Source organism: Gymnogyps californianus, chromosome 2 (assembly GCF_018139145.2).
Source record: "Gymnogyps californianus isolate 813 chromosome 2, ASM1813914v2, whole genome shotgun sequence".
Lineage (NCBI taxonomy): Eukaryota > Metazoa > Chordata > Aves > Accipitriformes > Cathartidae > Gymnogyps > Gymnogyps californianus.
The window spans coordinates 133,030,820-133,102,908 of NC_059472.1; the positions used below are offsets into that span (position 1 = coordinate 133,030,820).

Consider the following 72,089-nt stretch of genomic DNA (forward strand, 5'->3'; position numbering starts at 1 on the left):
CATCATAAAAGTCAAAATCTCAGCATGTTTTGTTGGGACTGAGTGGAGAAAGCATGATATGTAAATAAGCAAGTTGCAAATCCAAAGAATGTTTTCCAGAACACCTATACTACATGAACACACATATATGCCTTGGTCTTCCTCCTAAACCTGCTTTTCCAGCTTCCCTACGGATGTGCATTGACCTTTTCCAAGCCTCTGGACTTGGAAATATGACCATGCAAATCATCTTTTGAAAACCATCCCTGGATACTCCACATCACCTTTCATGGGTGCCATATTTCAATATACATAATTGCATTTAGTCATCTATACTCTGCTTTGCCAAAAAGCCATATATTCTCATCTTCCAGAAAGCCTGCTTTGTAGCTAACAGAGAATCAGGGTCACACTTCCAGATACTAGCGAGGTTGCATTTTAGGACATGAGATGAGACTGCCACAGACCTAACTCTGTTCAACTCTATACACGTGACTCCTTCCTAAGTTAGTGTGAACCAAAAGAATATTTCCAACAGCATAATCTCACCGTAAATTATGTATTCATGTCCAAAAATAAACTAACTCTTCAAAATCTTGTTGGCCAGAGCTCTGTATTTCATGACTTGGCAGCTGTGCAAGTTATTGTGAATTTCACTACTTGCTCAGAAATACAGAATCTGAATTTTCATTGAAGCAAAATACTTTTAACCTACCTGAAAAAGTTAAAAGCCACAACTGAGTACAGGCTGAACTGGGTGCAGCCTGGGACCATGCCGACAAGAGATCAGTTCACTCCGTCATGCCAACAAGCACATATAGCACTAAGCGACCCTTACGGTTAGGTTGTAGCCCACTGAATGGTATCAGGCAGAGGGCTAAGAGGGACTGAGGCAGCTCCTCAGCAGAGGAATAATCACCTTAGAGAAGGTCAGCATGCTCCTGGCATAGATCAGCAACTAGAGGTAAGAAACAGCAAGAGTCCTGGCCATAGAACAAGCATAACTCCATCAGTAGAAGGAGAGGGGGGAGAAGGGGAGCTCTGCTATGCACAGCTAAAGTTTTCACAGATTTTCCAGTTGGACACTACATTCATGAAAACAACTCATTTGCCACAAAGCATTTTAACCAAGACCAAGCTTTACACGGTTCTCATATTTCTAGTTCTCAACACAGATGCCACAGACCCAGTACAGCAGAGGAAAAATCAATGACCTTTGTCAAAGTAAATGGCACAGAAGAACTTCAAAACCACATACATTGAAGGGAGGAGAAGGAAGGAGACGACGGGCAGAGGATTGCTGCTGTAAAGCATCAGCATTTCTATCCCTTGGTTTCTATCACAAAGTTAAACTAGTCTTAAAATGTATGCAGCTTATTTGAGAAGAGATACAAGTGCAGCCTCACAGTGATGCAAAGAAGAGTTACATGAACAGTTAATTTTTGAGCCTGCTGGTCCAAACAAGAATTTGGAATCAGCTTGAGGTTTTGTCCATCCCCCATCCCCTCCAAAAAAAAAAAAAAAAAGAACAACAACTTTTTTGTCTCGGCTTGAAACTAAATTTCATTGAGAGACGACATTCTCACTGTCTTCGCTGCTGGTCGCTACGCTCTTCAGACTTTCAAAGTAACACAACCCTCGGAACTGAAAGAAAGAAACACAAACCCGCTGCTTCCTCCCACTATTCACCCCGGGGGACGACGACGACACAACAAAAACCTTCTAAATTCCCTGGAAAAAGCCCGCCACGATCCCGCCGCGATCCCCTGCGGGCCGGCAGGAGGCACCCGCGGCGGCTGCCAGCGCTGCCCGGGCGCTGCCTCCCGCGGGACGGCGGCGCCGGGCGGGCTCCGCCGCGGCGGGGAGGGCTCCGCCGCCCGCGCCCGGCCCCGCTCACCTGCCGCGCACCGGGACCGCCTCGTAGAGCCGCGGTGACGGCACCGGCCGCTGCTCCGCTACCTCCGCCGCGGCGATTTATTCCCCCCTGCCGGCGCACACACCCCTCGCCGCCCCGTACTTACCGCTCAGCGCCTCCCGTCTCCCTGGGGACGGCGGTCCCCGCCCGGCCGCCGGCTGCCGCCACCTGCGCCGCCGAGGGCGGGCGCGGAGCTGGGGGGGACCGCGCCGCTCCCTCCGCCGGCTGAGCGGGGGCGGCCCGGCCCGGCCCGGCCGCCGGCTGCGGCAGCCCCGGCGGCGGGCGGCGGCGGCGGCGGCCCCGCGGGAGGGTGCGGGGGAGGAGGGCACGGGCGGCGCGGCCGGATTTGAAGGAATTCGTGATCGTTTACAGCATCGGGTCCTTATGGAGCAACAACTATACGTCATCCCCGCCCCCCGCCGCCGCCGCCGCCGCCGCCGGGAAGGTATGAAATACGGGTCCCTATCTCAGCATCCCCCTTCGCAAATGTTTACAAAACTGCCACAAATTAACTGTGTGCTGTCTGCCCATACTTGCTCCCCAACATGCCCTGGGGATGCCAGGACAGCCCGTCAGATGGAAGCTGTTAGAAATAAAACAGACCACAAATATCCGGTTCCCACTCGGGGCCCAGCGCCACCGCGTCCCCTGGGACATGTCCCCTTGGACGCGTCCCGCCGAGCCCTGCTCCCGCCGGTGCAGGGACACACAGGGACAGGGGCTCGGAAGGAAGCGTTGCGGCTATCGTGATTTTATTTGGGCAGCCCTTAGTTAAACTTCAGGTCATGAGAAAAGTAACTGCCTCTTACGCAGCGGTGTGAGGACAGCTGCTTTCTGAAGTTACACTCACTGCATAATAAATATTTCCTACTGCGATTTAGATCGGCTCCTTGGTTTGTTTTTTGCAGAAGAAAGAAGAAACAGGTCACTGGTGTTTGCCTTCCCAACTTCACAGCTGCTAGAGCTGCCTAATTGTATCTGATTAAGCACAAACGAAATACGGATATTCGCAGAATATATGTTTTCAACCCAGTGAAAGCAAAAAATCTGTAGATGTTTGAGAAAAACATCCATTATGTCAGCTGCAAAGAAAGCCAGTTTCACTTGGTGTGTGACAGGTTTCTCTCTGAGGTTTCTTCAGGTTGGTACTTTCAGGCTTCTCATTCCTCTATCAGCCCACGGTGGTCAGCCAACTTGCTGGTCAGCCAAACTGTAGAGCACCTCTGTAGATGGCCACTCATCTCAGAAAAAGTTGTTTTCCCCCATGTGACTATTGCAACAACACCCTTATAAAATATGTGCATGCTCCTGGCATGGGCATCTAGAAGACCTCTGTGATCATCGCGTTTTTTTCAAGAAAAACAGGTTGCATCTAGGAAAAACAAAATGGTGACTATGAGTTGAGCTCTACTACCCACATACCCTAGAAACCAGTACCTATAGGTGGGCAAAGCTCTGACTGTGCAGAGCCCTGCTCTGCTGCATGTAAAGCTCTCTTGAAAGCTGAGCTCAAATAGTGAGGTAATGCCTAGCGACAACAATCCACAGCGTGCCAGGCTGCTGCCCGACAGACCTTTGGAGCTGGCTTGCCTTCTCACTTTGTGCAAGAAACTGTAGTGCTCCTTGATGAATTTTTCTCTCATTGTTCTGCAGCACAGGGGACGTCACATTTCTTCCCTTGGTTTCTTTTCTGTGAGCACCTTTGTCCTTATACTCTTAGAAAAGGGGATTACTTCCCCCTCTGCAGGGGCCAGCCGGAGTTCAGCACTGTTGCTAGGGCTTGGCGTTTGACTCTCTCACCAGTGCCATCCGTTTGCTTTTCATGCTTCATTTGGTTGACATGTAGCACGTAACCAACTTTTAGAGCCCTTTCTACCTCTCTCAAGGAAACAGCAAGAGAACTCTCTTCTTTCAACTTCCCTTGCTCTTTGGAGCCATCGATCTGTGCAACATAGCTCCTCACTGCCAGGCTTGATCTACTTCTCTTTTCTGGGATCACAGAGCAGCAGAGAAAATAGCTGTCCTGGTATAAGTGCAGGGGTTTTTCAAGGCTTCCCCGCAGACAAACCAACCTGCCTGTTGGGTCACATCCAGAGCAGTCTACAAACTTAAATGAGCACTGGTGGCAAAGTCTCATCTATCTATCTATCTATCTATCTATCTATCTATTGAAGGCAAGTAATTTCCCCGTGTCCTTGGGGGGAAACCAAGTGCAATATTCTTTAAAGAAAAGAAAATAAAAGCCCTCTCATTAAATGAGGGCTAACAATCCTAAAGATTGACTCTAAGTATCTTACTGACTTCTTCTGTAACCTCAGTGACTGACACAAATTGTCCTCAAGTTTTATTTGCCTTATTCTTTTCTGATAATCCTTTTGTCTCTTTAAATCTTGTCTCAAATATTCAGCAAAGCAGAAGGTCTTCTAGCAGTGCAATTCAGCAAGAGTTTGGCTGAAAGCTTCAACGTAAATTTTGTAGTTAGCTGTCGCAGCTGTAGCACAATGAATAGACACATTCAACAAGATATGTAGAGTGGATATTTGAATCTCTTAGTTGGCCAGTCAGAAGGACAATTAACAGCTGATTAACAGACAAATTCAACAGTAATTTGAAATCATAATCTTAAATCTTGAGGGACATAAAGTGAGAGTTGACTAGATGTACATGAAATAGATATCGACCCCTAAGATCTCAGTGAAGTAGCTGAATAGAAGCTTTTGTTGTCTGAAATGAAAAGGGTTGGCACCTTCAAAAAGTCATTTTCTGATCCTTATTATAAACTCCTGTTTGTAGAATCTTTGTGGAAACCTTTGGCTAGCTAGTTCAGCTGAGGGATTACACGGGACATTCTGTGAAGTCATCTAAGTGAAGGGATTCATACAGATTATTGTGCTACATGAATTTTCATTTCTTCAATATGACAAAAAGGTAATCCCCGAAAATTCCTTCTCTGAACCTATGACACATTTGAAATCTGTTATCATTTTTCCCAATAAATTTCACTTTTGATTTTCCTCAACATATCATTGCTGTCCAGCTGGCAGGGGTTGGTTGCAATAAATACTTGTCTCAGCCAATTTTTTTCACTGCATGTGTTCCTGTGTATTTGCTAGACATCTTCTCAAGACCAAGGATAATGAATTTTTTTTCTGCAGGCCATGTGCAGAACTTGAAAGAATGGAAGAGGTCAAATAGAGACAGGATTAAATATTGCATTTTTGCAGCTAACGCCTCTTTATGTATTGTCTTGTTACATACTCCATTGCTCTCCAGCTCTCTACTCTTCCCGTGCATGCTACTGGGCAATCAGTCGGCTACCACCGATTAGTTAGATAACAATCTAATACAGACTAGAGTTCTTAAAAGACTAAGAAATTTTATTCTAACAGTGTGGTAACAGACTACTGTGCTAAAACAAACAGAAGATAGAGGCTATTGAACAGCCATAACTAAAGGAAGAACAAAGGTGCAATCACTCATTATTACTGGCTAAACAGCAATAATAAGTAGCAATCAGAGTGGTTTCTAGGTGATCCACAATGGCAAACTAGTTTTGAAAGCTTAAAGTGCAAAAAGAGAAGGCTACCCAAAGGTTTCAATATTAGTTTCAGAAGAGGCTTCAGGCATTGAGTTCAACAGAAGTGAAATTTATAAATGTTAACGTCGAAGTGTGGATTGTGTTTAATGCGAAAGCCACATTGACCATAATACATCTGAATTACATCATTCGAACTTTTTCAGTAAGTTGATGTTGGAAGACACTGAAATCTGTTCTGCCCATATTTAAGCTTAAATGTATTGCTATTTCATGTCTTAAGCTTTTACCATTTAAACCAGGGTATTTTTATTCCATCAAGGTTACTGCCTTGATTTCTGCGTAGTTTCACGCTGCTATAAAAGAGGAGGGGAAAAAAGCTGAGGGAAATTGAATTTTTTTCTATGTAAGTAGAAAAATCTTTCTGTTTTATGACAGCCTGTAAAACTTGTCCCAGTGTAAACAGATGGTAACAGATCCAGGATGATTGATATTTACTATGTCCATGCTCCCAGGAGACTTTACTTTCAACGTATTCCACTGTGCCTGCAAATCCAGCAGTTTAGAAAAATAAACACTAACAAGGACTTCCACTTTTAAAGAACTTTTAGTAGTGAGTCTACTGAGTACTCAGTGACTTCTGCTGCTCATCAAGATAGAACGAAGCTGCCTGCATCATGTGCATGACCAGTGTTGTTTCAAAAGCCAAAAGCATAAAAAAATGTGTATTTGCAAAGGGACAATCCTACATATTCTCCACCTCCTTCTAGCTCAAAATGGGAACTACTACTTTTCCTACTCCTCTATTATCATTTTAGATCCCATTCAGGTTTGTTCCTGTTCTTTAGTCCCCTGTTTTGTAATGTACTCTTTTATATCACCCTTTTTTCTGCTAATTAGATATTTTATCATCCCTCTCATCCCACTCTCAAGCAATTCTGGCCTCCTTCAATTATTTTGACTTCTTTTCCCTTTACCAGCAGCAGTAAGCTTTAATGACAGCTGTCAATAAAAAACTAAGACTTTAGGGGGAAAAGGTACACCAATCAGAATCCTGTTTATGCTCTAGCTCCCTTTTTTCCTTTAAATAAAAACTTCTTCCACATCTAGTTATGGAAGTTTCCTGTTAGGAACTGACAAAAGAAGGTGATGAAAATCTGGCATGCCTAAGTAAAAACTCTAAGAGGATAAAAGTAAAGTATGTGCCTAGAAAGCGTTAATTCACTTGGTTTGGCTTTCACTTTCTTGGCTTTGTTGCACCTACCTATGTAATTTTTTGTATTAGTTCCTTAGATTTTTAAAACTGTAAGCAGAGGATGTGTATTTGTAAGAGTGAAGTAGAACTGACTAGAAGTATTTAGAAAAAGGATAGTGTTTTATATACTTGTGGATGGACAAACTCAAAAATCTTTCAAGTAGCTCCTGAGAGATGCCTATGCATCACTTAGCAGACACACACCTTACCTATCAGCAGTAGTTTAAGTTAGTAAATTGAGCTGTGAAAGTAAATCAATACCTCATTAATTCAATTGCATTTTTAAAAAATCTGAACATGTCTAGGTCTACGGAAAGCATGCTTCTCTTAATGCTTGTTTTTAGTTGTTTTAAAAATCTTCCAAAACTTTGACAAACGTGTCAACACCAAAAGGTCAGCCAGCTTTGAGATTAGGTTCTTCCTGGAATTTGTCCCAAGACTTTCCTTTAAAATATATACAAGCGACACAAAGCTATGCATTGAACTTAAAACAACTTAAAAATGAACACTTAACAGAATTTCAGATCAGCAGTACAAACATTTTTTGAGAAACATCCCCTGCCCTGCAAATTTATACTACATTTTAAACTCTACCCTGGACTATGCTTCCATAATATGTGGGGATGGAACAAAGACCTCATTCAACTCAAATACTTTTGAAAAGAGTTTTCCAATATAAATATTTGAGACAGAGTACTTCTTTTGTCCAGTCTATGTGTTTCTGCAATGGTTTTAGCAAGAAGCAGGAGATTATTAAGATAAAAAGCGATAGCATTTGAGAATGCAGTAAGAGAGAGCTTAATGGAAACCTAGGCTAGGATATAACATAGGGGACAGATGAGAGAGAGAAAGTGAAAAATTCTAGAAATGCTGTAAAATGTATTGCTGGTAAAGAAACCTCTCAATATTTATGGTCTCCAATACACTTCGTTTTAGAACAGAAAGGGTTTCTTCCTTGGGGAAACTCTAAAGGTTGACATAATTTTTGTTGTTTTTTTTTTTTAAATGAAAAAGTTGTGCTAAAAGACATTATTATAAGAAATTATTAAATGGTTCAAGGCTAGGCATTTTCCATGCATAAAAGTGTAAATGATAGGCAAAGCTTGGAATCAACATATTATGAATCTTACATTGCACACTGCTGCTCATCTAAGTCAAAGAAATGCCTATGTTCCTCGATCTGGCAATTTAGAAGTAGGTAATTTTTGATCCTTGCTAAAAAAACACCCAAGAAACTAAAATAAAACCAGACAGAAAAATACCTCAGCAATGCTAGCAGAATTATTTGAAGAAACATTTCACTTGAACAAATATCAGAGCCTGTTAAAAATCCTTTGCAAGCTACAAATCTTCTATCCGAAATGCTTCTGGAGAAGAGACAGGCAATTCCATGGCAAAATGAGGGACCGTCCAACATTTCTCTTAAGGGTAAATCACTTTATGAATTCCATTTATATGGAATGGGCACATGGAGCCAAATCCCCCACTCACGACGGTTTAACGTCTGGCTAAGTTGAACAAAGTGCCTTTAGCCACATTCACATCAACTGATCACATCGCCAATCTACCTGCTGGTAATAACTTCTAGCCATTTTTAGAATGAAGCAGTTCTGCTAGAAAAGGTATCTTGCTGTCCTCTCCCTACGGAAGTTATTCTAGCAAGCAAAGGTAGCGTATGCTAGCTGTTGGTCCCCACAGTATTTCCATGTGCATTGACAAGTCTCAGGATATCGGGAAATGATGCAAGTAGCTTTAGGGAAAGGAAAAGGAACAGGAAGCAGGGACATGGAAAGCATAAGGAAGTGAAGGTGACAGCAAGAAGTTCGAGATGAATTAATTATGAATTTTACATATAGAAAACAACACCCTACTATTTGCTACCTAGCTGGACCTAAAATTAAGCTAATGGAATAAATATAAAATGTAATTAAATTAATAGCAATGGTACTGAATGTAAAGTTGTAGAAGAAAGGACTCAATTTGGTATTATACTTTGTTTCACAGAGTAGAATGATCACATTTAAAGGACTAAAAGGGTAAAATGGAATATGCATATTCATCCTTAATGTCCTTATGTTAAACTTAGTTACCTTTTCTGATATTGTACCACAATGGTGGCTGTGTAAGTGGAGGACTACTGTCTTATCAATAATCTAGAAACCGCTTGAAAACTCCACATATCTTGTAATTCACCATAAAAATGCCAGTGCCACAATACTAAAGAATTGAGCAATAAAAACCTATTAGTTGGTCAGATGCATTTACTTTCAATTATGGCATAGCTTGACTTCAGTTAATAAGTGTGACATTAGAATCATTGCATTCAAATAGAGGTTAATGAGACTTAAAATTAAACAAGTATTTCATCAAACATACAATAAAGATAATTGATTTTAGGTCTCAATTAGGAAAAAGGAAAGATGATTCTGTCTTGCAGTACAAGGCTAGAAGCCACAAATTTTAAATTCCATCTTCTTTTGGAAGATGGAACAAGCAAGTGGTCTTGTTACGTGTAGATGTGGCACTTAGGGACATGGTTTAGTGGTGGACTTGGCAGTGTTAGGTTTACAGTTGGACTCACTGATCTTAAGGGTCTTTTCCAACCTAAATGATTCTGTGATTCTATATTTATTTCTTCCTTTGTGAAATACTACTACTTGTTCACTGCAAAAGTATGGTAAGGCTTACCATAAAAATTCTTTTAGTATTAAAAAAAAAATTAGTATACCATTATAATTAGCAATTTAGTATACTACCAAAGTTATTTTAGTATAACACAATGCAGGAGCACGTTTACATCTCCGTAAGAAAAGCTCAATGTATTTTCTATGAGTTGAAGTCAGTACCTTCACGTTTCCATTTATTTGTTCTATTCATTCCCTGTCTGCAATAGAATCATGACGCTTCTATTACTTAACTCTCTCTCAAACGGAATTATCATTTTTAAAAAAAAATAATTATTTATTTTTGTGTGTGTGTACATACTCCTTACCTTAAAAAAGTTTTTCCTTTGGTTATGCCTTTGGTATGTTCAGGAATAACCGTAACGTCCATTCGCAAGAGCTGAACAAACCCCACAGAATTCATGCTGAGCTAGAATCTGCTGGTTTAATTCCCTGCTGGGAGTCTGCCAGTTGGGAAACGCTGACCAGCAAGTACAGGTCTTAATTACACAAATCCAGAAGCTGCTGCCAACCTTTCCCCATTGAGAAGCATTTGCTTTCTAGTGTTCTTCTTGATGAACAGATTATTACTCAAACATAATTTATTGCTGCTTTATATTGTAAGTAATTAAATGAAGAAACCTTTTAAACTCAAGGGAATTTTAATAGGTTACTTGCAAAATGTTATTGCAGGCAACAACTTGTACATGATTTTAGTTCCAAACCCACCAAAAAATTATACAAATCAGCATTGTAAAAGTGTCAAATTAACGCCTTACAGGCTTTGCTGGCAGAATTAATTTCTAAATTCTAGATGTGGGGAAATGTTACTCTCATTTTTTTCCTTTTCCATTTTTTTAGAAAAATTTACAAGTGAAATATTACTACAAAACTTTTTTATAAGGAATTTTTGCAAAACATTTACATTTTTACCATCAACTATTTTTCTGTTTCAAAATCATTATGTAGATTTAATACCCTATGCTGCACATCAATTCTTGCGGGATGACAATTCAGTGACATGCATAAAAAAACACCACAAGGCATTAAAATGAAGACTTAAATACAAATATTGTTGCAATAAAACAGTTATAAAATTGAAAAATAGGACCTAAACATCATGCTTACTTAACTTTGACAAATTAACTTTTTCTCCTAGATTACACACTTTTATTACTGCTCTCGTGAAAGAATGTGATAAATAATGACTTAACACCAATTTCTAATGTAATCGGTAACACATACACAAACCTAACCAAAGAAAGTATATTGTAAGAAAAAAACTATTCTAACACTGGAGTTCTACCATGGTAAATACACTTTGCACTGATAATTACAATAAAGCAAAATTTTTAACGGTGGCAAAGGGAATGAACAGTGAAATGCCATTAAACGAGATACTACTGCACATCTGTGCCCTATTACTTACAACAGCTATATCCCACTGAGTCAAATAAAGGACATTGAAATTTACGATCCTTTTAAGACAGAAAAGTGGATTCAGAATGGTATGCAGAACAGACTGTCAAAATGTTTCTAATTCCAGCGGTAAAATGTGCACCTGCTAACACAAGTTAATGTACTTGAGATGCTATGAAGCCAACCAGATTTAGATTTTGATACATCTATAATAGGGATTCATTGCAGATTAAAAATGACTTCAGTTTCCTATCTGCATACATAAGTATGCATGAAAGAATTATATATGAAATGGTTGTGCAGAATGCTCATAACTTCAGTTTACAAAAATTGTTAACTTCTAGGAAACATGGTATTAACATTAGGAAAGTTCTTCTTTGCATAAAGAAATTTATAGCACTGATTGTGAAGCATAATGATAAAATATATATTTGACGTTTCATTTCCTATATAATAAAATTAACAGTTAATACTACCTAATGTTCATCTGTATTAAATGTAACATCTAATTGATTCTGATGTTTTAAATCCAGATACATCAGTTAAGAGTACTTTAAATAAAATATACAAAATAATGTACAAAACCCAACAAAAATTTAAAGACTCTGTTACAAGTCTACAAAAGCTTTAAGAAACTTGAAATTTATAACCACAGTGTAAAATTGTTCTTCTTTAATCTCAAAGCTTTTTATGTAAACTGAAAGTATAAAATACCTTCAGCTTAGTATTTTGCTACAAAGGGCTGGCCTAAAGTGTACACAGTGTAAACAACGATTGGTATTTCTCTTGCTTCAAAAATACAGAAAACACCACAAGATTGATAAAGTATTCAGATGAGAAGTATATGTTCTGTGGGGGAATGCACAAGGTATCTGTTATGTCTCTCAAACCAACAGCTACCAAACACATTCTTCCTTTTGTAATTTGCAGGGAAAAAAATCTTATCCTTCTTGCACTGTACTTCCTTTAGTTTCATCAAAAATATTTTGGTGTATAAATTTTTTAAAAAACTGGTCATGAGAATTAGTACCAAATGACCATATGTGTAAAAGGTTACATTTATGCCTATGGGAAGTAATTAAAAATGCTGAATATGAAATATTTGGCCATCTTTCCTCCTTGTATGTACTGGAGTTTTCAGATAGAAAATGCAGTTTGTTTTTGTTGTTGTTTTTCATTTCCTCTATATTCCTATGAAACTGGCACATCTGAAAATGTAACCAAACCTTTGAAATCAAAAGTCATGTAGTAAAAAGATAACTATATTCCTCTTTCCCCAGTTTGTTTTGTGGTTGGAAGCTCAATGTAAGATTTGATAGGTAACAGATATTTATTACCAGCCCACGTATTATCCTTGAAGAGAAAATAAAGACAGTAATATTTAGGGGAAAAGAGAGAAAATGTTTACTTTCAATACCTTTTTTTGGTTAAAATGTGATAATTAATTCTTTTCTTTGGCTATTAAGTCAAAGCATAAAGAACTCAGCACATTAACCACAATATAATAAACTAGTATTTACAGAGAGAAGATACTAGAGAATGAGCTACAACACTCAACTGTCTGATTAATTTCCATGAATTCTAACAAAATCAAAACATTTAAATACTTAAAATTGAGTTGTTATGATTCATGTTACCTACGAGTTAGAAATGGACCACAGATGTTTTAAAATATAATGAAATGAAATACCAAAAATTGACACAAAACTTGCCATATTTGTTTTTCATCCTACATAAAGATATCATTACTTTTGTAAAATCTTATGTTAATATCTTTCTATGGTTTTATCTTTCCTACTGTATACACTAATTCTACATAACCTTAGCTCTCCAAACAAAGAGAGGAATTAGAACTCACTGATTGTCATTTATACACACTACCATAATGTAGTGGTCAAAATTAATCTGAGGTCCACCTCAGAACCACTTCGCAGCATGTATCATCCAGCTGCTATTTGAGTAATTCCAAAACTTGAGAAAAGACGGCCAAAATCAACTGACATGTTCTATGGACTGAGCAAAAACCTAAAATATTTCCACTATCATTCAATCTGTATTCAGTTTTGCTGTGCCTTATGGGAAAAGGATGTTCTCATGAAAATATTACAAATTTATTTTAAAAACAAAGTACCTTCGTCAAATGATATTAATCCTAGTCAAGATCCACCCTGTTTTACATTGATATCTGATTTTATAAACACATTAACATACAATGCTAAAATAGGGGGGGAAGTTCATTTAAAACCGTTACATGATATACAGACAAATAACTAAAAAAGTACAGTATGGAAATAATATTCCCCCATCTGTTTATCCAGTACATCAATTTGCGCTGTTTGTATTTTTGAAATTTTTGTCTTGTTGCACCGGTGTACACTTCCCATGCTGACCCTCCAACCTGGAACACTTACAGAAGTCATGACTGAAAACACGATTTCCTGCTCTGTAATCCGCTTTACCAGCCCACTTCCATATCCTGAAAGGTATGTAAACTTAAGTGCAGCACTAGGCGTCCATATAAATGATCCTTTCAGAATTCTTCCATGTTTGTTGAAACATTAGGGGTTGCTGGGTTTGAATCTTGAGAAATGGCAGCAACAGTGACAATTCTTGGAGAACCAAGAACCTCAGTAACTGAAGAGTCCAGTTCTCCTGAGGTAACAATAGCAAGGGCTGTTCCACCACCCTTCTTGTTCTGATGAGTTTTGACATGTTTCGAGAGATGGTCACTTCGCATAAACCTTTTAGAACATTCTGGACACTCAAATCTCTTTTCACCTTTTTTAAAAGAAGAACAAAACCAAAATGTTACTGAAAGAGAGCATTGAACACTGCTTGATCATTTGAATCTGACCCTTTTCTATTCAACATTTTAAGTGTCTTTAAAAGGATACAACGTTTTCTTCTCTACCTGTCTGATTCCCAGATGCGTTCTGTTCAGTCACAGGCTTTTGGCAATCTACTCTTCACTACTAAAATGTTCTTAACAAATATTTGCTATGCTGTGATTATCTGGTGAGAAGTTTGAATTTCAGGTCACCAGAGAATTTTCATAAACTTCCATAAACCTGACAGCAGGAGAGGTAAAAGCCCTGAAAGAATGACTTGATAGCATTTTTTAAGAATACTTTTGTTATTTAGATTACAGTGATGAGAAGGGAATTTGGAAACATGAATCCCAAAGCTCCATGAGGATGTATGAAATCTATGTCAAGACAGACAAATTCAACATACTAAAAAGTCCTGTCACTGTTCAAATGTAATTAGCGCTTAGACTTCAAGTGCTATCTTCTAATGCTATAAGTTGGGAGGGGAGGGATGGGGGGGACACACCTCTTGGGGCTAGAAATATGAAGGCTGACAAAATTTTCATTTTCTAAAAGGTCCACCTTTCCAGTCTGAACTGTTAAGAGAACTTGCTTTATCGGTTCTCACTTGAAACTTCAAGAAACTTCCCAAGAATACCAAATCTGATGTATGGACTAGGTTAATAATTTTCTTAAGGACTGAGCTAGTCCAAGTGAGGAAATGACTACCCTGGTCCATGGCCAATCCTACATGCCTGATCTAAATTTGTTAAATTTAGATCAGGCACTGGCTGATGTACATCAGCTATCTGTGATGAAACGGTCATCTTTTTCTAGCATAGATACAGAAGAACAGTTTGAACAGATCTCATTTTATTTATTCAATTTCACAGTCAGCTTGAATTGATGAAAACTAAAATCTACCACTTCCTCTGTTTTAAAGTTACTTTATTTACATTTAAAAGTAGTTTTCAGAGATCCTAATAAGTGAGAACTTTGATATCTATGTTTAACCATGGCCACCATGATTCACACTTGCTGTACTATGCATACAGAGAGGGCTGACCAACCTGTGTGGGTTCTTCTATGTCTTTGTAACTCATCACTCCTTGTAAATCGCTTGCCACAAAAAATCCAGTTGCATACAAATGGTCTTTCACCGGTATGCCAGCGCAGATGTGCTCGAAGATGAGATGTCTTGCCATAAACTTTTCCACATCCTTCAATATGGCAGATATGTTGTTTCTTTTTTCCTGGCTCATTGCTGCCTCTAAAAAGATAAAATTTAAATAGGCAAGTAATTATTTTCTAAAATATTATTAGCTATTAGGAAAAATATTTCATGCTAATAGAGACAATTACAATCCCCTGACTAAAAAGAAATATATAAACATAATTCCTAATAGAAAACATTAAAAATGTAGGCAATATAAGAAAAATCTCATGCCCAAATGAGGCCAGCTGTGATAAGATGCCTAAATATGTACTGATAAAATTTATATTTACCTTCCTTCTCCCTCTCTGCAATTAGGACATGAGCAGGCAACTCTTCTCAGTCTCTTGCCAGGTTGCACTTCCTGGTCAGAAGCTTGTTGAGCTTGTTGCAGCTGCACTTGTGTTATCTGATCAGGACTAACAGCACCAATTGCTGCATTAGCAATGCCACCTACTGCTACAGTAACAGGAGCTATTGTGGCTTGCTGTACTTTTACTCCATCTTGTCCTTGCTGTTGACCTGTAAAATAAGAAAGTGTTTGTATGTTTTATCAGTCATTTCAATAAGTGAAATGCACAAACAAGCTTTATACATTTTATAGAACAAAAAACCACCTAAAGTTAAGGGAAGCCACAAAACAAATATTAAATCCAGCCATTTTCCTGAAGCACTACCAGAGTACTTACCTGCTAGCTTAGATAGCCCTGTTTAATGTAATTTGTTATTAGAACAGTACAAGACTGCAAATTACTGACTGATACTAGGAAATGTGAACTAGTTTAACAAGTGTTTTCTTTTTCTCAAAAGCTGAGATAAATGAGACTCCATGAAACAAAATCTTACACAGAAATATTGTTAAATCTATTGCTAATTAATGTCTCTCTGATAACCTTTGAAAACATATCTACATTCAGAAAACTACAATTAGCTAATTTTAAAAGTTGCTTTATGGCACATACAGAATTGTCACTTCTCCTACAATCTGTCCTGAATCAACATTGAGCCACAAAGGAACTTTCACAAACAAGAAGAAATGTTGTAGGACTAGACTTGAACAAGCTAGCATACCAGAGCTTTGCAGCTTGGTTTTTTTTTTTTGCAGGATTCTCCACCTGGGATGGGGTAATCCTGGTTATACGTACAAATTGGGGGATAAGAGGCTGGAGAGCAGCCCCGTGGAAAGAGATCTGAGGGTTTGGGTTGATGGCAAGTTGAATATGAGTCAACAGTGTGCCCTGGCAGCCAAAAGGGCCAACCATGTCCTGGGGTGCACGAAGCACAGCATAGCTAGCCAGTCAAGGGAGGTGATTGTCCCACTCTATACTGCACTGGTGCGGCCCCACCTCGAGTACTGTGTGCAGTTTTAGGCGCCTCAATATGAGAAGGACATCAAACTATTAGACTATGTCCAGAGGAGGGCGACCAAGATGGTGAAAGGCCTCAAGGGCAAGACTTACAAGGAGCAGCTGAGGTTACTTGGTTTGTTCAGCTTGAAGAAGAGAAAGCTGAGAGGTGGCCTCATCGCAGTCTACAACTTCCTCAAGGGGGGCAGCGGAGGAGGAGGTGCTGATCTCCTCTCTCTGGTGACCGGTGATAGGACACAAGGAAATGGAATGAAGCTCCATCAGAGGAAGTTCAGATTGGAGATTAGGAAAAGTTTCTTCACTGAGAGGGTGGTCGGTCACTGGAACAGGCTCCCCAGGGAACTGGTCACGGCACCAAGCCTGTCAGAGTTCAAGGAGCATCTGGATGACACTCTTAGTCATATGACTTAGTTTTAGGTAGTCCTGTGAGGAGCAGGGAGTTGGACTTGATGATCCTTATGGGTCTCTTCCAACTTGAGATATTCTATGGTTCTATTCTTTTTTTTCCAAACAGAGTATGTTTTTCAAGAAAACTGGAAAAGCAGCTCGACTGAATCAAATGGAATTCTAACATTGACTTGATGAATTAAGAATTCAGTTTCATTGCATAAGTTCATTGTTCTCATTGGCTTTCTTGATCAAAGGAAATCAGGATTACTGTCTTGATATTAAAGCAAAATAAAGACTATTCCAATACAGGTAAGAAGAGTAGTTTCTTCAGCAGCAGGGTAATACTATGTTTGCTTAAAAAGTTAGTACTATACGGTCTAAGAAAATAACGTGACAAACTAAATCTGACAGAGAGATACGACTTCCAGCCGCAATCTGACAACACTGAATGCCAGTAACAGGAATGGGACAAAATATTATTAGATGCTGCCATTTTCAAAAATTCAGTGCCTTCATACAAATGGGAACTAAAAGGAAATACTACGTACTTATTGAGAGAGTGTAATGACCAACCAGAATTCCTTAGAATAGACTATAATATTTTAAGACTTGGAAGTCCTCAGTATTGAAGCATTAATTTAAAACTTAGAAATCCCTTGGAGGTAACATGATTCAGAGAGATTGAAAGGGGTACTCCAACTTACTTCTCAAGCATCCATAACAGACACCATCAATGGGGATGAGACTGAGAACACCACTCTCTCTGAAGTCTAAACTGCCTCGCTACCAAGTGAGTTCATATACAACTCAGCACGGGATGATTGCTGAAGAGCAATATATCCTTGGACAGGCTATCTTGTATAACACCATAACAGCCATAGATGAAATCTAACACACAGCACCTAACACCACCACATACATGCAGATAGGTTAGGACTAAAGAATGTGATATACAGAGAACCTCCCAAAGTGACTTGACTGTCCTCTAACAGGTCACTGTTGGCTACAGGAAATAGAATAAATCTGTCTTGTGCCTAGGTCAGTACCAGGTTATTTTCACCAGAAGCACTGACCAAATTTTCCCAGTTATCTCTCTTGGTTTCCATCTGGAACTTGCACCTGATCTGCCTAGATATGAATAAACATGAATTCCTTTTCTTCTTAAGCAGGCCACAAATATTGACAGATGCTGAGTACTTTTGGTTCTCTGAAAAGAACAAGGACAAACCCAGAAAAGATAACGTTTGAATCCCACTTGCTGTTGGACAGATAGATAGTAAAACAAAAAAAATCTAAAAAAAGTCTAGTATTTGCAGCAGAGGAACCATAGGAAAAGAATTACTGGTTTAATCTTGAGTGCAGAGTCTCCATATGTCTAGGATAGAACAAAGTCTTTCTTTTCAGAATAGCAATGTACTGGAAATAAGTTTATTTCCCATATTCTAATGGGAAAGAAAAGCACTCATGAGAATCCCTGAGGGAGAATATGATAGGGTAAGGAGAACATTGTGGTATAAATGCAGATAGTAATATCTAGTACTTGGGTCCAACAGCGGCAGAAGAGGACACAAGAGCTTCCAAAGAAAGTGCTAGTCCAGGGGCAATTCCTTGTCAGGCTGTTAGGCTGCTGAAGTGCTGACCGAGTGCTATGAATAGCCAGAGTCAAAAAAGGCTGATCATTTTTGTTATATCTAATGCTCATCTTAACATGATAATGTGATTGCTTGTGTTGAAAACCAGCTGTAGTTTTTGGTTAGCCAAAGGTAAATAAATTAACAGGAAGAACTTGCTCAGCTTGTAGTCTTTTGCAGAGCACAAACCGCTCTGTCTGTTAAACGTACCCAGGATGCAAACTCCTTTAATTCACAGAGCAGCACTATAAATAATGAATCTACGAATGGTCCCTGCAAAAGTTAAAGATGTAACAGATATTATGGCCACACCTACCACAGCCTCTTATGCTATTTTCACTATCAGTCACGTTTTCAAGTACATTAATAAGAATTATCCTTTGTCGTTACAGTTTGTTAGAGGGATGACTCCATCCATGTCACAAAGTCCTATTTGAGCAAAAAAGTCCTAGGATCTAACCAGTCTGTGGTCAGAACACAGCTGAATAGCATAACTTTCTCTCAATTTTCCCTTTCTCTCGGATTTTCTTGAATTGATATTAAAGTTTCAATGCAACTTCCCCCCCAGACTGCCAGACCAAGGCTTTCCAAGTAAGATGTGAATTGAGGCACTTGAACCCTGAGGAGGACGACTCCTTTTTTCACTCCATGACTAGTATTACAGTGACGCATGTCCAGCACGTAACTCTTGCTGGATCTGGCCAATCCACATTTATGGGGAAGCTTGTTCAGCATTTCTAAAAATCCAATATATTGTGCTGATTTGATACGAACCAACTTTCAGTCTCTAAGTCATGAGATGACCGACCACACAAGGGTCTTCTGATACTTCTTCACAATATCAAGTACCACTGCTGACACATATTTTATCTGCTCCTAACTTTCCCTCCCCCGTGTGAGGATCACATGTATCTTGGAGTATAGGATACACACTACTGAGCTACAACCTTAATCTATTTATTAAACATAATATAGTGATACATATGAGAAAAATTCTTCACAATAACTGTAAAGGTGACAATAAAAATACGAAAGAGAAAATGCCAAAAGTCAGGTTGCTCAGGCAGACAATTACATTATCCATATGGTTTCAGTTAAACAGTAATTAAATGACTGCTCTTTAGATGGCATTAACAAAGTTATTACATTTTCTAATGTGAATGTTGATTTTCTTCTTTAAATTAGTCTCACACAGTTGTTATTTTAAACTCCTTTCCCTTGGATTCCACTTATTAAATTCAGAACAGAAGGTTCTGAAACTCTCAAAATATCACACAAATAGCCTTATTTAAAGATCCAGGCCACAATATTCAATAAGCAAATCTCTACTTTTTGAGGTAAAAGAGTAACTGAAGGAAGCACACATATCTGATAAATATTCTTTGCCAGAGATTTACATAGTTATCAGAAAACACTGGGAGGTTCAATAATGTAATTCCTGGACTTAATTTTTGTTTTGAACTCCTGCAAGAGCAACCCAACAAGCTAGCACACTAATAGTATACAGGATAGAAACGCATCTATTCTCATTTTAAAGTTGTTAAACATAAAATTCGTTATTCTTGTTCTTTGAGAGTAAAATGAATGTATTTTAGACCAGCTGAAAAATCTTTTCTCTTAAAGAAAAATCAGAAAATTTTCACAAAACAACTGACAGAACATGCCCTGGTCTAAATCTCAAAGTGAGCCTGCTATAGTCTTGAGTTGTATGGGATTTTGATTTTTGTAAACTATATACTAGAATCCACTATGGATCACTAAGGGCTTTAACTTTTACATCATTTAGACTTATTAAGGGAAGATAAAGAAATTTCATTATTTCTTAAATCAAGTTTACTGAAGAAAAGATACTGAGAAAACTTAACTGTTGATAGGAGTTTGTCAGCAGCCTACAAAATTAAATCAGGGCAACTTCTAAAAGTTTATAAAAATGAGGATTTTTCAATAGAGAGGATCTAGGTATAGATTAGCTTTTTATTTGAAACAAACCCTGCTTAATCCAAAGACAGGTGGCTGAGATAATGTTATCCATACAGGAACAGAATGATCTCCTGACACTTTCTAGATGGAGAAAAAAGACCTATTAAAAATAATCCATATGACTTCTTACTAGGGACATTAAAATACCATTTAAAGCCTTCCAGAAGTTCTGCTACAATCATGAGATCACTTGACATTGCTTCTTCCTGACATACTCCAAACCACAAGACCTGATATCACTATACTTCACCATTCATAATCAAACCTTTCAGTAACAAGAGCTCTCATGTTTCAACACAGATTTCAGAAAGAGGTCTAAACAAATCATTACATGAGGGAACAAAGTCACACTTCAGTTCATCTATGTTATTCTATCTGAGTTGTCAAAGCAGTCACCGCACATCTACACCTGCTTTTAGAAGATAAAAAGTTTTTCTCAAGTTCCCATGATTTCTTTAATAGTGATTTCCTGAAATTGTGAAACATTCTTGATTAACAAAATCATCACTGAACTTGTGTATGACTGAACTTTATTGTACATGCTGTCAGGTTACAATGTTAAGTTACAACAAAATGTTAGTGCACAAAATAACACTGATACCAACTACTCCATTGCATTTCATTTTCTCCTAGGTCTAAGTTCTCTCTTTCTTTTGGATAGTAACCATTTATTTGACCACAGGACAACATGCAAACAACAAGGCAACCTGATACGGTATTTATTTTGCAAATCAAGTGCAGTAAGACTCTCACTCATTGCAATATTGTATATATGATTATGACTGAATGTAATTAAGAATAACATTATAGACATTTTTAAAGCTTCTCAGATAGAAGAACCTGTATGATTTTAGTCATTAATCTTTCCCATTTAAGCAGTTAAGTAAATGCATTACTTATTATCACAAGATACAGGATTATCAAGATAAAGGATTGCACATCCTTTGTTCTTCAGATCACTTAGCTTTCCAATTCTGCAGTAAAACTGCATCTTAACAGTTACAACTCATATAGACTTTCCCATACACGAGTCTGTAACACATTCATGCAAGAAAACTCAACAATTTTAAGTAATTACTATAAAGCCAAATAATATATATAATACACATATATCAATCAATTTTAGGCTTCAAAGCTAATTTGCAAAATAGTAACTCCCATAACACCACCTGGATGATTAAAGAAAGCTAATGCATGGTACCTAGGAAGTACTTCCCTACAGAGCGACTGATCACTGAAGATCATGGTTATTAGGCTTGGCCATCCATCATAAGTCAAAACAAGTTTCATATTACTACACGTTGCACCTGCATTCCTATTCTTGTTCACGTGAAGTAGCAAGCATGTAAAACTACTCTTTGAGGCAAACAGGGCAGAAAGGGAAGAAAAGGACTTAACTTTAATGATGCACAGAGATCATGAGAGTCAAGCTTCAGAAAAATGGATGTTGGAAGCAAGAGAAATTTACGACTAAGAAAAGGACACTTCTAGTTTCTGGTACTTAGTTTCCCAGGGCAATTTGTATAGATTTCCTGTTGCTGTTGTGCAACCAGCATTCAGCAGTCAAAAAGACGACAGCATTAATGACAGAGAGTTATCTAATGTTGCAAAAAAGAAAATTTGTTCAACTGCATATTCTAAAAATGAAAGAGAAGGTTGCAATTGACATTCATAATTCAATGTATATTACTACAGGACAGCTAAGTAAAGTTAATGACAGTCTGCAGAGTTCCAAAGCTCTACAAGCATCGGAGCTGATGCAGCAACTCACCCATTCAACAACTTACTGATGCAAAGCAATGGGGGGAAAAGAGGTTTCTCATCTCCCCTTCCCCTGCATACACCAAGTACAGTCAGCTTGCAAACATCCTTTACTCTAATATTCTTTTTCCACAATGACATACAGATAATTTATAAGATAATATTTATATATATTTAGATATATTTATAATACAATATATTTATTTATAATAATATATTTATATGTAATATATAATAAAAGATAATACTTTGATTAAGATATAGCCAAGATTTTAAAATTTTAAAAAAGTCTGTGGCAATAATTTATAGTCAGAGAACATTTTTTTCCAAACAAAATCTACTAGGAAGGAGGTTTCATGCTGAAGAATGAAATGCAAATCATACCTTGAAATTAAATATATGTGAATACAACACTGAGTTTCAGTATTTACACAGAAGACGATGCGATTCAGTGCTGCTTAAATGGTACACAGACAATTCTGCCCTCTGTGCTACCCTGAAGCGGTGGTTTATAAAGATTTATGAAGAAACAATACACGAGAGGAAGAATTCCCCAGAACAGAAACTGTACAAGGGCTGATGCAAGGGACCCACACATTCTGTATAGAACATCAGTTTGGGGTAGAGAGAGAAAATGCATCCTTCCAACTACTACAAGAAATTTGGGTCAGCACAGCACAGCATTGTGTCCAGATGCTACTATAAGCAGAAAGTTTCCAGTGCAAATTGCAGCATCAACTAGACATCTGTCCTTTCTATCTCCTACAGGGGCACTGCAGCAAGTTTCTATCTTTTGATCTTTTGCCTGTTGCAGACTTTGACAAGATTTGTAAGAACTTGTTATCCTCTCCTCCAAAAGCTTCCTATATCAAATGTCTCAGTGTGTTCAAGAATTCCTGAACAGCATCATAATTAAGCTTAACTTCTGTGAAAAATACCACTTAAAAGCATGAGATTTAAGGCAGTAAAAAGTAAGTTTGAGAGTTTTAAACACCTCAAAAAACCTCAAGTCTTCTTCCTTTTGTGCAAGAATCTTACTGGCAACACAAAGACAAAACAATGCCCAAAAAGTTTCATGAAGGTACTTCAATGACTTTTCAAAAACGTAAGGCTTTACCCAAGTGCTTTAGGACAACCTGAAGTCACTTCAGTACTTTGAGACAGAAAAGAAGTTTTCCCAGCCGGTAGTATCTTTCATTAAACTGAAAGCCAGTTTTCTTTTTATTACTTTAATAAACATGGGAAAAGAGCTACTACAAATACAACACAGAAAGACCTATACAGAAACAACATAAAAATCAACCACAGATCTACAGTTTCACAAAATTTAGTCTTGCACAACCAAGTAGACGTTTCAGTCAAAGCAAGGCAATGCCTTTGGTTGTTCTGGATGCTGTGGCTTCAAATGGAAAGAAAATATGGTCAATTTATTAGGTATTCTAAAGAAGGAGTTGGAATCAGAAAAATAACTTGCTATACTACTGCTAAGGCAAGAGACCCTTCCAAAAAACCCTGATTTTCATCATCATTGAAAAAAACAGTCAAAAATGAAAGTGTATTTAGGATGAGTGTTCAAGAACACTTCTCTGCAGATGTAGTTCCCTGTGTACTGAACCTTAGAGGAAATAGACAGCTGAAAACCCAAGAACCAGCTATGCTGCAGAACATCAGATGCACTGCATGGAAACTAGTAGATGTAAGAAAAGGAGGTTTTTAAGTCTACTTTTATGGAACATCTCCCTCTACCCCATCACCCCACCCCTAACTCTCACGTTATTCTACAGCTTATAGCCACAACAGAACATGGCGCAGTTCTTTTTTCCAACTCTTGTCCTTAATTCTGAAATAGGGATAGGACTAGAAAGAAACTTGTTGACTGTTAGTCTCTACAGTCTGACTAGAGGAGCTCAATACCTGACAAACTGTAACCAAAAAAAAAAAAAAAAAAAAAAAAAATTCAAATGCCTATCTTATACACTTCTGCCATACAGAAAGTAAGATACTGGTCTCAGGAAGTGTGCTTTTTAGCATCTCAGTTCAATTTCTGTATATTACCATGGAAATAGTAATGGCCTAATCTTGAAAGGACAGAAGGAGGCTGACATGAAAAAATGCAAGCTAAGTTTCCAGTACTCTATTTGTTTTTTTGTGGGTAGGGGGTTTTTGGTTGGGTTTTGTGGGGGTTTTGACTACAGTTTAGCTAGCTTACATATTTTACACTTGACTAGAAGGTTCATCAATGTCCTTGAAGCAAACATTTTGGCTATATGAAACGTTATCTTTATATTGATCAAGGTAAAAGTAAATATGCCTTTATGCACAGGAGGGATTAGTTAACACGTACATACATGGAAAATGGAAAATCCTTTCAACAGAAAGGAAGATAGCTGACTTTAAAACTAGGTTAAGTTGTATAGCAGTTGATAATTTATTCAGAATAAGAAAAACCACACTGGCAAGGTGATTAAAAGTTACTATCAGGAAAAACCAGATTCATAAAACATTTTTAAAGACCTTTTACAGTAAGACTAAACATGAGACACAGGCCTTGGTTTTATAACAGCCTATGGGTAGATAGGCTAACCAATACAAAGACTAATTTGTTTATTAAACATGTAAAAACTGTAACTTTGTTACAGCCTTCATCAGGCAAGGACCAACAAAGCTACAGATTATAGAATCACAAAAGAAGGGCTACATAAATCTCCAAGATCCAAACCCTTAGAAGTTCTGCCATCTTATTCTGTAACATTGTTATCTCTTTAAAACCATATGCTTAATCTTCCTTTTTGGTTCAGAACTGTCCTGGTTTTGGCTGGGACAGAGTTAACTTTCTTTTTAGTAGCTGGTACAGTGCTGTGTTTTGGATTTAGTGAGAGAATGATGTTGATAACACGCTGATGTGTTAGTTGTTCCTAGTAGCGCTTATCTTAAGCCAAGGACTTTTCAGTTTCCCATGCTCTGCCAGCAAGCAGGTGTGCAAGAAGCTGGGAGGGAGCATAGCCGGGGCAGCTGACCTGAACTAGCCAAAGGGGTATTCCATACCATGGAACATCATGCCCAGTATATAAACAGGGGGGGTTGGCTGGGAGGCGCGGATCGTGGCTCGGGAACTAACTGGGCATTGGTCAGCGGGTGGTGAGCAATTGCATTGTGCATCACTGGTCTTTTTCCTTCCCCCACCCCCTTCCTTTTTTTTGTTGTATTCCTTTTCATTACTATTATTATTATATTTCATTATTACTATTGTTAGTATTATATTTTACTTTAGTTATTAAACTGTTCTTATCTCAACCCATGAGTTTTACTTTTTTTCTTTCCTTTCCTCCTCCTCACCCCACTGGGAGGGGGAGGGGAAAACGGCTGCATGGTGCTGAGTTGCTGACTGGGGTTAAACCACGACAAGAACAAACTGAAGAGCTTGATGTTTCCATCAGTTACTTCCTGATGACCAAAGAAACAAGACAATCAAGGCCCATGTTTCTTAAACTTCAGTATTTTGCTCAAGGGAAAAGTGGTCACATCATCACTTGAAACTACTCTATAATTAAGGAAAGTCAGACTTGTACCTAACATGTATCCCAAGGTTTTTTTTGGCAGGAAGATATTAACCAATCATTTTCTTTTTACAACAAAATGATACTAGTTTGCCATCTATTAAGATTGAGTATGCATGTTGGGATAACATGGTTTACCGATGACCAGCTGATCAAGGTATATGACTGTCATCCACTGTCAGTAGTATTAAACATCACTGGAAATTCCATTCTTAAGAATGGATGCATACAGAAATCCATAAAGCTATATAACTATACCCCAAACTAACCTGAGCGTGTGCTGAGATGCTACATTTCTAAGAGACTGCAGATGTCCAGAGCTATTGTTTTGGTGAAAGTGTCATGACAAGAGCAAGATATTCATTATAAAAATTACATTTTGTTATGCAGTCCTGACTACTTCCAAAGCTACTACACTACAGCATATAAACAAAACAACTTTTATTAACTAAATTATCCATTAAAATCACTGGCCATTGAAAAATGTAGTTGTTTTTCAATAACAACATTGTTTATACTTGAAATTAACATTCCCCTGAGAACATGACATCCCATTCCATATATAGTTAGATTTTTCAATAATCACTATTGCCATTAAACATTTTTAATATATTAAACCAGTAGGAATTGATTTATCTTATCTACCAGTACCAAAATCATATGAAGCTAAGTACTCCATAATTTAAGTTACACTGAGGAAGCTACTGAAATCAGTTTTGGAATATGCTTCTTGCTGCTCCCCCCACCCCAGGTGGTAATGGAAGAACAAGAAGGTTGGCTTAGTGCGGATCTAAGCACCCTTAAAAAAAAATAAAAAAATACTAACAGGCTGATGAAGATGTGCAGTATCACTCAGTTTGCTTGCTTGACATTTTCTGAACAAGTTCAACCAATTCATTTCCTGCTCTATAGGCTCTGATTTCTGACAATAGGGAACGAGAGGGGATAGCAAAACCTGATATTCTCAGAGAGTGCACCTGTATTGATGAAACATTTTTATAAGACCACATACTCTAATAGGGAAATATAGTTTTACTAACATTCTTCTTTGAAGACCTATTAACTTCAAGAATTAAATGTAAGTTCTTAACATAGAAACAGCTCATTACAAACCTATTTCACCTGGCAATTATGAGCAAAGTTGGTACTTGAAATGCCTCCCCTTCCCACTTTATCTAGAAGTAATGATGAAGTCATGCCTTGCTATTCACAGGTCAAGCAGAAAAGACTTGTTTTACTGAGGCATTTTTACCAGGTTATTCTCCATAGGCAATTTAGCTGAACAGGTAGATTGCGCATTCCTTATGCGTCAAGTTTACAACAGTATATTGATACTTTATTTTTAAGCTACCACCACCAAGGCAAACGTTTGTTTTCACCAGCATAGTTTCTTGTTAAACTGTTTCTGCCACTATTTTGAATTTCAGTTTAAGAAAATCCCACAACCAAAGCAATTTTGTCATTAGAAGACTAAACGCTTCTCCTATAATTACTCTGAAGCATTTGAAAAGGATGCCAGTGCTACAATATTTAGAACACTGTGGTTCTCCAACAATTCTCAGCTCAAGGCAACCTGAGAACAGTTGTAAGTGACCTTTCATGACTTTGGAAAAAGTATGCTAAATTTCTATACTCCTCCCAACTATACCCTCAGAATGCCAAGTAACACACTATGAAGTAAAAAACTAAGAAAAACTCCTGCGTTTTTTCTGTTTTTGTGGAAAATAGCTCAGTTCTTTCTACTTATCTTTTTACTGCAGATGCCCTAGCTTGCAGCTTGTTTCTTTCAAGGTGTTTGCTGCAGCTTGCTTGCCAATGAACATCCAGGGAAACACTGGATGTTATTCAAAAAAAAGATCATGCAACCACCATCCTTCAGCTCCTTTGACTTCCACCCTTGGTATTTATATTTGCCAGTTTGCTTGTATATACTGTGGCTATTTTAAACCCTTTTCACCTTGTTACCACCTACAGGCATCCCTTCTTGCTTAGCTATACAACTCACTGAGTTCTGCTTCTACACATACTTACTATTACATTAACACAAGCAAGGAAACCCACAGATTACATATTTCATGAAAACGCATTTTCTTTCGTTCAACAACATAAGTGTAATGTTCTAGGACTTCAGACTAAACACCTTCCCCTCCCTCAGTAACTAGAGATAATAGAAGACCGTGAGTGGTACAAAGGTGAATCAGATCATTTAATTTTTCATAATACAGCTGTTTGAGAACATTAATTGTTGTGCAAGACACATTTTTATTTAAGACACAATTTATTGCAGACAAGTATAGAACATGTAAAAAATTTACACAGACTCAGAAAATAAATCCATCAAGGATTATTAAATATATATATTAAAAAAAATATCCCACTTCTGGCTCAGGAAGACCTGAGCTGCAGATCACTGAATGGTGGGAAAAGTATCTGAGCAGATTATTCTTGTATGCATCACCTGCAGTCAGCATCAGACAGGGTCAGAAACACCTCTGACTCTTATATTCATAGAATCATAGAATGGTTTGGGTCAGAAGGGACCTTTAAAGATCATCTAGTTCCAATGCCCCTGCCATGGGCAGGGACATCTTCCATTAGATCAGGTTGCTCAAAGCCTCACCCAACTTGGCCTTGAATGCTTCCAGGGATGGAACATCCGCAACTTCTCTGGGCAACCTGTTCCAGCATCTCACCACCCTCATAGTAAAGAATTCCCTCCTCATGTCCAATCCAAACCTACCCTTTTTCAGTTTAAAACCACTGCCCCTTGTCCTGTGACTACAGGCAGGCCTTGGTAAAAAGTCTCTCTGTCTTTCTTATAAGCTCCCTTTGTATATTGAAGGGCTGCAATAAGGTCTCCCCAGAGCCTTCTCTTCACCAGTCTCAACAACTCCAGTTCTCTCAGCTTTTCTTCATAGGAGACATGTTCCAGCCCTCTGATTATTTTCACGGCCCTCCTCCAGACCCACTCTAACAGGTCCGTGTCTGTCTTCTACTGGGGACCCCAGAACTGGACACAGTACTATAGATGGGGTCTCACAAGAGTGGCGAAGAGGGAGAGAATCACATCCCTTGACCTGCTGGCCTCAATTCTTTTTATGCAGCCCAGGATACAATTGGCTTTCTGGGCTGCAAGCGCACATTGCTGGCTCATATCCAATTTTTCATCTACCAATATCCCCAAGTCTTTCTCCACAGGGCTGCTCTCAATCCATTCACCCCTCAGTCTGTATTGATATTGGGGATTGCCCCAACCCAGGTGCAGGACCTTGCACTTGGCCTTGCTGAACTACATGAGGTACACATTGGCCCACCTCTCAAGCTTGTCAAGGTCCCTCTGGATGGCATCCCTTCCCTCAAGCACATCAACTGCACCACTCAGCTTGGTGTCATCTGCAAATTTGCTGAGGGTGTGCTCAGTTCCACTATGTCATTAATAAAGATATTAAACAGTACTGGTCCCAGTATAGACCCCTGAGGGACATCACTGACTACTGATCTCCATTTGGAGATTGAGCCATTGATGGCAACTCTTTGAATGTGGCCATCCAGCCAATTCCTTATCCATCAAATAGTCCAACCACAAACCCCATATCTCTCCAAGGCTATTATATGGGACCATGTCAAAGGTCTTACATAAGTCATGGTAGGTAATATCAGCTGCTCTTCCCTTACCTACCACAGTCACTCCATTGTAGAAGGCCGCCAGATCAGTCAGGCACGATTTGCCCTTTGTGAAGCTACGTTGGCTGTTTCTAATCACCTCTCTGTAACCCATATGCCTTGACATAGCTTCCAGGAGCATCTGTTCAGAGGATCTTACCAGGCAGAGAGGTGAGGCTGACTGGTTGGTAGTTGCCAGGGTCCTTCTTTTTACCCCTTTTAAAAATGGGTGTGATGTTTCCCTTTTTCCAGTCACTACTCCTGAGTTACATGCATTTAAACTTATGTATCGTTTTATTCCTGTTTAAAGAATTTGGTAGAATGTTTCAAACTCCTTTGCAAAGTTTGAACCAGAATGACAGTAATATGTAAACAATGTCTTCAGTCTTTGAACAGCAAGTCATAAAACTAGTGACTGTCACACAAGAAGAGTTAATAAAGAAGGAAAGAGAAGAGAAAGCCTTGAAGACAGGCTGAAGTTGGATGCAGACAAATAAGAAAAGGTGTAAGAAAGCAGGAGAAGACCTGAAGGTACTGACAAATTGCATAACTACTAATAGTAGTGCAATGAAAGTAGCTAGTCAAAGAGAAAAATGCCTTAGTAACTCACATTACTACAGAGTATGAAACAGAAGGGCAAGGTTCATTACGTTTTTAAAGCGCCCCAGTAAGAACATTTGGTACTGGACTTCATTGTCATTAATAACTGTTTTAGCGTCCACAGCACATCCCTGCAAAAGACTTAGAACTCTCCAGTTCCAGCATTGCCAAGCAACAGACTGTTCCACTTAATGGAAGTCATTCCTCCAGGTTATTTTGGTGGATGAACTCCAAATTCCCCATAATTCAGGCCATGCCACCAGTCATCTTAAACAAAATGGCTTGAACTTGAGTTGCAAGGTGATGGAAGCAGGTGACTTTTGCCTAAAGCAACTAACAAAGCTTGGACTAAGTATACAGAAAATACAAGTAATATTTTTCACTATTTTTAAAACAAAAGTGTCTCATACACTTTTGTATGGGACAAACACCATCATCATGTAACAAAATTACTTCAAGATGTATATTTAAGGTAGATACAAGTCTGATCTATTACTTCTTTTTTTTTAATAAGAAACGGGGAATTATTCTGAAAAGACATCACCACCACCACCACTAGATTCCCACTGTCAGCAAAAACAATGAACAAGTTCAGAAAAAGCTTGCAACCTCTTCTGAAGGCTCCAGTGAAAGAAATCCTGCAGGCAGAACACAAAACTTTTACAGGGAATCCATTAATACTCAGCATTTCATTACAGTTTAACTGGTCTGTTTTATCTCACCCCATATTCTTCAGCATCCACAAATGTGCACGTTCCATGCTATTCCTAAAACAAATTACTCCAAGCCCAATGTGTTGAGGGACAAAGAAACTTAGCCCACCAAAAGGAAATGGTTTTATGAACTATATATTTTTCTTAGAACTATCTAGTACTAAAACAAGTTCCTTCCACATAGTCACTTATGTTGTCAATTAACACATCTGGACAAATAAAAGGCCCTGAAAATAAGCTTTAAAAGGGCAAAGGATACCTTATTTTTAAGAAGGGGATGCGGGGCAGGGGGGACAGGAATCCTTTGAACTTGCATCTACAGCTATCACAGCAGAAGCTGTGGAGGTTGTGGATGCCCCATCCCTGGAAGTGTTCAAGGCCAGGTTGGATGGGGCTTTGAGGAACCTGGTCTAGTGGAAGGTGTCCCTGCCCATAGCAGGGGGGTTGGAACTAGGTGATCTTTAAGATCCCTTCCAACCCAAACCATTCTATAATTCTATGCCTTGAAAAAAGGCAAGGGAACTGTGCAGGACCTGCTTGTCTCCAAGCTCATAGGGGCTAAATTCAGGAAGTCACCACCTATTAACATTAAAGGCTATTGCATTCCACAGGGAATCACGTATAAAAACAACAGCACAGAAGAAATGCAGTTTACTTTGTACAGAACTAGCTTGCTTAAAGGCCATGACAGGTACTGATTTCATAGCAAGGCAGGTATTTGTAGATCCCTGCATGTTCAAGTAAACATGGCTGCTTTTATGTAGTCCATTGTTTGATTAGCTCTTAATTAAATGTACAGAAGAAAGCTAAATGAGAAGATAGAAACTAAGTATCTGAGCCTTAAAACCAGATTTTTAAACAATTATTTAATTACTCCTTTGACTGACACTTTGTACATCTTCTCAACAAAATTTCACAGAAACACAGAGCGGTCTAGACTGGAAGGGACCTCTGAAGGTCATCTGGTCCAACCACCCTGCTCAAGCAGGGCCACCTACAGCTAGTTGTCCAGGGCCATGCCCAGCCAACTTTTGAATATCTCCAAAGATGGAGAGTCCACAACCTCTCTGGGCAACCTGTGTCAGTGCTCAGTCACTCTCACAGTAAAAAAGTAATTTTCCTCTACATCATTGATATCGAATGAGTTTTCCCTCAGGCCAGAAAGTGAAAAGATGTGAGAACTTCTCTGCTTTGCAGACCACACACAACATACAACCTGAAGTATGATACTTACCAAGAACAACGTTTAAACTTTTAACTGAAAAACACAACAAAAAAACCAAACACACTTATACATCTTGTTTGGTTTACAGTAGAGCCTACATACCTTGGGACCAGAGACTTTGAGTAACAAAGGTTATAAAAAGCAGACCAAAATATAAGATTTACTTGAAGATTTTAATATTTTTCTTCCCAATGTGAAATTTGTCTCTTTTGGAATTTAGAATCTGTTTGACAAAAAAAAAAAAAAAAAAAAAAAAAAAAAAAAAAGAGAGACTTTCCCAAAATAGTTCTATAGCTTAACATTTCCATAATAATTTTAAGCTAAGAATTTTTGTTATTTGTAGTTAATTATTTAGAGTTCTATTGCTTTACTATTTCATTTACTACTGAAAAACTAAGAAAAAGGTACCTAAACTACCCCATTGTAGAAACAACTAGGAAAACCAATGTTCAAGGAACAGAAATACAACACAAATAGTTATTTCAGAGAAATACTTATTGTGATTTCCCCCCCCCCCCCGGAAACTCAGCTGGTTTGGTCAGTTGGGTTTGCTTGAAGGACAAAGTAACTTTTTTTTCCTTACAAAGTTAGAGCACCTAAATCAATGCATGAGATGAGTCCTTCACTCAGTCTTTTCCCTGACACTTTCTGGACATCCTCCATATGGTTCATTTCTAACACCTACTACTGCTCATTTGTAGTGAGTGACCCACTTCTGGAGAGTTCAATTAACGTACAAAAGAGTTCACACTGACAAGCTTAGGTGCTGCAGAAAAAGAATGGAAATACCAGTCTGCAGATGTTGAGGTAACCGAGCGGTTTATTTTTTTTAAAAGGTTTCCTGTAACAATAATAGCAAAAACCATTTCAAATATAAAAGAAGCAAATCTGAGGAAGTTGATATCCCTGATCAAGACAGCTTATTCCTGGCAAGTGGCAAGCAAAGTTTAGACTTTAGCACGTTTGTCATTTTCTATTTCATAACCATTCTTTCCTTGAATACTTAATACAGCATTAAGGACTGCACATCATGCTCTTCACTCTCCTTTCCATGCTACCATGTCTCCCATTCCCAGAGTGGAGCATGAGGAAGTTCCACAGGAGAGATGCAGAGATAAATAAGAGAAGGAAATTATAACTAATCTCTCACATTCTCAAAGTATGTTCTTTCTCCATAACCTCAAGCCTTGGGGAACATAAATAGTACCTTATATACAAAGGAATGGAGAAAAGGTCGGAGGATTCACTGCTGCTAGCATAAAATTAAAAGTGCTATGGAAACAGCCATAAGGCCTATCTGGAAGAAAAAAAAAAAAAAAAGTGGAGGGGATTTCAATGGTCACAAAGCTTAAGTTTAGTTAACATATGAACCCTGTATGACTAAGGCTTGGTTTCTCCAGGACCATACTCATGACTCATTCCCCTTCTTTCATCCTCAGTCACAAACCTCAATCCCTTTATTTTCCAGAAGACATCACATGCAATCAGAGGTGCAGTCAAGATAACTGAGCAAGATGATATTCAGAATCTTTTGTTCTAATACCTATTAGTGTACACTAAACAGTTGTACACCATTAGTAAGCAGGGAAAAAACTGCATGCAGAAAGGTTCTTCCTGCACCCCCAAATCTAGGCTGTTCCCAAAGCAAGCTTTCTATGAAGAGCACCCTACCAAAGTAGGAACTTCTGTCTAACAACAGTAGTCAACCAGCACCTTCCCATCAAGGAAAAATTTTTCCAAGGCAAATTGGACTGCAAGATATTGTAGCAGCTGGTCAGCTCCGGCTAACTGAAACTTCTTTTTGAACCATTACAGCTAAACACAAGCTCAAGATTTTAATTCTTATTACCCAGATGAACATTTCCGTAACACTCCTTAAGTAAGTCAGGTTTAGTGCATCCAGCCCAGCTCTTAGTATTTCAACATGCCATCAAGTGCTGAAGAGTACCATAGCAGGTGAAATTCTCCCAATGGCAAATTTCTTATTATCAAACTATGTTTAGTCTCCTCAAAAATGTTTCAGTTAAAGGGAACAATCCTTTGCCCAGTTAAACCTTTCTCATCTTAGCATATAATTATAAAAAAACAGATTAAAAGTCAATATGATACTAACATTTGTTTATGCAGACTAGTTAGACTAGCAGTAGTTAAACATGAGGGTTTTTTTCTTACAGTTTTATACTAAAAAACTGTGTCTATAGTCGGGTTGCTGTTAAGACAAGAGTTCATTGTAACTACTACAAGAGAAGACTTTTACTTGTATGAAATAAAACCAAGCTCATGTAAGCAGTTATCGAACTGGCAGAGAGAACCCCTAAATCACATTTTATCCGAAACATTAAAAGTTTGCAAGTTTTACTTATAGACTGCCCTTGTGGGACACTACAGAGACCTTGCACAGAATTTACTTTAGAACTAAGTTCCGTTATCCAGCCTAGAGCCTTTTAATAGCTCCCTTCCCAACTATTAGACCAGCATAATCAAACAGGCATTTCATAATACATATCAAAAGTTCATTAGCAAGCACTGAGGTACAGTTACCAGTTGTTTTTATTTTTTTAAAAAGTCAAGTCACGGGAACTATGCTGTGCACAAGCATACCTTATTCCACTCAATCTCTTTGCAGAACTCAAACTTTTAAGGGAACAACTTTAGGAGCTAGTGCAGAATACAACTAATAGTTCGATACAAACACATGCCATGACACAAGATATCCCAGTTCACATACTGTCACTTTTCTCATCCTACATCCCCCATGCAGAGATTAGGAATATTGCCTGGTTGGAAAAAGCTTTTTGTTGTTGTTGTTTTTTAAACATATCAAAGCTCTAACAGTAAAGTCTCATGTTCACTCCCAAAGCCTACAGGTCTTTAATAAGATGGAGAACAGGATCATTTAAGGATAGTTTATCAAGTACAAACAGTTCCATTTCAATTGACACAACTGGTAATATTAGCTCAATGCTTAGGAGAAGTGTCAGCTATTTTAAAATCTGAATTTTAGTGATAAGTATAAGGTATTTCCTCACAGTTAAGGGTTTAACGTTTAATCACAGAAAATCCTGAAAAAAAAGTATTAATTTAAAACTGTCTGGTATTCTTGCAATAGTAAAAAAAACAAAACAAACAAACCAAAACAAACCCAAAACTTTGTCAGACCACTCACCCGCAACACTGGTAATGGTAACAGGAACTCCTTGAACTTGAACACCTGCAGCACCCAGGTTGGCAACACTTACTGTTTGAAGATTAGGTACTGAAGCAAGCTGGGCAGCGTTCAGAGTGATGGGCGTACCAGCAACAGCCACTGGTGCAATCTGGGCAATGGTTGTACCACCACTTGAAGACACAGGCGTTATGGTTAGTTGTTGGGGTAACCCAGCATTTTGAACTTGAAGATTTGAAAGGCTTTGCAGATTCTGAACCTGTACAGTTTGCCAGCTGATCTGCCCTGATGGTGTTAAAGTTGGAGCCCTGATGAGCACCTGAGTTGGACTCACTGCCTGCAGCTGAACATTCTGCAAAGGCTGCTGCTGGATGGTCTGTATAGTCTGCCCTGACTGGAGCTGAAACGACTGTGGAGGAATGGCCTGAATAATCTGCTGTTGAGGCTGCTGGATCTGTATCTGCTGCAGAATAGGCTGACCTACGATTTGGACCTGTTGAAGGGAACCCGACTGATCTTGGACGTTCTGTAGTCCATTGGACTGAAGCTGACTGGAGCTCTGGCCTTCAGAGTCTGTAGCAGTTGTTTGAGGTTCTTCAGTTGCCTGCTCTGAACTGCTGCCTGCTGTGCTTGTGTATTGGCCTGTTTCTGCAGAGCTTACTAGCGTGTCACTGCTAGTTAGAGATGTTGAGGCAGTGGTCGTAGAGGTGGAAGATGAGGAAGGAGACTCTGGCATTGTACTAATGGAGGCAGAAGTGACAGGTGTAGACGCTAGCTGATTTCCATTGGAGACTCCGCTCTCAGTAGACTGGCCAACTTGACCCGAACCTCCTCCAGCTGCCACATTGTTTATCACAGGCAATGCTAGGGTTACCCCACCAATGTTTATAGGTAACGTTGTTACAACTTGCGCCTGAGTACCAGGAATAGTTTGTAGCTGCAGTGGTATGGAAACACCAGGCCTAATTTGGACTGGAACTGTCTGATTTGCTAGGTTTTGAGCAATAACATTCCCCGAAGCTGTCCTATTTGCAGTTGTGAGGATAGCTTGATTATTCCCTGCAGGAATAAGCTGAATTTGACCCTGTATGTCTTGTAGACCAGTAGCATTAGATGGATTAATTTGAAGTTGTTGACCTTCTGTCGTCTGAATCTGTGGGATCACTTGGTATTGGACACTACCGCTTGGATTTTGTACTTGAATGACTTGGAATTGTCCAGGGTTTGTTGCAGAAGAATTGCCCGATTTGGTTTTTGAAGGAGACGTACTTCCATTGTTACTGCTGGAGGGACTTGCTGCACTTGAGGCAACAGAAGATCCTTGTTGAGCAACATTATTTTCTTTTGAAGCAGAAGGAGTAGCGGCAACAAGCTGCCAAGCGTTTCCAGCAAGCTGAGTTGTTACCAATTCTAACTGCTGCGGCTGATTCTGAAGCTGCACCAAACCTTGATTTGGATCTATAATAATCTGCTGCTGTCCAGTTCCTTGATTCTCACCAGGAGTTCCTATTTTGCTGCAAGTGGCTGCTAGCAAAGCGAGAGGTGAAGGCTGAGAATCCTATCCGTAAAGAGGGAAAACAGAACAGAATCAGAAGAGCATGAGTATGAACCATCAGAAGTTAGCATCAAGGATTACACAGGAAGCAGAAAAAAAAAAAAGTGCTTCTGCATAGAGACCAATGATACAGCTCTGAATAAGGAAGTATGTATTTCTGTAAATAACCTTTAAACATAAAGCCCTTAATTATCAACAAATATGTGGCAGCCAGGACCTCAACCGCATCCTCAATCCAGTCTTTTTTTCCCCTTAAAATAAAGGACAATTAAAAAAATACTTCTATTACATGGAAAGCAGCTGATCACTGCAAAATGCAATCAAAAAAACACGTCCAGGCAGTAAAAATACTGCACCCAACCAACTACATTTCATCCAACCCAAAGAAAGATGCCCTGAGCAGGAAATGCTGTTAGCTGAACATTTCATTTTAAATGCTAATAGTTTGGGCACTAACATACTCGGGTGTGTGCGCTTTACCTGTGAGCCTCCAGTTTTCCCTTTTTTATTATTATTGTTGTTATTCTCTGCCTCGGGAGATTTCTCTCCCTCTGTGGGCATAGTTTCCTCCTTCTTTTGATCTGCAAAAATATCAAGTGTAACAGGTTAATTATTCACCTTCATTTATACAATAACAAAACCTACGAGCATATCCTTTTTGGTTCCCAGCTCGTCGCCTTTACCTCTTCATAAAAACAACAGTGCAAATCATTATTACAAAAGAACGAGTCCTAAGAAACGTGGTTTGAAACCCAACCCATGGGGGCTGGAGAGTTAACACCCAGAAAGGGGAGGTTTGGTTTCCTCTCCCAGAGACAGCAGGAAAAAACCACCCACAACCCTCCTCCTCCTCCTGCCCCTAAAGCATCGACGGCCACTGAGTGGCCGTCGATGCTTTAGGGGGCAGGAGGAGGGTTGTGCATGGGAGGGAAAGAGGGAGGAAAAGAGGAATGAAGGAGGGAGGGATGTGCACAGGAGGGAGGGTTAGCGAAGAAAGGGGGAATGGAGGAGGGAGGTACGGAGGAGGCAAGTCGGAGGGGCAGGCAGGGGAGGAAGAGAAGAAAAGGGGCATAAGAGGAAGCAGCACGGATGGGTGGAGGGGCAGCAAGAGAAGAGCGGGGTAAGAAGGGGGAGAAGCAGGGAAGAAAAGGGGGAACCCGGGAGGGCGGGATAGAGGGGGGATGAAGGGTGGAGGGAGGAGCGGAGGGAGGGAGGGGTGTGCACAGGAGGGAGAGAGGGAGGGGGTTACATACCGCTCATCCCGCATTAATGCCCCGCTGAGGCGCCGCTCTAGGGGGGAGGAGAAGGAGGAGGAGGAGGCGGAGGGTGGGGTGGGGGTAGCGGGGAGAAGGCCGGTCGCAGCCGGAGCTGGGAGGAGCGGGACGGCCTATTTTTCCACGAATGGCCGCCGCTGGGCTGTGGCGTAGCTGCCTCTCTCTCCGCCCGCCGCCGCCGCCGGCCTCAGCCCGCCGCCTTGAGTGACAGCTGCGGGCCGGCCGGGCGGCGAGGGGGAGGGAGGGCGAGCGGCGGCGGGGGCGGGGCCCGCCGGGGCCCAACTGACGCCCACTGAGCAGAAAACCGAGCCCAGCCGCCAGCCTCTCGGCCGCCCCTCTCCGCCTCAGCCCGGCTCCCCACGCCGGAGGCAGAGGAGGCGGGTCGGGGGCGGGACGCGGCGCCCTGCGAGCCCGGCCCCGGCAGGCAGCGGGGCAGGCGAAGGGCCCTCGTCTTCCTCCTCCTCCTCCTCGTCTTCTGGCCGCCCGTGCTGCGCGCCGGGCGAGAAGGGGCGTGGCTGCCGAGGCGCGCGCGCTTCGGGGTGGGGACGGGGGTGGCGGCTGCCCTCGGCGCGGGCGGGCGGCCCCGGCTCCCGCGCTCGTGCCGCTCTTGACAGCGCGAGGGGAGGGCAGGCGAAGGGCGGGGCCCGGCCGCCGCGGGGCGGGGCCCGGCCGAGCCGTAGCCCTCGCGCTGCCCGCGGCCCGCCGCGGCTCGGGCGCTGATTGACAGCGCGCGCGCGCCGGCCGCCAGCAAATCCGGCGAGGGGCGGGCGGGGCCGCGCGCGGCGCTGGCCAACCCGGTGACACCTGCTCGCCTCGCGCGCTCCTAACTGACAGCGCGCGGGAAGCCGCGCCGCAGCTTCCCCTGAGGCGCGGCCCCCTCCATCCGCGCAGTGCCCTGCTGGCGCCCCCCCCCCGCCCGCTTCCCCGGCTCGCCCGGCCGGGGAGGGAGGAGGAGAGACCCCTGTGGTTTCCATACGGAAGCCAGGGCCTATTCCCCGCCCCCCGCTCCGCTACTCCTTTGTAACAGCCTTCCGAGCCAGCCCTCTGCCTGCGCACCGGGCTCAGAGGGAGGCGGGGGAAGGGCGGCCCGGGGATTTCCTCCACACCTGCTGGGGATATTTCCCGCAGCCGGTGGCGAGGGGGCGGGAACCGGCCTCCTCCCTCCTCATTGGCTCGGCCGCGGGCGGCGGGCGCGCGCGGCACGGCGGGATATGTAGTTCTGGGCGGGCGCCGGGCCGCGGGCTCGGGGCGCGCAGAGCGGCGGCGGCGCATGCGCAGAGAGGGTGGCGGGCGTTGGAAGTGGGGGCTGGCGCTCTTCCCGGCAGGTGCCGTTGGGCGCCGTCAGCCGCCGGCGGGGGCTGGCGCGGCCGTGTGGGCCGGGCGCCGGGTCGGGTAGGGTCAGCTCAGGTCAGCTCAGCGCTTTGCGTAGCCTCGCTGCAGATTTCCAGAGCGGGAGTCAGCCCCCAGCAGCCTGTGGTGGGCCAGGCTGGTCGTCGTTGGCGTTAAAAACAGATAAATGATGGTTGTGCTGTTGGTTTCCTCGGGTTCTTGTACTGCCCGTTCCCTGCGGGAGCAGGCCCTGGTGCACCTGTGAGCGGGCCGGCGGTGTTGCCCGCTCAACCTGGCTAGTTTGGAAAGTCGGCTGGGTAAGCCGAAACTGGTTGTGGCTGCGGTGTGGTGCAAGAAATGGTGGATCTGCAGAAACTAACACCATTCGAATTTGGAAGAAATTTGATTGTAGTGGTACACACATGCAGCTCTGTCCGTTTAAATTTTCTATACTACATGCCCAAATTCTTTGTCAAGTAACGCAGAGCACCTACTAACCACAAGTCAGTGACAAAAGTGCCAAAGAATTTCTTTACCGGCTGTTCAACAGTTTCATCCTTCAAAGGGATGAGGATGCCCTCAACCTCTGTCCCAGGCCTCTAGCACACCCTCTGGAAGACAGGAAATGTAGAAATACCAAGCTTGTCCATCGTAGAGTAAGAAAATGATGAGAAATAAACATGGCGCAGGCTGTTACCAGGCGTACACCGTCAGAACACACAGGTCACAAGTAGATGCATCAGAAAATGACCTTACAAATGCTGAATAAATGGCGTTCAGATATACAAATGGTAATGTCTCACAGTTTACAGCTCAGCCAAATCTCAGTGCCTTCTCCTAGGCAGTGCCAGGGAGCAGGAAGAGCAGGGCTGCCCGGGAGGGAGCCGGCTGCCAAGGCGAGCCCAGCCTGGCGGGCACTGCCCTTGTAGTCAGGGCACAGTGCCCCATGTCCGAGCAGGGCCGGGGTGGTGACAAGACCTGCTGACAATCCAGTGGTCATCAGATGAGCAGGAGACAGGGCCACCTCCACTACAAGGCTGGGTCTGGGCCAGGGATGAGCTCTGGTGGAGCTCCGGCCCTTGGGCAGCGGACAGGGATCCTGGGCGAGGGTGGTCAGGGCACCGTAGCCTGCCCGTGTGCTCAGGGCTCTGAGAGGCGAAGTACAGAGCACCTCCTGAATGAGAGGTTGCACGAAGAACGGCAAATGTATTAACAAGTCCACTCTTTTTTTTTTTGTGAGACAGATGTTTTAAGTCCTGTGGAAGCTTTTAAACTTTCACTGGATTCCCATCTGTGGCTGTAGGTACAGTGCTTTTGAAAATCTGGCTCTAGGGTGCAAAGAGTAAAAGCTCTGTCTCAACTCAGCGAGTGATTGAAGCAACAGATAAAAGATGATGGTGGTGTAGGTGGTTTCAGTAGGGGCATCATGATTTTTATGTATTTTTACCATCCACAGTTACTCCTATACCACCTACTCTTTCCCAAATTCCAAATGTCACTCTTGCTCAAATTCTTTCTGCCAACTTAAGCTTTCTGAGCCTACCTCTTTGAGCATTGTTCCCACATGAACCAGTACCTACCCTCTGCACCCTGATACTGGTTGTTCTCTGCAGGCTCTCACAGAAGTCAGCAGAAGTCACCTGTTGAGTTACATGGAAGTAGGATTGGGTCTGAAGATGTATATTTGTTGACACAGGAGTCCCAACTGCTATTGGAATGGATGAAAGAAAAATATCAGAAATAGGGAAAAAATAAGCAAAAAGTTTTCATCACCACTTTCTTTCAGGCTCAGAACTTTAAAAGTGTGTTGACACCCAAAAAGAGAGCACAGCATGGAAACGTGTGGGTGAGAAGAGACCCACCGAAATGCGAGGTTCCTGGCAAGAGGTAGCTCAGGCGTAGTATCGCATGAGGGTGGCTGCTTTGCACAACAGCCCAAACTAAGAAAATCCATTTAGTGCTGAGTCTTTACTGCTTGGCATCTATCACAGAGTGTGTATATATTTTGTTTAATTACAAAGAGTTTAGCTCCTTGGTTTTAATATTTTAATTATCCTTTCTCTGTATCCACATGTGCAGTTTTCTGTCTCTCTTGTTTATCAGTTCTTCTACATTTTGTTTCTGGTTTTTTAATCTTTTGATGAAATTCCTTAGTACCCTGATTTTCTTTATTTTCTCCAACTTTTTCCTGTGTGAAGTTACTTCCCTGGATCTTGCTTTTCCCATTATTTTTTGCTACTCTCTTTCCTCGTTCTAATACCCACTCTTTTCGCCACCTCAAAAATATTTTCACCCAAATTCCCCACCTGTGTTTTGCATTTCTTTTTTTTTTTTTTTCCTTTTTAAGCTCCCAAACTGTCTTGTGTCTTCTTTTATGTCACTTCTGGCTTGCTGTCTCAGCTGTCCTTAGCATTCATTGATTTTTCACCTAACACACTGACTGATATTTTTGAACCTACTTAGGCATTGCTCTACAGAGCACAGTGAGGCTTGTAATGCCGAACAGAGCAACACCTAAATATCTTTACAAAGAAAAAAAAAAAAGAGGGGGGCGTGAAGGGGGAGGGAGAGACAGCTGGCTGCGTGCTCCAGTTTCATTGGTTACCCTCTCTACTATCTGCCAGCACTTACATAGGTTGCGTTTGGACAGAGAGAGACGAGAGGCCCGCAGCTGTAAACAGCAGAGACAGTAATGAGATGGTGGCTTCACAAAACTGTAAATCCAGTTGTAGGGTAGCTAGTATTAGACTAAAAATGCTGCAGCCCTTAGACACAAGATGCTGAACTAGTATAAGACCACTCTGTTTGACTGAAGGTGGGGGTGGGGGTGAGAATATTTAAATAAACAGATGAAGGAATAATTTTTATCTGGCAGGATTATGCAAGATCAGGTATCAGATAACCGCATTTCTGAATGAACCTTCTTTGCCAGCCCAAAGGCTCTTTTGCCAATTCTTTCATGCTCCCTTTCTGCCCTTGATGCTGCTTTGTCATGGAACGTAAATGTTTCCGAGAAATCGCTTTCCCTGTATATATGCAGGTTTGGGTGCATGTTTTTCCTCTTTTATTTGGGCCCTTGCTGGAATCCAGTGTTTCGTTGTAAACTGTCTCAGCTCCGACAACAGCAGCTTGGAAGAATTTGGTGATGGCATAGAGTTACTGATCAGACAGAGCCTGGACCAGAGCCACAGTGGAAATCATGTACTTGGCAAGCATGCTCCTTAGGCATTGTTCCACATGATCCCAAGTGGACCAAGTCAGAGGTATTTGACCTGCTTAGATTCTGTGGAAAACATCTTATTGACAACACCATGGGAACTCAAGGCATGAATTCTTCTGTAGTGTCCTTTCTTTGCAAATGCATCAGCCAGGGGGACCTCAAACAGCACAGGACTGGGTTAAGAATCCTGCCTCCAGGTAAAAATGAATGCTCCAGTTCTGCCTGCCATGACCCTGACTTGTCCAAGCCTGAAACACAAAGCTCCCCTTCCCTTCTACGCCATCTATACTCATTGCAGCTGCTTCTCACTCACCTGATGTTCTCCTAGGATTTCCTCATGTCATAACTATGTGGCGGTAGCTATGAGAAAACAGGTATGGCTTAGACACTAAATCAAGCATTTATTTATCCTGAACAGAATTTATGCAATAATGTGACTCTAGACAGGGCCCATGAGCTCCCCACCCTGTTACCATATCAGCTCTGACCATTGGATGACATTGCGTCAGACATTGTAAAAGTGAGCTTTTAGCTTAGGATAGAAAAGTGGAATCCACCTGACATTACTCAAGACATCAGACTTTATTCCTTGTCGTAGTAACAGTCACAGCTGCGATCCAGGACTTCAGCATGTCCAAGGACACAGCATGGACATCAACTTCAGGATGTTCATTGATGGGCTTCCCCTGGCTTAGTCAAAGATGTGCTTTTTCACCACCCAGAATCACGTCACCCAGCATGAAGGTGACATGCATACCTTAAGGGAGTGATCGTTCTCTTCTGTACACTTTTTTATGCCTGACCTATCGCAAGTTTGAAAACCACAATAAAGTCTTGCCCAAAGTCTGTTTGAACTCAAGGAGCTGCTTGACTCTACTTGTCATTGTTAGGAAGTGTCTTTGGCTTCTCTCCTCCTGTCCCTAACTTCTGACAGATCTAAGTCTCTGCAGACATCCTGCCTTCTCCTTTCTCCCAAGCCAGAGAGCCCCCATTGCCAAGTATGTGACATAACCTACCATCATCAGTGCTAAATTACGTAGGGAAGGAAGAACCTTGGGATGCACATCCTCACGATTAGAAGATAGATACTGTTAAATATGTAAAAAAAAAAATGTAGGAAAGCTATGGGTAGCATCAAGTCTGACAGAAGATCAATGATTTTTCTTTGATCTGGACAAGCACACACATCCAGCTATTGTTTGACAGCAACTTAAGCAGTAATTGAAAAGGCCTCAGTGGAGATTGCCAATGGATGAGCTCATGAGCTTGGATGTCGGTGTGCAGGCACAGTCACCAGTGACTTTTGATGGGTCAGTCTGTTATCTCAACATGTTAGGAACTTGGGGGATCATAGCCTGCTTCTGTCAGCATGGCCGAGAGAGAGCTGTGGGACACCCAGACATCATGCACCTTGCTAAATCACCCGACACTGGCTTTGTCTTCCATGGTTATCTACAACAGCTTGCAACACAATTACTCCTTTCTTTTGCTCTAGAGCATGGAGACCTGACTATGCGGAGAGTATTTTTTCCCCTTCAGTGACCCTGATGCAGCTGAGAAAGTATCCAAGAAAAGTCTTCTACCACTTCTTATGAAAATGGTTGTTTTCATTTCCTAAGTAACCTTGTTTGCTGTTGATTTTCCAGTCCCAACATGCTGCCAGAGCACTGATATAGTGGAATTATACTTTGGGTCTCCGCATGACTAGTTATCCTCCTCTACTTGTTCAACAACATGCTTACACTAGTCATTATCTCACCAAATAAGCGCTGAACTTATCACAAATCTACCATTAATGTTGTACTTCCCACTCTAGAAATCTCTTTTCGCTGCTGAGCCGCCCCACCTGTGTTTGCAGAACTCTTGTCACAGAGCCAGACGTGACGCTCAAATGGATCCTGTCTTTGTCATCAGTGACAATATCTGACTACACAGAAAGTCGTGCCTGATGTGACTCCAACTTTGCAGTCTCATTTTACGTGGCTCATTGTGTGCAGGAAACAACGCTTCTGGCTCAGGAAGTCTGCATGCATACGCGCTGCCACTGAAAGCACTGCTGCCATGCCCAGATACGTGCTTCTTGCTGCGTTCGTCTTGCAAAAATGGAGAGGCTCTGGCGATGGGTGTGGTGACAGGTCTGTGGCATTTTATATGAGGGTTTTTAAGTTGTTGAGTACTTCAAAGACAGAAGCATAATCCCTCTCCCCTGTTCCCTGCAGTGAAACCGGGCTGGCAGCTTACAAAGTACCAGCGGATGGGAAAGTGGGATGTAGTTCAAGCTAGGATACTAGTTAACATGCCTATAATACACGTAATCATAAACAGGATATCCTATGCTCTGCGTAATTTGCAATTTGTGATTCAAATTTTGTACATGCCACCAGTGACCCAGTTCTGCACAAATCTTGTATTAATAAATGTAAAAAGCATTGCATGAGAGACATGCCAATAACAACGCAGGTTCTTGTTTGAGAAAATCAATGAATATACCTGGAAATTCAAGTCTACAAGTACAGCAGATGTATGGGAGAATGTGAGGTAGAATTTTTACCTCTGAACTCTAATAGAAAACTAACAAACCAAGCACATTCCATAGTCTCAAATATATTTTCTAATCTCAACTCTTCAATATGATACAGTTTTACTTTAATGAAGTTTCTGAGGTGAGAGAACTGAGAACATGAGCCATAGACTCCATTTTTATCTAGATCCAAGTCTCAGTGCATTTTGTGGTAGAAGAATGACCCTTCTAAAAAGTGTACAAAGAAGGGTACAAATGGAAGTAAACTCGTAGTAATAGATCATTTCAGGTACCCGGGATTAGTGGCTCAAATACCACTGAAGGATGTAGCTAAGAGTAGCAAATTCTTGTTACCACAAATGACTGCTTTAAGCAGTAGGTAGCTTTGCTGGTGCACAAAAGATTTAGTCCTAAGTAACAAACGAGATCTGATTTAAGAAGTAATTACAGCTGACTCCCTCTGTCACAGTAGCTGCAAGATAGTGAAGATTAGTGTAGTGATCTTAACTGCAGAAAGAGTGTCCAAAGGCATAAAACCATGAAACCAAAGGCAAAGTATTTAAGAAAATAAAATCCTTAAAATGAACTTGGTAAATATTTAAGCACACCACAGTAGAATGGTAAAAACAAAAAACATATTGCATTAGATAATTTATTAGAGTAACAAATAAGCCTACCTGAGAATTAAGAGCAGCCCCAGTGATGCCAGGAGGAAGCATCATGAACAGCGGCAGCTGAATTCTGTAGCTGATGTGTGTATCAGAGGGGCTCTGTGGGGAAACGTAAAATTCAAGTGGCCAGAAGTAAATCCAAAAGAAGGTAAATATTTGGAATCAAAGACCTGCAGGCATCAAGAGACACGTTAAGCTGTCTTGAGAGAATGGATCAAAGTCAGCAGCAGATCTGACCTCTCTGCAGATGTTACTGCTTACAAGGAGCAGACCACCAGGGCATGAATTTCTTTTTGCAGATAAGAAAGGCAAGTCACTGTCAGAAACTGGCATGAAAATATTTAGTATTAAAATAAAAAAGCTATTTTAAGTTACAAGTTTCTGTTTCTTTGATACTGTAACAGCAGTAGCTAGAATGAAAAAAACTACAGGAGCTCATGCTGTTTGCCTCTTGCTCCAAGGAAAGAAGAATCTCTGATGAGTGTTTTTCTAACCTCTTCTTAGAAAGCTGAATGGTGGAGATTATACCACATCTTTAGGTGACCTATTTCTGTCCATAGCTATCCTTAGAGTTAGAAGTTTTTCCCATCTTAGTGTAAACCTTTCCTGCTGCAATTGAAGCCAGTTAGGTTTTGTCCTGTCCTCAGTGTCATGAAGAACAATCAATGGGATCCCTGCTTATGAGAACCTTCTACATATTGGAAGGCTGTTATCATATCACCTCCACACCTGCCATCAGCCTTTATTTTTTAGAGCAAATAGATCCTTTCCCTTTTTCAATCATTCTCCATCCTTTGAACATCTTTTTTTTTTTAAACTTATTTTTGTACTATCCTATTAAATTACACCAAACTAAGACGTCTGAGAGGTGAGTTAAGAAAAACAATTACTAACCCTGTCTTGCATATGACACATCTATTAAAATGTCCCAGGATGAGTTTTTCTACTTTTGCATCAGCATCATACTGTTGACTCATATTCAATATGTGGTTTACTGTAACACCCAGGTCTCTTTCTACAGTGCTGTTACTATTCTCCATTTTGTATTTATGCATTTAATTTTTTCTTGCCTCAATATAGTACTTGGTACTTGTGTTTATTGAGTTTCATCTTATTGATTACAGACCACTTCTCCCATTTATCAAAGTAATTTTGAATTCTAATCCTTCAGCTCACTTGCAGCCCCTTCTGCTTTGGCATGGTATAGGTGTGCTCTCCGTTCCATCAAGCAAGTCATGAATGAAAATGTTGCATTGTATCAGATCTTGGCTAGACCCCAGCAGAATTCTATATTATATATCCTTTTTGTTTGAAAATACAACATAAATAAGTCTTGGACTATTTTCTGCCAGCAATTGTGCACCTACTGTGTAGCAATTTAGCCCAGAACAAAATAATTCTGTACACTGTCTACAAGAATGTCATGTAAGATAGTGCCCAAAGATTCCCTCAAGTCGATACACATCACTTCTACTGCCTCTTTCACTGCAGGTCAGATACTCTGTTAAAGAAGGAAAATACAGCAGTTGTTTAACAAACTTTTGTTTGCAACAAATCTTTGCTGGCTGTTTCTTTTTCACTGACCCTCCAGGTGCTTTTAATGTGGCTGTTTAATAATTTATTATTGTTCTTGATGTTGAAATTGTGCTGACTGCTGATTCCTCCTTTCTTTCTGAAGATATTATATTCTCCTCTATTCACTCACGCGTCTTTCATGAATTCTTGAAGACAGTGATGGCAATGAGGTGTTATGAAGGTTTTAATTCTAGAATCACTCCACAGAACATTTCTGAGGTAAATATTTAGGTAATGAGTGAACGTAGAAATGACTACTCTGTGCTTAAAATTAATATTTGACTCTTGGTTTAAGAAGAGGTAAAGTAGGTAAACATTGTTAAAGACAAAATTTACAGGACAGAAAAGAATAAAGCAGAATAACTTATCAGAAGGCAAATTGTATGACCAGTGTATTAATATTCTCTGTAACTTTAACAGACGTGTTCTTCTAAATATTGCCAAAGGTTATTATAAGAAGCTGTGTAAATACTTACCAATTTTCTTTACCAAGACTACATTATCATAAAGTGCTGGTTGCCAAACTGCTTACTTGAAAGTTGACTGGCAGTAAGTCAGTGGGCAAAAGGAGTTAAAAAGGTGAACAAAATGTTAGGATACAGGTAGTGAGATATAGAAATACTGAAATACGCAGTATTCACACGCGACTGGACCTTTTTATCCCCTTACCCCTCAATTTTCCCACTCTTGTTCTTCCCCAAATCACCTAAACCTCTCCCTTTTCCTGCCTTTGGTTCTCCCCCTAAACATCTCTTAGTAAATCCCGTACAATGCCAAACTGCTTTTCTCCTGCATCCCATGATGTATCCCACCCCTGGGCAGCAACCCCCTTTGGCCTGAAAGGTGATCCAGAGAGCTGCTCGCTCGCAGCACCTCATCATGATAGGTTTTTCACCTGGACACTGGGGCTGAGGCTCTGCTGGGACAGCCCAGGGAGGGGCCTGGACAAGGTGTTCGTTCCTCGGTGGTCCTTGGTTCAGGTTCCTGCCTGCCACTCTGCATCCCTGTGCTCCTCTGGGCTTGTGGAGATGGGCCTTCAGTGGGCTGATGGGCCTGAGGATAGCCTGGCAGGGTATTATTTGGGTTCCCTTCCCCCCCCCCCCCCGCCACTGTCTCTCTGAGCATCTTTGGGGGTGTGCAGGTGAGCTTTATCACACACAGGTGAGCTTTATCACACAACCAAGCACAGAATAGCTCTTCTGCCACAGACAGGACTCCAGATACTAAAAAAAATGAAAAATACAGTTGGAACCTTTCAAATGTAACTGATTTTTGTTAGTGAAAATTAAAGCTCTCTGGAAAGCACCCATTTGCTGTTGGCCTTATAAGCAAAGCTATCTCCATTTGATGTTACAGGTTGTGGAAGGTCCAATGATTACTTGAATCTGTTCTTTCATCTGTTTTAAGGAAAAAAATGTCAACAAACCAGTGAAGAAATTGTGCCATTTTACATTGGTCGTATTTCATTTTGGTATTTTTTTTACCTTGTTTTTGTGTTGAATTATGATGGAAATGTAAAAAGTGCTTTCTGTTTTATAAAGAACTTCATGCAGATTGCCAAGATTTACCTCCAAAGTGTTAAAAGTCACATTCTAAATCATAACAAAAGTCTTCTCTTTTCATCAAGTTTTAGTTATTATGTGAGAGAAAAAAGGAAATTGCTTTTGGATACTCCTTGGAATTATGTGGTGCTATAAGAAGCTGTTGCTAAGAAATAGGAGAGTTCAAGCTTTTCTGCTTGGCAAAAGAATGTGGCCATGAACAGCTCTCCATCTGACTTAGCAGAGCACCTTAATTTATAGCTGTATGTTTAAATTTTTATTTTAGAGCACAGGCACAGTTGCCTGACATCAAAGGCAGCTTTCCTAGGCTGCAAATTTATTGTACTTTGCTGTCTCAGTAGCTGTACGTTGTGACAAGCAGCTCACAGAAGTGGACAGAACCAATTTGACACCATGTAGCCCATTCACGTTAGTCTTCAGATGAAGAACAGCTAAAGAGTTTTAATGTTAGAGTTGTGTCTCCTGTAACGGTAGATAACAACTCTGAACTAGCTAGATGCATCAATAGCCTTCTGCTAGTCTCTAAGCTGAACAGGAAATCTAATTCATCTCATGTGGTTTCCTGCTGAAATGCGTATTTGCAATGACAAATGTATGAGCACTGCAAAATTCAGTTACTAGATAGTGAAAGATATCTTTCGTATTTTGGTATTTTTTTCTACAATGAAACATTAAACTTGGCAAACAAGTGACTAAGCTCAACATAAAATATAATGTGGAAATCGTTTCTGTCTTTACCTACTTGAAAAATAGTAATTAAGAGATAATGAAGAGAAAGATATATAAGCTCTCTGTTTTAATGCGTATATTTTACATATTAAAAAATGGAAGATGTTCCCACTGGAGTGAAATCTGCCCAGAAGCTTCACAAGGGCACCTCACAGCTCAGGAGTAAGCACTGCTCTGCTGCGTAGCTGAGGAGACTAAAGAGCATGCACGGAGAGCCAAACTCTTTGGGTGCCATTAAGTCTCCCTCTGTAGGAATGTATGCATTCAATCACTAGGGAGAGGTAAGGGCAGAAAACAGCTGGGCAGTGGCTGCTGTAATCACACAGTGGTGCAGATGGAAGATTTGGCTCTGAGCAGCTAAACTATTTTGTCAGTTTGACAACAAATTATACCATAGGTAGAATTCCCTGGTCCCCATCCCTACGCTGACGCTACCTATTTTCCCTGTTTCGAACAGAGAGTAAGAAGGGGAATGACAGGGATAACCAAAGTCAAACCTGACACCTTCTGTTTCATGTGACCAGCATATGCTTTGTGCAGAGTTCCTGCAGAGTCTCTGTAAAGCTGAGATGGCCAGCTATGAACACAACAAAGCAGGAAGCATCTCTAGAAGCAGAAAACTGCCGCACTGAGGCTTATGCCGGTTTGATCCCTTCTGCTGTCCTGTATCAGAGGATGTATTTAAGATTCCTTAGTTTCAACTCTTATTTAAAAATTATTCTTGTTTTGCCAGAGTTTATAATCTCCCGTTGTTAGTAACAGAAAGACTTCAGAAACATTTAATGTTTATGCTTTCTCTCAGTTTGCTTGTTCTTGACAATACTCCTCTCATAGTCAGAAAACCCATGATCTTGCAAATCACAGTGATCTATACCAATCTCACTGGTCATTGCAGCACTAGTCATTAGCAACTGCAGCGCTACATTAACAATAGTCTAATTAAAGTCTTCTGGGTTCAGTATTTAGTTTTACGTGCTGATTCACAGCCACATACTTACCTGCGCCAGGTTCATATTCAGCTGTGTGGTTTCACAACTATCTTTAGCCAATTTGAGAAGGTGCTCTTCCAAAAAGAATGATTCTGCTTCACGCCCCTGCATGCGTCACCATTGACTCCCTTGTGGTAGTACTGGTGCTTGTGTGGCCATGCAGTGACTCAGAGAAGCTCGCTTAACCCAGCTGGAAAAAGCAGTCACAAAAAAGGTATTTTCTCAGCTAGGTCAGCAAGCTGTTTCAGCTGCCTGTGCTGACGAAGCAGCACAGCCACAACACAAAGGGAAGGTGAGAAGATGTGGCCAGACAGAGACTGGAATTGCACCTTTCAGCAGCAGTGGAGATCAGCTACAAGAGACGTGAAACCACTCCGTCACCGTGGGGTTAGCAGAATACCTCTGCACCAATTTTCCTTGCTATCGTGAGGTCTTGTCTTCTCTCCCTCCTTCATAACAGGCTCAGCCATGCTGTGAGACTGTACTTCTAGCACAGCTGAAAAGAGATGCATGTTGTGTTTGGACCCTTGAGCTGCCTTTGCTGGCAGCATGAGCCACATGAGGTTTCAAGCCTAAACTCCACATTTATCTACACTGGTTTTCACTTCAACTTGTATATAAGGACAAGTTGACTGATATGCTAGGAGGGGAAACTCAAGTAGGAAGTGCAGACCGGACAAATTAGTCTGACCTTCATAGGCCACATGGGGCAGAGTTAGCTTAAGTTATACATAATAAAGAATTAAGCCCAGAATGAGGGATGCCTCAGAAGGAGTTGGTATGAGACATGGTATACCAGCAGCATCAGAACATGTGATGGCCTCGTAGGGATTTTAAAGGACATAATTTGGATTTCATACAATCTGTGGATGAACCTACAAATAAGTAAAAGAGATGAAGCAATTACCGTTACTTCTCAAAACATTTTTGAAAGTTGATCCTCTGTCTAGCATGTTGCTGATACAAATATTTACAAGGAGAGAATAATGCTGCTTTAACTAATACCACACAGTAACATTCCGTGGAGAGCTACTATGGTATGTGAGAATAGCTGGTCCAGTATGCTCCTTGGCCTTGCTCCCAGCCATTTCTCTTGTGCCAGAAGCTGAACTGAGTGATCAGGCACTGCTATTCCACTGGTTTTACAAGTCTCAAGGAATTCTGTAATTTGGAGAAGCTCCTTGGCTGGACATTTCATATTGTTTAAGAATTTTAGGTCTAAAGTCTGTCAGCTTTTTTATTTTATTATTACAAACACTTTATTATTTGTTTTCAAGAAAAAACAGTTCTTCATCATCCCAGTACCTCCCAGCCACACACACAAGTTAAGGACCATCATTGCTACTTCATGATATTTGGCTTCTGGGGGGAGGATACTTGTGCCGTTAGCTGTGCCTGCAGTTTGGGGAGAACCTGTCAAGGCTGCTGTTAGCCCAAGTGTCTGGTCTTCTAGTTCACCAAAGAAGACCCTGAAATCTGAGGAATGTGTCTGGGATGTGACTCATCAGCAGATACCAAACACACTCCAGAAAAGAACCTCCGAAAGTATCACTTTAGCATGAACAAACCTGCCCTGCCTTCTGATCTTTTTGGCCTATATTTACTATTAGTGAAGGAACACACTAAAGACAAGAGTCAGCAGTGAGTGAAAGTGATCTCAGTGGCCAAGAAAGCCTTACTCCCCAGCCCCTTGCTCCTGCTCTTCCTCATTCACGGATTCCTGTCCCCTCAAGCCCCCTTCCTTCCTTGTTCCAGCTCTGAGAGTAGGCAGGCTTTGCTGTAAGTTGATCTAACTCACTGCTGGGTTGCTGGGTTTGATTTCTGCTGTTTTAGTGACTGAAACTGGCTCCCAGAAGTACCTCATTAGCTCTGGAGCTGGCACGCTGTAAACAGCAGGAGTGAGTGGTTAGCGCTGGGGCAGAAAGGAAGGGTGGGAAGGGCAGGGAGCAGAGTGTGCATCAGCCGTGGTGGGGTGTTACTTCAGCTTGCTAGAGCTGTGAAACCATCCCTCGAAGCTGAACAGTCTGTCTTGCAATCAAAGGCAGTGAAAACACCTATCAGTAAGGTTCTATAAACTGTGGTTAACAGTGCTGCTACAATTACTAATGTAGGCAAAAAACTGGAAGGTAATGTTATTCAAGTCTTCATTCACTGCAGATATACCACTGATAATAGAGTAATATGGAGTTGAAACATAATTGGAACACTGAGGAAAGCTTGAGCTATTTATAGTATTTAATAATTTAATAGTAAAAAGTGCACTGATTGTAGTATTCATTTTCCTATTTAATTTAATTATTACTTCTATTTCTTAATTAATAATGCAATAGCTTATTTTTGTATGGCACCTTTTTTTGCATAATTCCCACTTTGCATCAGAATTTAATCAAGATCTTTCTGTTGTTCATAAAAAATACATACATACCTACATACATACATTCTGAACAATTGCTTGAGACTCTACACATTGTAATCTATGAGAGCCCTGCGAGACTCATAAAGGGGATCTTATCTTTAAATCTTTATTCCAGGATGTGTGAGAGACCTCTAATTTTTTACATGCTCACAGCACTCTGGTAAAATCAGGGAGTTTTATTACCCCCAGTACAGCTGGGATATCAAAGCACAGAGACGTTAAGGTCTGTATTCAAAAAAGATATTTAAGTGCATGGATCCCACTAGCTGACTTGACTAAGGTGGTAAGAAAAGCCTTTGTGGAACAAGCACTGAGCTTAAACCTGCCAAATCCAAGAAGATCTTTCTTACTACTGGACTTTGTTGTCCCATTAAGATTGCAACAAAGAGTTCATTTAAAGCTGGGCTTAGAGTACTTTGTTGAGTGTGTAGAAAGATTTTCATGTAAGGGGAGTTTTGGATGTAGGTCACGGGAGGGCGGAAAGGATATAAAATAGCTGCTGATGCACGTGATGCCTTTTATGACTAAGGAAAATGAAAGCTGTAAAGTTTTGAAAAAAAATAATGTCCATTACATCAAAAACAAGCTTAAATTAAGGCATACTGGGTTATGCTGAAGCCCTGAGGGATTGAAGTCAGGGGAGTAGAGGCATTCCTCTGGAAAAAAAAGGAGGTACTCCATAGATTAACTTAGCATTGCTTTAGAACAAGTTGTTGTTGTTGTTACTCAGAAAGCCAATGCAGTGACAGCCTGTGCACCTATTTGGAATGTATAGTGTGAAAAAAAAAAGAATCAGTTTTAAGGTTAAGTCTAAACTGTGAAAAAATAAGATGCTGTTATCTTTGTGTTATGGGCTTGCTTTGCTATATTAACATTAAAATACTTCTCAGTGTCTCAGATCATTTATGAATGTAATCATAGCTCTAAATTTTGTAGCTTTATTTTGTATGAAATCAATTTGGTGGAGATATTTAGAGGGGGCTTGCATGCATTTTATGGCTAAGAAAGGAAATTTAAAATGGAAGTGCATAAAGCATGGAACAAATATTTTCCAAAGGAATTTTCCCTGGCATGAAAGGAATTCTTGATGGGACTTTTGATTTCCTATGCTTGCTGTAGGAGACCACCCTAAAGGAACAAAAAAGTTGAATTCCTAACTGGTGACATCATATAAAAAATGTAGTAGACAGAATATGCTTTATTCTGACATGCCTTGTTCTAGGAGTTTTAAGTATCACTGGTAACAGAATAGGACTCTGGAGCTGTGCATGATCTTTCCCAGGCCTATATGTGGTGTGCAGATACACGCATGGATATGTTGACTTTGCCTCTTGAGAATGGTCCTAAGGTTGGCCTCAAGGTCCACTCTCAGGATGCTCAGAAATGCTGTCCATTGGTAGCCCACAGAAATCGTCAGGCTTTGCATGAACCAGCTTCATACACAGCAAGGTAGAAAAAGGTGAAGAACGCCACACTTATGGCCTGTTGGAAGCCACTTTCAGACTGGTATATAGGTGGTTGCCCTGTGGATCTTCAAAATCATGTAATTATTTGTTACTATTTTTATCTAAGCATTAAGGTTATTAAAGCTGGACAAAATAGACAACACACACTAGTCTTACTTTACAGAATATAGTTTTAGCTCAATAAATCTATTTATATTTTCATAATGTAATAATTGGCTTTTTATTTTGTTTTAATTTTTATTATAAAATTTTTTTAATAAAACTGGTTTTATGAAATGCATAGTGTATAGAAAATCAGTATTTAAGTGTTGTTATTTTACTAATCCTATGGGTAATGTATTTTCTATTCAAAATATTTTGGTTTTATTTGGTGCTATAATAATAAATTATTCTTTTCAGGATGTTCAGAGTGTTTGATTTAATAAGTGAAAACTAGATTTAAATGCCAGAATTGAAGACAGATAGTATTAGGCAACCTTGAAACAACAAAAAATATTAAATACATGAAACTTGTCAGAAAGCAGTAATATATTAAAAAAAAGAAAAACACTTGCTGAACATATGCAATGGTTTTTTTGTTCTTATACTTGTCCAGGTTAATACTGTTCCAGTGATTTTACAAATACAATCTCTTTTCACTGTATTTTGTCTTTCTTCCCTTCACTTAGCATTATTCCTGGCAATACTCACACAAGTAAACACTGACACATTTGAAAAAAACAGAGGATTAATTTTTCCAGGGTGTGTTTCCATAAGCCTCTGGGCTTTTCTAACATCTCACTGCTCCCTGAGAAGGGGACGTCTTGCTCCTCCTGTGCTCAGAGGGCCTCCTTGCAAGTCTCTCTTCTATGATCACTGACGGTGACCACACGGTCCTTTCTCCTTCCCTTCTTGCTCTAATACTCATCAGTCCCCTCCCCAAGCCAACTAATGCAGAATATGCTGCTTTTTCTTTTTCCCCCCTGGGCTTGTGTGCTGGGTTACTGAGCTGCACAGGGTCGCACAGAGGTCTCCAGTGCTACCTACGTGGTGGGACCAGGTGCTGGGGAACACAGAGGAGGGGAAAGACAAGGAGGTATTTTCCCTTTTCAGTGGAGAGGAGTCATTTCATCAGCTCAGCTTGTTTAATGTAACTTCACCCTCCAAGTAGATTTAGTGAAAAAAGAAAGGGCTTTTTTTGCTAGGTCAATTAGAGTGAAGACAGACAGGTAGGGGTGCTGCTGGTGGGACTGTAGCCTGGGTGACGCCCAGGAGAATACTGACCATGATTAGACAATCATCATGAATGTATTATGTTGATATGACATTTAATAAGGTACTGAATTAACCAATAAGTTTCAGAAATTGTTTGATCAACTTTATCCTGAAATGATTTAGCTGGAGATACTGTAATGAAGACCTTTTACAACAACCAATGTCCTTTTTATTATATATATATTTTTATTTTTAATGAGGCTCTCACACATTTCCTAACACAGGTGATTTTTAGTTCTCTGAGATTCTGTCAATGTACACACTAACAGCATCAGCTCTTCACAGCAGCCTAACAAAGTTTTGAGGACTAAGCAAGTCTTCTCCCATCAGTCTCACTACCTACTGAGGGTACGGTTCAAAGCACAGTGAGCACCTACCGGGCTGTATCTCTAGTCTCTGGATATTACTGAGGTAATTACATAGCTAGTGTTCAGAGCGACTGGGAAAGTGAAATTACAAGAAAGCAGAGCTATTTTCCAGTTTTTCTAGCTTCTGTTCCACATAGACTGACATGGCTTATTCCTTCCACCAAGTGTGCTAGAAACTGCAGCTCCTCCATCTCCTCCCGAACTAGCTTCTCATCACCACTCAGGGTGAAGGCCTATGTAACTGCAGGCAGTGATAAAGGTCAGGCATACATCAGTGAAGGCATGAAAACAAGCTAAAGCAGAGCCAAAGACTTCCTAGAGAGGTGGTCGATGTCCCATGCCTGTCAGTCCCATGCCTGTTTAAGAGGCATTTGGACAATGCCCTTAATAACATGCTTTAACTTTTGGTCAGCCCTGAAGTCGTCAGGCAGTTGGACTGGATGATCGTTGTAGGTCCCTTCCAACTGAACAAAGAAATAGAAAATAAATAAAACAAAGCATTAGTTCAGAGCGGCTGATCATCCGAGACTTGTCGGGCCGGCTGGGCCCTTGCACAACAGGCTGTGTGAAGGAGAACTGCTCAGGTCAGCCCACTGGCCCCTTCCAGCTAGCTCCCCTGCTGACTTCAGAGAAGGTACAAGAAGGGGCTAGGTTTATAAATAGACAGCTCTTTCAGATTTAAAAAGATTAATTTTGCGCTAATGAAGTACTGTTAAAAAAATAGGCAGTTTTGTCTTTTAAAGGAAAGTAACAACAGTTATTTAAAAGGATATTAAAGCTATCAAGAACTGCAAGTTTCAAGAGACTGTAAGCAATGTCACTTGTGGCTGTCAGACACCTTAAATATGTGTAATTAGGCTTGAAGGGGAAGAATAACAACTGTGGCTTTTTAAATTAAAAAAGCCAATGGCTTTTCTTTTCAACACTGAAAAGATAGGATCCAGTACTTTGGCATTTAACAAGAGTTATTTTTCTGTGTGCCTGGTTGAAAGGAAGAATGAATGAAGAGAGAATGATGAGCTCAGAATCCAGATCCTTCTGTTAGCTTACTGAGGTGGAAAAAAGAACGGTTATTATGAAGAAGAGATAAGTTACAAGTATATCAGATGGCAAACAACACAAAAGATGATTTTCTAATTACAGATAGCAAAGCCAACTTACCAATGTTTTCTGGAAACATTATGTTTTCATTTTATGAGGCAGATGCTTCCAGAGGATATCATAAACACTTTCAGTTATTTCTTCAGTGGCTATAAAACCAACATCTAATCATAGACAGATTGACCTAACCATGTTAAAAAACCACAAGCCCCAATTCTTTGAGCGGCATTCAGTTTCAGATTGCACTATTTGCATAAGGCAAATATGAAGACTTTTTACTTAATTTAAAGTAGTTCTTAATGTTGTAATTTTGTTAGTGCTTCTCTGCTTTACTCAAGCTAGGACATACTCTCCAAAGTAGCCTGGGCTTAGACTAGTCCCAAGTTCTGATCATGGCCCAGATATTGGGATAGGCTCTGGTTTGCTGCATAAGTAAAAATCTGTTCCAAGTCAGTAGGAGTGTACAGCTTTCTTGTGGCTTCCTCTTGTAACCTGTCTATACCGGTCAGGCCAAATGCAAAGCAGCAACAGAAGTCATAGTCATTTGGAGTAATGGTAGGCTTGAGCAGGGAGATGGAGGTGGCAGAAGCTGAAGGACGAGGAAGTGATCAGGAGAGAATGAGGCACAGAAGGGCTGTGGTGACATGGTCCTGCGAAACTCCCACTGATGCAAACTCACCAGAGGACTCTTAGTAACCACATTCTGCCCTTGGGCTCTCCAGCTTTCTCTCAGCAAGGTGGTCTATCCAGCCTTTCCTTAGCCACAGCTCTGTATTTGTTACCACTGTAAGGAAAAGAAACCTAAACCTACCGCTTTAAGTACCCAGAACCAGGACAGACTCCCCCTTGGGAGGATGTGCCCTAACATGTCCGTCTATTTCGGAGTGAAAACAGGTATCTCCTGCAGGAACTTCCAGGCAGATGAGGAAAAGAAACTGAAAACAGGTAAACAATGGATTATTCTCCTTTAACGGTGTGGTAACATAGAGATACCAGAAACTATTTGGAATTTCCATGGTCACAGGCACCATGTGGCCACAGATGAAAATAACTCCTTCCCACCCAACCACATTTTGCAGCAACATTGTCTCAGCTGAAAAAGGAGCTAATAAGCTGATGGCAAAACAGGAATCATTTGGTCCACATAAATATATCATTTTAGCATGGGTGCATCCTGGAAAACTCTGTGTCACAAACAGATGATGTATATATGAAAGATGACGGATAACACTACTGCAAACATTTGTTGCCTCTGCAGAAGCCATCTTGTCATTTTCTATATTTTTCATGTGTGTCAGCAGCATAGACATTGCAAGAGTTTTGTTCTAAAATTATTAGAATTGTTGTTATTTAACATCTCAGTTTGAATGCTGTCTTACGCTTGACAGTCCACCACAGACACCTCGGCATAAACTTCACTAGGTTTTATCTCAATTTTTGCTATTTTTACCCCTCTATGCAAAAAATTTTCCATTTATTCAGGTAAGAGAAAGATAGGGTTTTTTCTTTTTAAGGGGTGGAACAGTTGCCATCACTGTTTTCATCCAAGTAGAGCAAACTTGGCTAATAAAAAATATAAAGATGATGTTTTCTATCCACTTGGGGTCTGTACCTATCTTTACACAGCACAGCTGTATATAAAGCCAAGAGGTTTAGATACTTGGGCCTTTTATTGCTAGTATTTACTATGTGATAAATATTTGGGATAAGATCCTGACTAGCATGTGAAAAGACAGATACACAAAGAGGTTGACTATATGGCTGTGATTGATTGATTGAACTTACAAAATCTATTCAAATGTACTTTAAAAAAAATTAGTAGCAATGGCATTAATTTCTGTAGGAAGTTTGTAAGGAAATGAAAGATTTTTTGTCTTAAAGTTGCTGCATAAATGTTATCTGTTGTTTGACATCAAATCTGTGAGATACTTTATAAATTTCTAATGTCTTCTTCAAAGAGTTACTATCTTTTAGTAGCCTGGATCAAGGATTCTACATTTGACTGTAAAATTGGGAAAGGCAGTCACCAAAACTCATATGCGTATCCTTTCCTTTGCTGAAAAATAATCTACTCAATTTGCTATTATGCTCTTTTGCTGACAAACAGAATCACATTTGGAAGATAATTTACTTCAAAATAGAAACATCGATCCATTACCTAAAATAGACCACATTTTTAGATTCAGTCCTCCTTCCCATTTTAATTTTAGAGTTTATTATTGGTACTAGTGGTTTTAAATAGGTTGGTTTTGTGGCAGAATCCCACATACACGTGACTTCTGGCAAAAATAGCTCCTGGCAAAAAATTGCAAAAATGGAGACCAGCCTAAAGCTAGGGTGAAAATATCTTCTGTGTACAGATACTAAGTGCGGAGAGTGAGTCAGTCTGGAGGGGGAAATTTAGGGAGAAAGGAAGGCAGTTCTGTAAAAAAGATTACATTGGAGTCTCTAGAAATCATTTTCTAGCGCATCTGCGGCAGTGACTCAGTAGAAGAGAATGAGCAGTAACCATCACTTATGGCTTCTGGACTTTCCTCCTAACCTTGGCTCTAGAAATAGATCATACTTGCTCTAACATGTACCCACCAGCAGCCATCCCACCTACTGAAGACAGGCACAGCAGATCACCATTCCAGGACACATACCAAGAAGGATATATCGTACCCATCTTGGGCAAAATCTCCCAATCGTCTATTGAAAGCATTTACATTCGTTCACTCTGTGGTTCTCCATGTTTGAATTACTATTCTAGTGAGGGAGCTACAAGTATGTGCAGTTATTATGCTGTATCTGCGGTGTGGACGTGAGTACTTTTTAACCATTTATTTTCTCAAATTTTGGTGATTGGCCTTTTCAGAAACTGCATTAAACTAACCAGTTCTGGGTCAGAATTAACGTAGTGAGATCATGAAGCAGTTCACCTGCGCATGCAGAAGGACTGGTATTAATGGGATGTTAGTACACGGATATTGAATTCAGCACTCCAGGTTGTAGGAAGCAAATAAAAGCCATTGTTTTCTCCATTGAATCTCGTACTCTTTCCTTTTTCTGCAACCTACCAGTCATTTTCAAGCTCTGAAGGCAAATGAATGAGCCAGCTTCCTTCAGGCTTTAGCAGGAGAGAATGACATCTCTTTCCAATAACCGTCCCTCATAGTCTTGGGGGTCACGTTACTGATTAACAGCCCATATGCATTAGCTTCAGTTTAGTCATCTGAATTATTCTAGGTCTTTAGTGTGCATCTTAGACTTTAACTTTACTGTAATTGCCTAATTTAATGTTATTAAAGCATTTGCCTCCAGTATCAATGTAAATATCATCATCTTTCTGAAAAATAGTCAGCTGATGTCAAGGTGACCTGTGAACCCCTGACTGTGCAGGGCAGCAGAAAACGGGTAGGAGAATAAATTAAGGCTGGGAAAACCATAGAAAGGCCTTGCAAAGATGATGAAGAAGAAATGGATATGATAAAAATCTGTCACTTGATTTTTTACGGAAAATTCACAAGGTGGATGGGAAACAGGACCAGGACAGTGGTAGACATGTCTGAGCACTGGCACTTTCCTTAGCAGCCCGTGGGGTGAATTCTGTGTAGAAACAGGGAGTTGGTCAATGCTACCCACTTTACCTGATCTGTCATTCCTACAGGGCAAGGAGCAGCAGGGGAGAAGATGAGGTTTACTGAAAGTATGTGTTACCTCTGCTTTTCAAAAACCAAGTTGCAACACGAAAGTCATACAGGTCCCTGGAAGATCTATGTCTCCACCTATGGATAGGTGATAAGTACTTACATTAACTGTATAGCTGTCTGGTCTTCAACACTCTGTTACATGGTGTCTCTGTATGCACCAGGGAAAATATGGCTATAGACTTGTACAGACTAATTTGACAGCTCTAGAGGCCAGTTATTGTATCCCAAGAAATTCTACACAACTAGGAGCATCCTGATCCATTTCAGGAGGTGCTTAAACACAGATCAGGAACTAGGCACCCGACTCCTTTTAGCAACCGAGACTACTGTGAAACAAGGCTTTTTGCTTGCTTGTTTGTTTAGAAACTACTTTTCTAAAGGTAAATGAGAGATTTTCTACCTTAAAGTACATGGGATCTGATCCAAATCCCAGCCAGGTTACAGAGTTTATAGTGAAATGTAGTGTTTTGTTCCCTTCAGTCTCATTCCAGCATGGTGATGACCACCACCAGTTCCAATTAAATCCAATGCAACCACAATGGCAGTTGAGACCACTCAGTTGAGAATTGTCCCTCTTAAAGTAGATAAATGATAAGTTGTAATATAATGTTCATATAATCTTTAGTACTTAGTAAAACTGCAAATATGGCCTTTTGAAATAATGTCTTCTTTCCTGAAGTGGCTGTAGTCCTAGAGGCATTATTTGACAGTCTAGTAGTAGAAAGTCTTATTAATATGCCTGTGAAAGAAAGGTATACAGAAAGAGTTTTAATGCACTTTACCATAGGAAAATTTGCTGGCTGTGTACCTTCATGAGTCACATATGTTCAATATAGTATTTATGATGTTAAGAACCAAGATATATTAATAAGTAAATGAAAATTACTTATGCTGTCTTTTTGCAATTAATCTCTGGCATAAATCTGGAATGAGATCCATAGAAATTTCAACACGAAAACTTGAAATATAGATTAATAACCTGAAATTGTGTACTGCTATTGAATTGTAGGTAGAAATATTGTATCTTTAAATGTAATTAATTTCATTCATATTCTGCATACATAAATGATGAATATGCTGCAGGACAGTATTAAGAAAAAATAAATGGATTAACACGTACTGCAGATCTTGGCACACAATGTTAGTTTTGCCGTAACAACCTTAGATATAGGGGGATTCTAACTAAGGGATAAAGTTTGGATTTCCCTTTAAAAAGAAGTCATCACACTATAATTTTTTACTTGTTTTTTAAATCTTTACTTGCAAAAAAGTAAAATCTCTACTTTAAAGCATATCTAATTAATTTCCATCCTTATGTTTTATTAGTCACTTTCTGAATAATGAAAGCACTGGATAGTGAAAGCACTTGTGAGAAGCAAGAAGAGGAAATGTGTGTCATGCCAGTAGTCCATACTTCTGTGATTTAAAAACCCCAAGAGACCAGGAAACATATTACAGCCTATATTAATAGTTTAAAATGTTATTGTTCGAATTTTTTTCAGTGCTGAAAGAACAGGTGATTTTTGTTCCATATGCTGTTATTTCCATTAAAATAAACATATAGAAACAGACACAACCAACCAATTGATTAGCAGGGGCAGTGCTATAGAAGGATATTTTGGATCCGAGGCAGGATGTCAGTTTGCCACACCCAGCCTTTCTTCACAGCATAAAGAGGGAGGAGAAGATGCTTCTCTCTTTTGTTACAATGTTGCTGTGATAAATGGCTATTTAGAAGCACCTGGGTTTCACGCATTCAATATATTTGTCCCAATTTGGTGCTGTTTTGAAAGCGGCTTTGGTAAAGGGGGGCTCCTCTTCTACTGTCTTGCATGTTGTCTTGGACAGAAGTGGCCATTGTGATGATCCTAAATAACACAGTCCTCAGGTTTCCTCAAATGGTTCCCTTAGACTCTCAATATTTCTCTGAAACTTATTTTCTTGGCAGGTATTGATATTGATTAGAAAGAGTCAAGTGAAGCCTTCAGATTCCCTTTGGCAGGTTGCTCATAACCTCACTCAAATGGAAGGGTCAAAGAGTGAAATGAGAATGAAATGGTAGGTAGAAGAGGCCTGAGAAAGTATTTTTAGGAAAAAGCCATGCATGGAGAGAGAGTGGCCTCTGCACCTTTGCTAATTTACAACCTCAGGAATTAAGTCGCAGAGAGAAGAAGAATTTGGACTGTATGCAGTGTGCAGCCTTTGGGCTGGCCATACTAGCAAAGAAATTCACTTTACAAAACCTAAATCAGCCTTCACTGATTCCCAAAACCTAATCAAACTTTTTAGATATGGCTGTCTTCAAAAATTGGCTCAGAATTGGACATAAATACCTTTTTCTCTCTAAAAGCGTGTATCAACTTAATTTGAATTTCCCCTGGATGCAGTTGTATAGGCCTTGGTTTTTTCTATTTAGTTTCTATCTTGCCATTTTTAACACTATTACATTTGAAACTGAGCAGGCTGGCTGAAAAGTTGTTCTTGGCTGGCTTTATTTTTATTTTTCTGTAGACAAAAAGTTATTTTACAACACCTAGATAGGTCTGTACTGAGAAAGTCTGCTGAAGTTTTGTTTTCTAAAGTTTAATATAGGAGTAATTTTTGATTGCTATTTCATATAACTCAAGCTTCATGCCTGGCAAGCTGACAGATGAAAACCACAAGCTCACCAATTAATTAGAGGGAGGTACCAGCAATCTCACTTTCCTGATCTGTATCTGCCCCTTCCTGGCAAGTATTGTCCTGTGTTGGAGAAGAATGCATGCAACTGTTAGCGTGTGGTATCATGAAGAACCGCTACTAGATGAATATTTTTCATCAATATCATAATTATTAAATATAGAAACATAATAAAATAGGCCTAGAAGGGAGTTCCAGGGTAATCTTACCTGTCTCAACACCAGAGGAGCCAAACTGTTACTGCACAGCTGTTTGTGTGAGCTGTTTCAGGGCCACTGGCTGGTCAAAGAGACTTGACCAGAGAAAGGATTTTATCTATAAATGCCAGGGGTGTTTCTTGTTGCTGCTTTTGGAGGAGGAGCGTCTCAAAGGACAGCTGGGAAGTAAGTGGATATACAGGCTGGAAGGAAATGAGCAAGTGTGTCTGAAGACAAAGGGAGGACAAGGACATTGGCAGACACTGGTCAGTCTGGGCATATCACTTGGGGACAGGATCATGAGACAGGAGTGGTGGCAGAGTATCAAAACAGTAGAAGTGAGAAGGATGGAAATGCATGAGAATGGTGAATTAGCACATACCAGAAATGGAGAAAGAGTCAAATGTGGCCCTTTTCTTCAGGCTACGTTTTCAAACTGACATAACCTCCACACTACTCAGGGTGAAAGAGCTTCATCAAAAGTTTAGAACTTTAGAGACTAATATAATGCCACCTACTCATTTAAATGTTGTTATTTTAAGCATAGAGGGGAAAGAGTGATCTAATTCCCACATATGATGGTATTGGCAATATTGTTGAAATGCTGATGATAAATAAAGGTAGTGCTTATTCTCTGATCTATATTAGGAATCCATAGGATTAAAAATCTGGGATGAAAGTCCCTGCAGTAACAGGTGGCAACTGTAAGTCAGCATGTGAGGCAACTGACTAATGGGCTGTGTATATATGGAGAGAATAAAGTGCAGGATTAATGTTTTAATTGCTTTTGGTAGCCAGTACAGTGCATTGGTACAGAACAAGCTTTCCTTCCTGTTGTGACATTTGGTAAAACAAAACTATTTCTGCTGGAGGCTGTGGTCTATATTTTATTCCCACAAAAGGGTGAAACTCCTGCGTCAGCCTAGTAGATGGCAGATAGTAACTGTTCATAAAGCAGAAGGATGAAGTTCAAGTTGCCATGTGAACAAGCTGGTATCTATGTGGAAATGTAATGGGCGTTGACAAAATGTCTTCTTCTGGCTTAGTACCCACCAAGGTTCCCCACTGAGGAACTTTTAATCAGTGACAAGAGGATTACCTCAATTGCACCATGCTGTAAGAGAACATACAGGAAGAAATTACTGTACTGCATAGTTTCAGAGTAAAAAGATATTTACAGGGTGTTCTGGTTTTGGCTGGGATAGAGTTAATTTTCTTCATAGTAGCTAGTATGGGCTACGTTTTGGATTTGTGCTGAAAACAGTGTTGATAACACAGGGATGTTTTCGTTATTGCTGAGCAGTGCTTACACAGAGTCAAGGCCTTCTCTGCTTCTCACACTGACCCACCAGCGAGTAGGCTGGGGGTGCACAAGAAGCTGGGAGGGGACACAGCTGGGACAGCTGATCCCAACTTACCAAAGGGATATTCCATACCATATGACATCATGCTCAGCATATAAAGCTGGGGGAAGAAGAAGGAAGGGGGGGACGTTTGGAGTGATGGCGTTTGTCTTCCCAAGTCACCATTATGTGTGATGGAGCCCTGCTTTCCTGGAGATGGCTGAACACCTGCCTGCCGATGGGAAGTGGTGAATGAATTCCTCGTTTTGCTTTGCTTGCATCTGTGTCTTTTGCTTCACCTATTAAACTGTCTTTATCTCAACCCACGAGTTTTCTCACTTTTACTCTTCTGATTCTCTCTCCCATCCCACCGGGGGGGGGGGGGGTGAGCGAGTGGTTGTGTGGTGCTTAGCTGCTGGCTGGGGTTAAACCACGACACAGGGAGAGTGCTGGAGAAGAATGACACCAAAATGCAGAAGAAAAGCAAAACAATTTTGGAAGTTTTCTAGCAAAGACTAGTCTTCATGCTTGTGTTGTACCTTGTTCAAAGGTAAAGATTTTTTTTTTTCTATGAAACTTTTCACCTCTTACAGTCCCAGGAGAAAGTGGTATTTTGAAGCAATTGAGAGATTTTCCAAAGTCTGTTGCTCTGTCTGCATTTCACAGGCCAGAGAGCCAGTATTTGTGGATAACCAGATGCTCAGAATGGGAAGTCCTTCCTGTGGTTTTGTTTGCAAAGCACAGATATAAAGTGTGCCTGCCCAAGTTTATGTGTGCACATGCGAATGCTGAAAGCTGTAAACCTGGCCTATACTGTACTTTGGCAGCAGGTGGTGTTTTTTCTCAGAAGTATAACTATGATACCAAAATATTTAAAAAAAAAAAGTGGGAGATACTGTAGGCAGCGCTGACAACTTGCAAATACTGTTTGTTCAGAAAGAAATGGAAGTACAAAGAAGTGCCTAGAGAGAAAACTTACAACTGCTAAGAAGAAGAATGATTATATTCTAAACGTAGGTCTTAGTATGTCAAAGAAGAATGAGATTGATTTTTTAGATGTTTCAGAGTAAAAACCAACAGGAATTAACAGGAGATTTTATATAAAAAATAGGAAAAATAGGAGTTAGATATGTTACTTATTAGGAAGCCACTGGTTCCAGAAGCAGACAAAGTTACACAAGAGCAGAGTAACCACAAAGGTAAATAGAAGTTTGCACCTGTTCACCGTATACAAAATATTGCAATACCACCAAGCAAATGAGGTGCATATTTTCTTGTCATGTTTTACCTGTCCCAGAACAGATATTTCACTGATAGTCTGAACATGTCCCAGACTTCAACAATATTCAGGAATCAAGAGAAAGAAAAAAAAAGATTCACATTAATTTTCATTTTTGGAGTCCTGTGTTTCTCTGTGAGCTAAATGGCTACACTGAGTCCAATGCATTGTCATATCGACTTGTACAGTTATGTTTACCCCTTCAAGTCAGCACCAACATCTTCTGCAGCTTTTAATGCATCTTATTTTTGTTTTCTGGCGCAGCTGACTCAAAAAGAATGTTTTTTGGGATGAGCCTATATAACACACAAGGTTATGCCATCACTTACTTGGGAATTATGTATGATAATACGCACCTAAGTAAAGCTGAGTCAACAGCTCAGAAAAAGAAACATTTTTCATGATATACATATTAAATCAAGCATCTGTATGAGGGAATAAAGTGAGATCCTTTGTGCTCTCTCTTCTGTGTAGATTGCCTTTACAAGGGGAAAAAATTATATCTGTGCCTTCTCTTTGAACTCAGTAAATGCCCTCTGGGTCAGTTATCAAAGAAGAAGGGGACTTCTTTACAGTCATCTTACTAAAGGAATTATAGAGCTCTTCGAGGAGGTGACATGCTTTTGGGTACTGTAACGCCCACATCAATAATATTAAATAGCATTTGCTATTAAAGGGAATCCTGTTACGAATGAATTTCTGGTCTAAAACTCAGATTCCATCTAATCTTTTAGTTGGTTTCATTCCTTTGAGACAGTCTTGAATAGAAGCATTAGGTTTGCTCAGGCTGTATAGCATTTCTTTAATGCCAGCAACTACAAAGAGGTTTTTGCTCAAGACTTTAGAAAAGGATCTGGAATTTCAGGTATTCTTTTGGAACTTTTTCAAATCTGTTGTTTTTTAGTACTATGAAGTGTTCTCTTTTTTCTCTTAAAAAATAAAAAAATCTTTTCTGCAGCTGCCCTTAGAGTCCAGTTTTACACCTTCTCTTTCAAATCACTAATAACCTGTAACTAAATGCCTGTCATGTCCTATCCTTAGTTGACAAGAATGTTTTATGCATGGATGTGTGCACTCTCACACATGGAGAATCACAGAGGAGGAATGTTGGAATGGATGTAAAGTGATCATCTGGTCTGTCCTCCATCCACAAGCTGATTGATATATATAATATGTGTGTTTTCATGTGCGCTGTATTTGTGTATGTTATCCATGTGCAAGATGTATTTTTTTCAGATTTGCTATTTTTCTACTCACTTTTTTGTAGCGGCCTTTTATGAGAATTAGTATTTTCCTTGTGTGTCAATAGTTAGCCATTTGACACCTAATTAGTAAACTGGTTATATTCTGCTCAGAGTTCTTTATCTTCAGGAATCTTATCTGCTGGAAGTTGTCTGGCAGGTGTGAAACAAGAAGCCAACTAAGTATTCAAGAAACCTGTCAGTTAAAGAAGAGAAAACATCAGCTCTTGAAAATTTCCCCCTTACCTTTTGTTTCTCTTTATAACTACAATCGCTTTTATGAGAATGCCTAAAGCAATTTCAGTGCTATGTGTTGGTGAGGAATAACACCTCTGATAAGGAATAGTGTGGGTTTGTTTTCTGATTAAGTATTGAAAGGAATCCCATTGTACATTCTTGGCTCTGCATAGTTTATTCTTGTAAGTCATTGAAAAGCAGGAGACACTTCAGCTCTCCCAGCTGATCATCACAATGAAACTATGAGATGAAAAGTGATCTGAATTATACTTTTCAATTTAAAACTGATTGTACATTGCTGAACACGTATGCTAACACACACTCACTGTCCTGTTTTTAGGACTCTGTCAAGTCATTCCAATATCGATATTTTTAGTAAAACCACTATCAGGAAAATTGTTTAGGGAAAGAATCACCAAAAATGGAATTGATTCCAGAGTCCATCTTCAGATACAATTATACTCATTAATATTGAAAACAAAAGTTTTCTCACTGGGATCTACAGAGTGTTGCTATCAATCCTCAGAGAGGAGGCTTGTCCTGTGTAGCTGCCAGGTAAAAACACATTATACTTTCTGTAAAACTCTGCCCATTTGTGCAGTTGCTATTGTTGCCACAAGAAAGTTATGTGACCGTGACTGAGGGATGCAAACAAAACAAGCAAAGGTAAATGGCAGGTAAAGTGTCTCTACGCAGTTCTCAGTGGGAGGCAAGGAGGACTCAAAGACCTTTTTTTGGCTACCAAAAGATTTAAAAGTCCTATTTCAGGATACCACTTCAAAAATCCATAAAAACTGGACTGTTTGTCAAAATCTCCTTAAGCAAACTATTTTCCCATTGCAGGCAAAGAATAACAGGCATGAAGTGTGGAGTGTATAGCGAACTGAGAAAAAGAAAACGTTCCCTGAGGGCAATTTCACCCATAAATCACCAGCACATATATCTGCCTTGTCTCCAGCTTAACAGGATGGGTACCCATACCCATAGCCGTTTTTTTCGCCCTCTGAAAATACTTATTTTCCTGAAATATGTTCCACCAAGTACTGGGAGCAGAGGGATGCCCCTCGGGGCGGATAAAGGCACTCTCCATGGTCCTGGAGAGAAAGCACCCGCCACGCCAACGACTGCGCCAGGATTGTGGGAAAAGACCATGGCTCTGACTTTTAAGTAAACGACAGCAAAAAGTAAGAGGCTTTCATGCAAAGAGTCTCCAACACTACTCCTGCTTTTCTGGAATTAGTAATTTAGGGGAGCATATGGCTCATTTCTTATCCGTTGTACATTGGCTCTGTTGTAAGCAGGTTCTCTCCCCGCAAAAAATGCTTTATGAGATATGAATTGCACACAAGGAAAACTAGCCAAAGAGGCTGTAACAAATGAGAACAGACAAAGCAGTGGATCTGCTCTGCAAGTGTGTGAAATGGGAGTTCAAAGTACAATTGGACAATTTAGCAGAGAAAACAAGGTCACCTTCTCCCTCTGATTGAGGAAATGAGCAGAGATTTGGGCAGTAATGTACTAATTTTCTCCCCACACCCCATATTGGAGACTGTCGCTGTATTTCTTCTTTACCCAACAAAAAAAGGTACCTAGAAGAACCAATACTTGGCATATCCCAAGGTAGGTGAGCTCTTTCTCACATGACTGGTGGCTGTGGATGTAAAATTGAGTTGTGGAGAAATCATTGACTGCTGCTCTGAAAATGAGCTGAAAAAAGATGGACCCGTTTAGGAAAATAGGTACCAAAATGATACCAGGAAAGGAAGTGAGTGGATGAAATGCTCTCTTATGCAACTTGGTTGTGTGTCATGTTAGTTCTCCAAAGGCAGTCTCTTTTTTCATTTTCTGAATATAAATTCTGTGTCCAGAATACTGTGTCCAGTCTCCTCTTTTGCTGATCTCTGCTGCCATCAACTTTGCTTAAGTTGAGCTTTGTTCTCACGGTAAGGAAGATTTACAAAGTAAGAATTTTATAGGTTCATGATGGAAGGTACAAGGTGAGACTGAGATTTGGGATGAATATTTATATATATAATTCTGAAATGAGCTTACTACCTTTTCTGAGTATACAAGGTGAGTTCTCCAGCTTCATCCAGGCTAGTGTTTGTGAGAACAATGGTAGAAAGATAAAATGAAATACCTGAAAGCCCTTTCTAGCTTTGGACATACAAAAACATACTATTCCAAGGAACTTTGAACTTGGAATCCATTTTTCCCCAAACCATTCTCTTCTCTCCTCTCCCACCAGCGGTTCTTTGAAATTGCCTCCTCAGTATTTGTGCAAGTCTTGGAGAGGGAAGCTGAGAAAATAGAGCATGAATTAACCCTTTGTTTGCATGGCAGTTGGTGTGGTCCCTGACCTTTGGCACTGATTATCTGACATTACTTCCTTGAGCCCACTGACTGACAGTCTCTTCAGTACACTTGATTCTGAGGGCCCCAAATTCCCCAAGAACTGCATCAGGTTCACCAAGTAGATGATTCAGATGCCTATTGTTAAGCATTATGAAAGAGTCATTTACAATTTCTGTCTATGATGTGAAGTGTTTTATAACTAGAGGAGAATGTGAGGCAACATTTTTAAAGCCTAAACGGTCATAAATTATAAATGCTGACGTACCCTGTGTTGTATAAAGTTTTTTACATTTATTTAATGTCATTAATTGCTTGGGAAATAAAAATCAAGCAATTAGTATCTCTAAAAAGAATATGTACATATAAAAGTAAGACTTGCCAACACAGCTGGAAAGCTAGAAAGGAGGCTATGAAATAACTTAGCTCTATGCCATCTTTTTATAACACATTCTGTACCACTGGCCAATCATGGTATTTCACAACACAAGTAGTAAATCACGTCTACCGTAGTGTGTCACACATAACAGATTAAAGAGAAGAAGTCCTGTTTTCATTCCAATTGCACTTTAAAATCATCATTAGCAGCTATGATCCATTACTGGGAAACTACTGTCAAATGGTATAATAAATCAATGGATTAGAAGCACTCAGTACTCTGCATGCACATCACACTTGCACTTTTTATAAATGTTCTTTTGTACACTGTATCACTTGTAAATAAATACAGATGTGCCTCTTTATGGAGTTCATTGTCTAGTAGCTCCCTCTGTCCTAGTCTTTTATCAGAAAAATCTTTCAGCTTTTGGCCTTTGTTTTCATGGTCTCCTTTCAACATAATGTGCAGGTTGCCTAGCACAAATTATATTCCATGCCCTGCATTAGGAAGACCGGACCAAATTCCTTTCTGGCAATACAGTACCTGGCAGTAGGACTGCAGAGCATTTGCCATAGACACAGGGTAATCCAGAATGCTTTCCAAATGCACAGCTGAATGGGACCACTCCAGACCAAAAGTGAGGAAAACTTGGATGAAGGAGAGTCATGGCTTGATCAGGCAATGCTGATTCTGCATGTTTTTACTATGATTCTTTCAAATGAGACAAAAACCACGGAAACTAATTGTTCTTTCTGCATATAACATGCTGATTGTTCTCTACACACGAAGCATACCCTTACACCAGATAGCTGACTTGGGTCTTGCATGGATGTATGCCAGATAGATAGGGAAAAAATGGAATCAAACAAGTACTTCTGTGACATGCAAGCACTTCCTCCAAAGGGCAGCAGTGCACAGCAAGAGTATGTAAGGATCTCACTCACCTGGTTATGGATGCTGCATGTTTAGTATAATTCAGCTTTATTGCACCAAACTGGGAAGGCAACTTGTTCTTTTGCATTCAGTCGGTGCTTGCTGCACTTTGTAAGCTGTGAATGGGCACTGTGTGCTTGAAAATGGAGTAGGAGGAGTTTATGGTAGGGGACTTTGGGTCGCGTGCAGATAAATGAACCCCTGTCCTTAAGAAATGGAATAGAGGAGGCAGTCTACAGGGGAAAAACTAAACAAAATATATACTACCTGTGTGTTAAAGTAAGTATAGCCACGTAATGAGTTCCTCTGATCTTCCAAGGCTTCATGACCATGAACAACGTGAGATTCTAGATGGAGACCAGGGCCTCCTTTTCAGTTCACAAGGGATTCCATGATGAATAAGTATGTTGGGCAAGATTCAACCCAGTTGACCTGGGTCAACTGGTCACCTCACCTAGCAGCATGGACAGCAGTTCAAATGCTCAGTTATTGTCATAACTTCTTTACAAGTTCAATTGGTCCCCCAAATAAATAATTGCTAATAACTGAAAATGGCAAGGAGGGGAAATTATTTACCTTTACTCTCTCTCTCTCTCTCTCTCTCTTTTTTTTAGGAGCCACTATACATCCAGATCTGATGGTTTCTTATTTTATCACTTCTGGTAAGTTAGGCAAGGTTTCCATATGATCTGATGAAAAATTCTATATAGGGCTTCTTTTCAAAGTGACCGTTCTCTTCAGTCCTAAGCACATCATAAAGTTAACATTCAGAAAATTTTAGAAATAAAAATTAGGACTGTATCTGCTGGTCAGGCTGGGACCCTGTATTTTCACTGTTCTAGGGAATTTGCTTTTATCCTTGTAGACTGCAGAATAGAAACATTGAGA

General features: G+C 40.3%; 1 protein-coding gene across 2 annotated transcripts; it reads right to left on the reverse strand.

Moving 5' to 3' along the window:
* Positions 1-11,320: 11,320 nt before the first annotated feature.
* On the reverse strand, positions 11,321-37,782 carry SP4 (Sp4 transcription factor). 2 transcript variants are annotated; one of them, XM_050891714.1, is made up of 6 exons: positions 37,648-37,782; positions 36,875-36,975; positions 34,840-36,397; positions 15,080-15,308; positions 14,644-14,843; positions 11,321-13,544 (listed from the first exon to the last, which is right to left on the reverse strand). In XM_050891714.1, the coding sequence occupies exons 1-6, from the start codon at positions 37,652-37,654 to the stop codon at positions 13,297-13,299; spliced, it is 2,343 nt and encodes a 780-aa protein (XP_050747671.1). In that variant the 5' UTR covers positions 37,655-37,782; the 3' UTR covers positions 11,321-13,296. The 2 variants fall into 2 exon arrangements, with proteins under 2 accessions (XP_050747671.1, XP_050747672.1); XM_050891715.1 differs by lacking the exon at positions 37,648-37,782 and adding an exon at positions 37,078-37,130.
* Between the last annotated feature and the right edge of the window lie 34,307 nt (positions 37,783-72,089).

Bases quoted from the DNA above. Each gene is read 5' to 3' on its own strand.
- SP4 (XM_050891714.1), bottom strand. The intron at 15,309-34,839 runs GTGAGTGGTCTG...CTTATTTTACAG, and splicing joins TACCATTACCAGTGTTGCGG to GTCAACAGCAAGGACAAGAT. The intron at 14,844-15,079 runs GTAAATATAAAT...TTATCTTTTTAG, and splicing joins TGCAGAGAGGGAGAAGGAAG to AGGCAGCAATGAGCCAGGAA.